This window comes from Grampus griseus, assembly GCF_964374135.1.
Source record: "Grampus griseus genome assembly, chromosome: 1".
Lineage (NCBI taxonomy): Eukaryota > Metazoa > Chordata > Mammalia > Artiodactyla > Delphinidae > Grampus > Grampus griseus.
In genome coordinates, this window is record NC_139017.1 from 87099414 (window position 1) to 87170104 (window position 70691).

The 70691-nt window shown below is 51.1% G+C and overlaps 1 protein-coding gene across 2 annotated transcripts; it reads right to left on the reverse strand.

The window, feature by feature from the left end:
- Positions 1-311: 311 nt before the first annotated feature.
- CSF1 (colony stimulating factor 1) lies at positions 312-21095 on the reverse strand. Of its 2 annotated transcripts, none has more exons than XM_082668088.1 (9): positions 20969-21095; positions 17711-17833; positions 16382-16444; positions 14649-14819; positions 10146-10293; positions 7918-8939; positions 7346-7398; positions 6951-7009; positions 312-3311 (listed from the first exon to the last, which is right to left on the reverse strand). In XM_082668088.1, the coding sequence occupies exons 1-8, from the start codon at positions 21005-21007 to the stop codon at positions 6964-6966; spliced, it is 1665 nt and encodes a 554-aa protein (XP_082524214.1). In that variant the 5' UTR covers positions 21008-21095; the 3' UTR covers positions 312-3311; positions 6951-6963. The 2 variants fall into 2 exon arrangements, with proteins under 2 accessions (XP_082524214.1, XP_082524215.1); XM_082668089.1 differs by having other exon boundaries at positions 17711-17893; positions 20969-21061.
- Between the last annotated feature and the right edge of the window lie 49596 nt (positions 21096-70691).

A 70691-nucleotide genomic window follows, 5' to 3' on the forward strand; every position in this document is an offset into this window, starting at 1 on the left:
TGATGAGAGACAGGGTGGTAGTGGGGGCTCAGGGCACAGAGAGGGGTAACTGAGATACCTGGGTACTTAGTTCCAGGCGTGTTTGCTTGGTGCCCATTCTGACCCTATAACCTTGGTCTCCTAAGTCTGGGGACACAAACTTTTGTGCAGCGCTGTCCAATATGATTTCAGAGATGATGCAAATGATCTGTTTCTGTGTTATCCAACATGGTAGCCACACGTGGCTATTGAACTTTGAAGTATGGCTAGTACTACTGAAAAATTGAATGTTTACTTTTATTCCATTTTAATTAATTTAAACCCAAATAACTTCCATATCAGACAGTGTAGCTCTACATGCTTCTCATCCAGGATCACATTTGAATTACTTGAAATGTCTTGAAAAATTTCTGATGCCTGGTGTCTAAGCCCCATGCCTGAGATTCTCATTTTGTTGATCTAGGGTGGGGCTTGGGTACCAGTATTTTTGGAAACAACCTAAGTTAGTTTCAGGTAAGCCAGGGTTGAGAACCACTGATGCAAAACTTTGTCCACCACATTCTTAGTGGTGGGGAGGCCCCTTTTTATCCCAGCCTTGCCCAGGGTGTGTGTTTGGGCTATGCTGGGCCTTCAATCACTCTGAACCTTCCCAACACCCCTCTGCCCCTGGAAGTCTGCATCCTTGGTCTCCTCTCCACTCCCAGAAGGAAGATCAGGGCTTAAGGCCACTCACAGAGCTTGCTGGCTCTCCCTCTGCCAGCCTCCCCTAGTTCCCAGAACAGAGACAGTGCTCATTCACCTCAGAGCCTGCTAGGACCCGGACAGCAGGGGTCAGTTGTCAAGGAGCCTCATCCTTACAGGCCCCTTGGGCCCTTGGACAGAGCCCAGCCAGCCATGCTGGGCTAGGCTGGGCTGGGGCAGGGGCTGGTGGGCAGGCCTGACGTTTGGCTGGTTTCTGTCCGTTTTCCTATTAAACAGATATGCAGATGAATGTGTTTGGGACAGCGATAATGCAGGAGGTTTTGGTAACAAGACTGGAAGTTGGAGAGAACCCTCCTTCCCCCCCGTACCTTGAAAAATGCTTTCTGAGCTGGGTCTCACCCAGCAGCTACTGCTCACCCCTCCGACTCCATTTTTGCCATTCACACACCAAAGGCAACTTTTCCCATGACTCACACGTGGCAGCTTGCGCACTTCTTTTATTATTAAATATATAAGCAGCTTCCTATTTTTTAAATAGATATTTAAATGACTTCATATAAAATTCACCACTTCCAAGTATAAAAACAATATCTCACAGTGCGTGAGCCAATGTTCCCTCTCGGCTTTCTCAGAGAAAAGAAGGGTTCCTGTTCAGGTAGCTGGGGAGCCGCCCAGAGGGGGCTCTGAGGCCCCTCCCACTCCTGTGTCACCAAGAGCCCACAAAGAGTTTCTGTGATGGATTGGACTTGCTTTCACGACCCTTAAAACACCATACGTTTAAGGGGTGGGGCGTGAGGGAGGAATGCTTTTTCTGTGGGGTTTTTTTCCTTCCACTTTTAAATATATATTTTTTCGTATCAAATATAGAGTCTGTGACTAGGAAAAGGGACCCAAAGGGGAAAGTTCTCCACTGCCCTTCCCTCAGCTGACAGCAAATGGGCAGGGGAGGCAGGGACCAGCGGACCCTCACTTTTAAGGGCAGGAAGGGAAGCTCCTAGGCCCCAGTCCAGTGGCCAAGTAGGGCAGGGTCTCTCAGTGGAGGGCCCAGGGCAGCAGGAGAGGAGGGACACAGTAGCACAAAGGGACCGAGGGTAATCAACAGCCCTGTCACCTGCTGCCCAACTCTCAGAGCCACAGCCATGGGCTGACCCAGGAAGCTGAGGCCCTCAGGCAGACTTGGAAGCAGATGCCTGGATTCTCCAAGTCCCTCTCCCACCCTGGCTTGCCTGGTCAGAGAGATGGTGCTAGCGAGGGGTGGGATGAGAGCTGGAGGGTGTCACTGCCTCCCGGGCTCCTACCAGGGACAACCACTCACCCCAGGTGCCAGCCAGCAGCAGCCTTGGGGTTGTGGTTGGGGCAGGGGCCTGGTACAGGGCAAGAGCACAGGCTGGGGGGTCAGGGGTGCAGACCCCTTCCCCCACCTCAGGGCCATGCCCTTAACTTCAAAGACCTATTTTCCATCAGAGCTCACCCTGCAGCCTCTCTCTGTGTTTGTCCCTGCCCTCCTTTTCTCCCTCCCACTAGTCACTTCCCTCTCGGGAATGTCAAAGTGCAAGATGCAGAAACCTGGGCGAACAACACAGCCTGAAGACCAGCTCTGGCTGGTGGCCCGGGCAGTTCTCCCACCCTAATCCACCCCAGGGATTCAGAGCCGGGTCAGCAGAAGGTCGGGGCTCAGGGGCTCCCTCAGTCGATGGGCGAGGCCAGCTCGGGCACTCAGTGCAGGAAGCTGGGGAGAGAGAGGCTGGAGGGGTGGGAGGACGGATAGGTGTTTGCTCTCGGGGATGGATGGGGCAGGCTGTTCAGCAGGCGGGTTCAGTATTCACAGTGCAATGGCTTCCTTCATGAGGAGAGCCTCTGCGCGGCCTCCTGGAGAAGCTCTGGCAGGGCTGGGGGGACGCTGGGGCCGACCGAGGCCAGAGCTTGGTCTTGCCCTTGGCATCACGAGCCAAGCCAGGCAGGTCCTGAGGGTAGGGCTGGCATCCCCTCCCCGCCTGGCCACCAGCAGAGGGCAGTTAGGCAAGTGGAGGGTGCAGACCCACTCTGGGCTGTCCGTGCAGACCAGCAGGCCCAGAAGCCTTCTCTTCCCGTCTTTTGGGCTACACACCTTTACGGGAAATCCAGTGACACTGTCCTGCCCTGCGAATCTCATGCTTCTCTCTCTGGAGACGAGTCCCTGCTTGTCGGTGTTGGGATCTTGGCACCAGGCGGGTCCTCGGGCACAAGGGCTCTTCCATTCCTCAGCGCCCACCCTGCTCTCCCATGTCCCACGGGCCTCTGGGTCCCTGGCCCAGGTGTTGGCTTGGAGGGGGATGGGAGGAGGACACAGCCCCTGAGGGGCAGAGGGTCCTCAGCCGGGCTTCCCAGCCTTCCTCAAGCGGATGGGAGCCTCCAGGGCCCCCGATAAATAGCAGCGTGGGGGGCACCTCCAGCCCTCTCTTAGTCAGTCCAGAGTCTGAGGGTCGAGGGCTGAGGGCCCCAGCCTCGCTGCTCTGGTCCAGTCTTGCTCTCCTGAGTCCAGGAGCTCTCATGGTAGGCAGGCCACATTCCCAGGAGAATGGCTGGGGAGGGGTGGTGGTGGATGTCCCCATAACGTCTCCTCGCATGGAGAGACTATCCTGCGCGCCCAGCTGTAGGGGAGAGAAAGAAAGGCTGGTCAGCCGGGTGGGAGTGAAGGGAGGGGTCGCCGAGGACATGGGTGGGCGAGGTAGAGCATTCCTGTGGGCCGTTGGTGGTGCTGCAGACAGGACTCCCCCCATCCTTTCCCTCGCCTTCCCAGCCATCCCAGACACCACAAGGGACCGGGCAGCTTTCTCTGGCAGCAGCCCAAGCCACTGGGCAGACTGGCCTCACCTCCTACCTCCTCCTGGGCAACCAGGGACCATAGGGGGAGGTAACAGGGCCTGGTAGAGGTCTCAGCAGGGCTGGGGTAGGGGGCATTGCTCAAGTGGAGGGGTCTGACGGGGACGGAAAGGGGCACTTGCATGTCCTTAGACCCCTCCTCAGGAAAGACCATCTCACTGTCCTTGGTCTAAAAAAATCAAAAGTGAATCCTGCTAACTCTAGCAAAGAAGAGGAATTGCTCATTCCCACCTCCTCACCACTTATCACAGAGGGTCATCACACATGATATTCAGGACAGCAGGGCAGAGGTATCTGAAGGGGAAGAACTGGAGGCAGTTCTGGACAAGGAAACTCCCACCCTGCCATTTGGCGTGCTAACCCCTAAGCAAGCCAGCCTCCTGCCGGATGGACCAAGGGACTTGCCTCCCTGCATCATCCGTAAGAGTCAGGGCCCTGCTCTCTCCAAGCCCTCCCCCATCCTTGTCCTCAGAACGCTTTGTTCCCAGAGCAGAAATCCCCTGGACTCCATCCAACAGTTTGACTTTGGACCCAGTGTGGAGCTTCCCTCCCGGACTGTCCATGGGCCCTACTAGCAAAACCCGTGATGGGTAAGGAGGAAGGATAGGACCACAGCTTCTGGCTCCCAGCCCATTCCCATGTTCTGGAAGGGGAAGAAGGGAGGACCATAAATTGGACATGAGCCATGCTGGGTGCAGCCAGGCCACAGGCCCTGCTGGGGCCAGGAGGGAAGGAGAACCAAATGGGCAACCTCCAGCCCATTGCCCCTATGTCTTGGCTCCTTGGAGTGGAGGGTCTGGTGTCCACGTTTCCTTTCTGAGGGTCCCTCTCTCGGACCTCTGCCTCTGTGTTTCCCCCTGTCATTTCTCTCCCTAGAGCAGCAGTAAGTCTTGAGGCCGGTCCTGAGTCTCCCTGAGGCTCCTGCCGCCTGGCCTGGAGACCACTTTAGGGCTGGATCCAAGTGGAGGTCTGGATGCGGCCCCCGCCCTGGGTTCCTCTCTAAGTGAAATTTTAAGGGGAGAAAGAGGAAAGCTTGGGAGGGCCTGAGATTAGGCAGGCAGAGGGCCAAGACCAAGGGGGGAGGCAGGGGACCAGTCAGAGGGTGGTACAGCATTGAGCTGTGAAGTCCCTAGGGACCTTGGTCCATCCTCTACTTGCCGGTCCTGACGGGATATGCGTCATTCTCGCAGCCCTGCCAGTGTCCCGTCTGACCCATCTTCGTTCACCCTACCAACAAGGTGACCCCAGGATTCCAGATGTGTTACCTCTTGCTGTTTTCTAAATAGGCTCCCCTGGTTTTCGGCATTTGGCAGATCCCCTATCTCGCTAGGAGTGGCCCAGACCTGTCACTCTACACATGAGAAGGCCCTGAAGTGCTGGCTTGCATTTGGCATGGGATGTGGCTGGAAACTTGAATGGGTTCACTCCAGCTAGTCAGCCAGCCTGCCAATGAGCAACTCAGGCAGGCCGCCAGCCAGCCAGTTAGCCAATCAGCTCACCAAGCGACTAGCCAGTTAGGCAGTTACTAGCTAGTATGTGGTCAGAGTCACCCAGCCGGCTGGTCAGCCGGTCAGAGTCAATTAGTTAGCTGGTTAACTGGTCAACCAGAAGGCTGGACAGTTAGAGACAGCCAGCCAGGGCCAATCGGCCCGTCAGCCCTGAAGCCAATCAGTCAGCATTTGCTGAGTTCTTAGCGAGGATGAAGAAGCCCTCTCTGTTTAGGACTCAGGATAGAAAAAGAAATGCAAAAAAAGTAGAAGACACAGTCCCTGCCCTCAAGGGGCTTACAGACTTCTTAGGGGTACGGAACGTACACATATGCATCAAGTAAGATTTTAAAATGTATAAAAACAAACAATATCCAAGTAAGTGCAAATCGATATAGTATTAACCAATACAAAAGAGCAGAGGAGTACGAGCTAAAAGAGAAACCAGAGGGTGATGGAGACCGTCAGGAAGGGCTGACTCCTGCAGCCTGACTGCGGTCTGAGGGGAAGGAAGGGAGGAGGGCCGTGGGCTGCCTGGAATCGGGGAGCCCAAGGTGAGGAGTGATAAGAGTCACACGTTTATCAAAAACATGGGCGAGGACAACAGAAGGCACTCATCTATGTGCAGGAGACACAACTGGGAGGGCTGTGAAGACAGAATTAGGATTTAAAACAATTTCAGTAGGCTCGGATGATAGGTCTGAGCCCACGAGGTGGTTTTAACAAGGACGAATATAAATTCCCGCACATTGGTAAAAACATTAAATTCTCCAAGTACAGGATAGATCCGGCTTGACAGAGGTTTATGGGAAATGGAACTAGGGGCTTTAATAGACCACAAGCTCAACATATGACAACAGAATGATGTGGTTGTTCAAAAAACAAACAAACACGAATGCAATCTTAATCTGTACGAATAGAAGAACACTGTCCAGATCAAGGAAGGTAACAGTCCCACTGTACTCTGAGCTGGTCAGACATCTGGAGCACTGTGTCCAGGGCTGGGCGCCACATTTTCAGAGGGACATTGACAAACGAGTGTGTCCAAAGGAGGGCGAACAGGATGGTGAGGGGTCTGAAAACCATATCATATAAGGAATGTTTGAGGGACTTGGCCACACTTAGCTTAGAGAATTCTTAAAGGGGACATGGATAACTGACTTTAAATACTGGAGGGCTCTCATGAGGGAGGATGGGGAGGGGGCAGGGAAGCCAGTTATGCCTCTAGTGAGGAAGGACTTCCCTACAGTGCTACTGGGAGAGGGCAGGGAGCTTGCCTGCGACTGAGAGTGTGTGACCAGAAGCTGGCTGACTCCCCATCTGGGATGCAGAGACACTAGGCCAAATGACCTCTGAGGGCCCTTCTAAGACTAAGCCTCTATGGCTCCTTGCATCTAAAAGCAAGGAAGTAGAAATGATCTTGGTTGGGAAGAAGGGTCAAATCAGGGCGCAGACAGAGAGGAAGCTGGCAGGAGGTGCGTGTTAGGAGCAGCTGCTGGAGGAGCTTGGGTGCCAAGCTGAGAATGTTGGGTTTGAAGTAGTTGGTGATACAGAGCTGCTGAAATTCCCCAAGAGGCTAAAGACCTTACATAAGAACAATTTGGTTGCTCTGCGATGGAAGGTGGCAGCAAAAGTAGAAGCCCAGTGCAGAAATAATAGCCCGACACAGAATTGGCAGTGCCTGGCCTCAAATGGGGTGGAGGGAATGAAGGGGCAGTGGGAGGCCTGAGGACTCAGGGAGAAGAGGGTTGGCCAGACCTGGCGATAGATGGAAAAGGGAGTAGGAGAGACAGAGAGAGAGAAGGGAGTCAAGTGTGGGTGCCTCCGGGGAGTTGGTGGTACCACAAACAAGTTAGGGTGACTGGAAAATTTGGGCGTAACTAATTTTAAGGGGTTGCGAGAGATCCAGATCAGTCTTACCTTAGAATTCCCTCTACACTGGCAGGTCCACCTGTCTGTCCTCATCCTGGGTCAGGGGGCTGCGGGCAGAGCACAGGCTGGCATAAGACTTCAGCAGAGGCCAGGGAGTGAGGGGATCCCCTAAGTTTGCCCCCCAAGCCCGCACACACGTGCTCCAGCCCTCCCAGATTTAGAAGACCCAGAAATGCCTAACCCTAAGAAGAAACTAGGAAAAGTCCCAGACAGCTAGGAAAGAAGAGACACCCTTCCTTCTCCCCACCCACCCCGGAATCCTGTTCTGAACCTCATCTCCTTAGAGCAAGTGGGAGAACGTCTCCTCCAAATCTAGATGGGAAATAAATGCCAATGCCCCCCATGCCTATCAGAGCCCCCCCCCCCAAAAAAAAACCTCTCACCTGCCCTCCGGTTGTTCCATGGGAGAATCCACTGTCTGAGGCTCTCGATGGCTCTGGGGACAGAAAAGAGCAGGCTCACCGAGGAGCTGAGGGAGCGTGGGGACGCCGTGGCCCCATCCTCAGGCAGGGCTGCTCAGGGACTCTACGACAGCGTTGCCAAGCCTCCCCACTCTGGATCAGCCAGAGGGCCAGGGGGCTTCCAGAGGCCTCTCCTATCCTCATACTCCAGCTCTGCAGAGCTGCCAGGCAATGCCCTGCCCTGACCTCACACACATCACTTTCCTCCTCCATCTCCCCTCCCATCTGGGTTCTCATCCTGCTTTAGACCAAGCACAGTGTCTCCTACTCTTCTGCCCCAGTCCCTACTGGTTCATCTTGTAAGCCTGAGCCTTCCCTGTTCTTGAAGAAACCCTTCATTTCAACCTCCCATCCCCTGTGCTCAGTCAGCCTCCTGTCTCTCAGCGCCTGAAGAACCCAGTCTGAGCCCAAGTCGTCCTCCGACCTGCTCCTCCAGCCAGGCTGTGCCCTGCCCCCACGCGGAGCCCTGCTCTCCCGCATCGGGCTCTTCTTACCCGCCGCCTCCGCCTGTAGAACAGGAGGCCACCGACAGCCAGCAGGACCAGGATGATGCTGGGCACCAGCAGGCGGAAGACAAAGCCGGGGAGCTGGGGGTCGGAGGGGTCCTTGTGTTGCCTCTCATGGCCTGCGTCAGTCAAAGGAACGGAGTTAAAACGGGCTGGGGGCTTGGCCGCCCCCTCACTTGCTTGTCCTCCTTCCAGCTCTGCGGTGCTCCTCCGGTCCCTGGTGCTCCTCTTGCCTTCCAGCTCCCCAAGGGGCAGCACGTTGCCCCAGGAATGGCTTCTGGGAAGCCTTGGCTGAGAAGAGGGGGCAGAGGGACTGCTGAGGCCGTGCAGGCGCAGTGCTGGGGTCCCGGCAGAGCCTGGCTCCTGGTGGTCTCTGGGCGAGGCAGATGAATGGTCTGCATTCTCAGGTGTGTGACTCCAGGCCTCGGTGGGTCTCACGGGGCCCACCATGGGCAGTGGTGTGCTAGTTACATCCGCAGGCTGCCAGCCCCTTCCTGACCCAGAGAGTGGTGAAGATGCTGAGAGGAGACGGCTGGTCCTGGCAGTCTCTGCCTGGACGCTGCCTCTCCACAACATGCGGGAGGCAAGCTCTGCCCCTTGGGGTATAAGACCCTCACTAGCCTCTCCGGAGGCCTCTTCCAGGTCCAAGTTAGTGCCCAGCACAGAGTCAAGAATGTCTTCCGTCCCAGTGACAGGAGCTCCGACAGAGGGCTGGGGCTGAGGTGAACCTCCAGTGGGGTGGCCCTCGAAGCCCGGGGTCTCTGGTGACTCAAAGCTCTGGCAGGTGCTCCTGGGTGGTCGCTGTTTGGCACTGCCCGGGTCCACTGTGCGAAGGGCCTGCTCTCCGGGCAAGAGGGAGCTGCCCTCTGTCCCCTCAGAGTCAGCCCAGGTCAAGCCAGCCATAGGGGCCATGGAGGGGGCGAGGGGCTGCTGAGGGGAGACAGAGGCCGGGTCACTGCTAGGGGTGGCTTTGGGGTACAGGCAGTTGCAATCAGGCTTGGTCACCACATCTGAAAGAACCACAGAGAGAGGGAGAGAGAAGGACGGGGAGGAGATAGAGTCACCAGCCTCCAGCACAGCTTTCCCAGAGGGATGGAGAGGGGTATGTGGGTCTGGGGGTCCCCTCATGCCCTAACTCAGCCCTGGGGCTGAGGAGAGGACAGGACTGGAGCCAATGCTCATGACAGAGGCCTTAGACAGGGAAGGTGCAAACTGCAGGAAGGTTCTTTGCAGGAAAGAGCAAAAAGTGGGGTTTAGACACACAGATTGGGGGTTGGGGTCAGGCAAGACCAGAGAACAGCCCTTCCTGGAGTTCTAGCTGGCCAGATGCCAAGCCAGGGGTGACAACAGCCAGCCAGGAGGTTGAGTAGTGGCCTCCAGGACTAACACAAGACACCCTCAAGCCCCAAAGACACTGTTGGTTGGAAAGCAGCAAGGTGGTTTCATGCACAGCAGGGGGCTGAACAGTCACGGCCACAGGCGGGAACAGGCTGGGGCTGGAATGTGGCCAAGGCTTGAGGCCTTGGGATTGAAGCAACGAGACTGGACTTGGCCATTGGCAGGTCGCAGGGCCTCAGCCCCTGCCTCGGGGAGCAAGGTTGAATGTAGGTGGGCACACGTGGCACAGGACGCAGAGACGAGGACAACGCAGGGTAGACATGTGTGCAGCTGGGCCAGCACTGGGAGTTTGAATGATGCTCAGACTTCAAATCCAGCCTTGTCCCTTGAGGGGACACTCAAGGCATCCTGGGGGCTTCTGGAGCCAGGGTATCCTGGTGATTCGCAGCAGGGCTCCCGGAGCAAGGGCCCTGAATCCCCGATGGAGCCTCTGCTCTCTCCACGGTACCCCCCATACGTTCAGCCAGCCTGCAGAGCCGGTGGGAAAGCCTCCATGCCTACAGGGCTCTCTGAGAGGGCCCCCTTTTCCACTCCCTGATCTCACAGCCACCAGCATGATCCTTCTTGATGCCTCAACATGCAAACATATGTAGGTGTGCATGCACACACATGTCAGGAAAGGCATGTGCCTAGGGCCACCCAGAGGTACATGAAGCCACATATGTACACAAAACAAGCACGTCTACACACACAGGAGCACGAGGAGCAATCAGGCTGCCTCCCAGGGGTCCCTCCAGCCCCATGCATCACCTCCCAATGCAGCTCTGTTCCACATGCCCTTCCCCATCCCCACACTTGCTGGCCCCTTCTGTGCTCACCTTGGCTGGAGCATTTAGCAAAGCTATTGTTGCAGTTCTTGCTGAAAATGTTCCAGTTCTTTTTAAGGAGATTCTTTGTTTCATTAAAGACATTCTTGATCTTCTCCAGCAACTGGAGAGGCGTCTCATAGAAAGTTCGGACACAGGCCTAGAAGGAGAGCAGAGACCCCCTCGATGAGGATGAGCATTGGTCCCACGTCTCTAGCTTGTTTGTCAAACTCCCTTGGCCTTTCTTTCATCTGTCTTCTTTTTCTCCTGTTTTCTCCCTCCCCTCTACCCTGGTTTGCAGGACCCCTATGTCCTGAGTTGGTGAAATTTATCATTTATTCATGGCTCCATTTAACACATATTAATGTGCCAGGCATCTGGTAACTACCCGGAAATCACGCAGTGAACAACAGGGAGGTGGTCCCTGGCCGATTTGGACATTGAGTCCAACAGGGCATCGTTATTAAACATATTGTTACAAGTGTGGTGAGTCATAAGAAGAATGATCTGGGCTTCCCTGGTGGCGCAGTGGTTGAGAGTCCGCCTGCCAATGCAGGGGATGCGGGTTCATGCCCCGGTCCAGGAGGATCCCACATGCCGCAGAGCGGCTGGGCCCGTGAGCCATGGCCACTGAGCCTGCGCGTCCGGAGCCTGTGCTCCGCAATGGGAGAGGCCACAACGGTGAGAGGCCCATGTACCGCAAAAAAAAAAAAAAAAAAAAGAAGAAGAATGATCTGAGAGTGTATAACAAGGGGAACTAAATGAGGGCCTGGGGGAGTCCCCAAGGAACTGACCAGACGATGAGCAAGACTTAACCAGGAAAGGAGGCGGGGTTGGAGAGAGCTGTCCAGGTGGTGAGAATAGACTGTGCAAAGGTCCTGACGCAGGAAAGAGCCTGAAATGTTAGAAGATGGAAAAGAAAGCTACAGTGGCTATAGCACAGCCATCTAGGAGGAAAGTGACAAGAGATGCAGCTGAGAGAGGTCAGCAAGGACCAGGTCCTGCAGGGCCTTGTAGGCCATGCCAAGAACCATTAACCTGGGCTTCCCTGGTGGCGCAGTGGTTGAGAATCCACCTGCCAGTGCAGGGGACACGGGTTCGATCCCTGGTCCGGGAAGATCCCACATGCCGCAGAGCAACTAAGCCCATGCGCCACAGCTACTGAGCCTGCGCTCTAGAGCCTGCGAGCCACAACTACTGAGCCTGCGTGCCTAGAGCCCGTGCTCCGCAAGAAGAGAAGCCACCAGAATGAGAAGCCCGCGCACCGCAATGAAGAGTAGCCCCCACTCGCCGCTACCAGAGAAAAGCCCGCGTGCAGCAACAAAGACCTGATGCAGCCAGAAACAATAAATAAATAAAATAAAATAATAAATTTATTTTTTAAAAAAAGAACCATTAACCTTATCCGCAGAGCAAAGAGAACTGAGGGGATGTTGGGGAGGTGAGTGGAGCATAAGATTCCAGTCTTTTAGAGAGATCATCCTGTGTGGTGAGGAGAATGGCCTGGAGGAGGCCATGGGGCTGTGGGTCCTTCTCTGGCACTGGTGTATCTTGGAAGGAGAGCCAAGGCTGCCCCAGCTATGCCTGTTGAGCTGCTCTTTTCTCTTCTGCTCGTGGGACCCAAGCTCCCCACACCCCCTGGAGCTCTGAGAAACTTCACACACTCCTGGTTTTCCTCTCACCCCTTGAGCTGCTCCATCTCAGTCTCCTTACCAGGCTGCCCCCCTCCACCTGACTTCCATAGGCTGGCACTCCTCAGGGCTCAGTCCTGGGCCCACCCCTACTCTCACCCCAGACACTGTGCCCAGGGCTTCATCACATCTATGGCCCACCTGCCGATGACTCCCAAGTCCTTCCTTAAACTGACCTGCCTGGGGAAGAACTACGGGCTTTACTAGGTGCTGAAGTCCTTGAAGGCATCACTGGCTGCCCAGGGACTGTGCACAGTGGGCCCTTAGTAGATGTTTACCAGATAAAGGAGAGAATGAATGCGGGAATGGGAACACCCGGACTTGACTGCATCGCTCACCAGCTCCGTAACGCTGGCCAAACGAACTTTCCAGCTTGGGCTCATCTCTTCATTTGTAAAGTCAAAACAACAATCCCTGCCTGCCTCCCGCCCAGGGCAATTGTAAGGAACAGGAAAGTGGCTTCTTCTCACCTTTCTTATAAAATCTCTGTGTCCTTCATACCTCACCTCATACTTCATAGAGAAAACAAGGCCAGAAGGTCCCGATGTCTACCTGTCTCAACAGAGTCTGTGCCTTCTTGCCTCCCGAGCTCTGAATCCCTCCCCTGCCGGCTCCTCAGGAGACCAGCTCCTCCAGCTTCACTGGCTCCCCGCTCCTGGAGTCTGGCCCCCTGCCCCCAGCATCCCATACAGTGTGCAGGGTGGGCGGCTTGCTAAAATGCAGATTCCGAGGCCCACCCACAGACCCAGTGAATCAGACTTTCTAGGGGTGCATACTGGGAATCTGCATTAAAAAATTTTTTTATTAAAAAATGTTTTTTGAGTTTTTATTTAAAAGGAAGGTGTTTTCTTTGGAACCTGCATTTTGTTAAATGAAGACTTCCTTTTTATTTATTTTTATTTTTTGGCCACGCAGCATGCGGGATCTTAGTTCCCCAACCAGGGATCAAACCCGTACCCCCTGACGTGGAAGCGTGGAGTCTTAACCACTGGACCACCAGGGAAGTTCTGGGAATCTGCATTTTAAACAAGCTCCCAGGTGATTCTTACGAACCTCAACATTGGAAAACCACAGATCTAATACCTCTCTTATTTAAAAGTCTTCCCTCCCTCCATCCCACACTCACTCCAGCTACCTCTCTTTTTCTGCCGTTCTTTGGAGCCAGGTTCTTCCACAGTGTTGCCTCTACGTCCTCACTTTCTGTTCACTGATCGGGCACCTGCCTCCAACAGCGACCTCCACGTTGCCAAATCCATTGGACACTTTTCAGCCCTTCTCTTGCTTGGCTTCTCAAACCCCGTGTGATAAAGTTGACTACTCTTCCCATCTGGAAATGCTCTTTTTCACGTGCTCAGGGATCCCACACTCTCCTGGGTTCCCTCCCACCCCTTAGACCGCTCCTCAGCCTCCTTGCCAGGCCCCCTCTGGTGCCTGAGTTCTAAATAAATGCTGGGTTTCCTGAGCCTGTTTCTCTTCTCACAGTGGGCAGTGTCATACAGTCCCCTGGCTTCACTGATGACCTACAGACCAACACCACTTACGTCTGTCTATCACCAGCCAAACTCAAGACCCATACGTCCAGCGGCCTGCTCGACATCTCCACTCGGCCATTTCACGAACATCTCAAGTGTAATGTACCCCAACCTGAACTCCTGCCCTTCCCCCAAACCTGCTCTGCCCCATTTCAGCATCACGGGAACTCCACGTGCTGGAGACAAAACCATCATGACCCTTCCCTTCCCTCGACAACTCACGGCCGCTGCATTACCAAGTGCTCGGGTTCTTTCTCTAAACTCAGGAATGCGTCCCCTTGTGTCACCTTCACTGCACAACCCTAGTCCGAGCCGCCTGGACTTGCACCTCCTGCTGGCCGCCCAGCCTCCATCCCTGCTCCCTACATACCATGGCCCGCACAGCAGCCAGAATGGTCTCCCAGCGCAAGTTAGACTGGATCCCTCGCTCTTCAGACAAAATCCCCCATCTTTAAGACCCCAGGTGATCTGGCTCCCACCTCCCTGGCTCTCTCCCCTTCACTCCCCTGCCTTGGCCGTGCTGACCACACCTGGGGGCCGAACGTGCACTTTCCTGCTCACCTAGGGCTTTGTGCCCAGCGTTCTCTGTTCTGGAATGCTCTGACCAGCCTTATTTCTTCCTGTTACTCATCTTTGGACCTCAAGTGAATATTTTCTTACTCAGAAGCCTTCCCTCTCTCTCCTTTCCCACTGCCTTTTAAATCCAAGTCCTGTTTCTCTCTCCCGCAGCCCCACGTACTTCTCCTTCCTGGCTCACTCCCTCACCTGCCTGCTTCAGGTCTTCCCTCTCTGGTTTTCTTTCTGCAATGCAGTTATTGACACTTTACTTACGTATTTCGTTAACTGTCTCACCACCCCTACATGTAACCTCCATGAATGTGGGGAATTTTGTTTGATCACAGCTGTATCCCAGAGTCTAGAACAATACCTGGTATGCAATAAGCACTCATTAACTATTTGTTGAATGAATGAATAGTCCTCACGGGCTAAAATTCTATTTACTTGTGTCATTGTTTGTTTAATGGCTGCCAACCTCACTTAACTATAAGCTCTAAGAGGGTGGGAACCATGTAGTTCTTGCTCTTGAGACATCGTCAAGGCTTAGCACTGTGCCTCCTGCACGGTGAGTCCTCGGCAAAGGTTTATGGGATGAATACGTGAGTGAGAGAGCAAGTGAGCAATGACATGGGTGAGGCCAGCGAGTGCCTCTGTGCCTACGGGTAGGGATGGTACCACCGCAGCTGCCCTCTGCCCTCCCCGACTCAGTGCTCCTGGCTCCAGGGCCCTCCTACCTTGTCCTGCCCTTCATAGTCCCTGGTGAAGCAGCTCCTCAGCCGCAGAGAGAGTTCCTGGAGCTGGACAATGACAGCGGCATTGGGGGTGTTGTCTCTGAAGCGCATGGTGTCCTCCATTATGTCTTGCACCAGGAGAAAGGCCTTCTTAAGGTAGCACACGGGGTCGTTCTGAAAAGTAGAACCTGGAGTTGACGACCCGGCTGATGCCACTTGGGAGCCCAAGCTCCGTGCTGGATGCCCTCATCCCAGGCAGATGGAGGGCTGCAGCCTGCCCTACCCTTACTCCTGAGGAGAGGGGCCACCCACTCCAGTAAGAAGGAGAACGCTGCCCTCAGCTGGCTTTCATTCTCCCTTGTTGCGATCTGGTGCTGCTGGGGATCGTGGTAGAGGGAAGGAAATGTGGATTCTGACCAGAGAGATCCTCAGATTTCTGAAAGATGAGGCTTTAGTCAGGATGAAGGTGTACAGGTAGGGTGGGTTCTGGGGAACTTCTGTTTCTCTGTCTCTGAGCCTCTTTTGGCCTGCTTTCACACAAAGCCCTTTACCATACGGCTCCTTCTAATCCTCCAGGCCACGGGGATACTGGAGACTACCTCGGGGTCCAAAGAATGACCTCAGTGTTTTGTCTCCCTAAAGAGATGGTGGGTGCCTCAATGAAGACTCGGCTTTTAGCTCTGTATTCCTAGCACCCGGTGCAGTAGGTTCCTAGTAGTAAATGCTTGGTAAGGTGTGAGTGAGTGAGTGGAACACCGAGGTTACTCCTTGGACCATGAGGTGGTCTCCAGTTCTAACAGAAATGTGTATGGGTCAGGTGTGCAGAAGCTCGGCGATGGGAGCAAATTCTGGGCACGATGGTGATTTTCTAGGAGGCACAAAGAAGAACAGACGTGGAATAAAGGCTGGGGTGGGAGCAGCTGGAAAGGCATTACGGGCATCAGAAAGAGCTTGTGCAAAGGCTTGGAGGCAGGAAGAAACAGGGAATGGGAGTAGTGGGTTGGGCCGTGTGATAGAGACTGGAGCTTGTGAACCCCAGGCTAAACAACCTAGGCTTTCTCCTGGAGTGAGGGGTCTCCAGGTTTGGGGGAGGTGGTGAAGATAACAGGCTGTGGTTCAGAGAGCTCGCCCACTAGTGGTGGGGTGAGGGGTGCACTGGATGCAGGAAGGCCATTTAGGAGGCTTTTGAAATCGTCCAAGCAACTGATGGGGTGAGGGCCCAGAAGCCGGAGATGCTGGGAGGTAGAACCAGCAGCACACAGTTGGGTGTGGGATAGGAGGAATAGGGAAAGGGCTGGACTGATTCCCTCGTTGCTGGTCTGTCTGCTGGATGGAGGTGACATCCTTAAACAAAACATTTGACCCAGAAGAAGTACTGGTTTTCCTTAGGCCTTAGAGCCAGCCTGCCCGCGTTCAAGTCACTTACTACCTATGTTCTCTCCCTTAACCTCTCATGAACAAGAAGAGTGAACCACATAGTCAGGATCAAAAGTGCCTGGCGCATAGTAAGACCTTGACATGTGCCAGGCCAGCAGAAGGGAGCAGCAGGGGACTCGAGGCCTGGGCCCTGCCCAGCTCAGCCCTGGACCCTGGCACCCCAGACCTGAGTACCAAGGATCCTTACACCATACCCTGCCCAGCTCTAGGACTTCTCCTGCCTTCATGCTCCCACATACACCCACCCTGGGAAGTTCATGCATGCTGGCACATGGGCCCTGTAAACAGCCATGACTCACCAACTGCTCCTGGTCTACAAACTCGAAGGCAATTTGGCACGAGGTCTCCATCTGACTGTCAATCTGTAAGAGAGAGCAGGCCAGTGGTGGCAGGGTGTCTGCACTCGACTGAGCTTGCCTAAGGACGGGGACTCGAGTTTCCGGATGGATCAGGGTTTGATCCTCATCCGTCTCCCCCCAGCCACACCTGGAAAGACAGAGCCAAGGCTAGGGGAAGACCTGTGCCCTCCACGTGCCCAGGGGAGGTCTATAGAAGAACAAGAAGTCTCTGTCTTGTACCTCCCACTCTGACATCTCACAGATGCCAGCTTGTTATAAGGAAGAACTATCTAATGTAGGACATAATCTCCCGTGGGAGGTAGTGAGCTCCCTGTCCTGGAAGGAATTCAAGCAGAGGCTAGACAAGCTCTGGGGATTCAGGATCTGTAGGGACTGAGGCTAGATGCCCTTAAAGCCCTTACTGGCCCTCAGAGCAGTGGTTCTGTGATTCTAAGCCTCAGAGAATGTGGTGGCTCTTGGTCTACCTTGGATTGCTGCAGCAGCTACATACAGGAGGAAGAGTGTAGGGGGTAATAGAGGCAGGAGGCCCGGCATATGGGCTCCAAGCTCAGGGCCCTGGAGCTGGCCTTAGCCTGTGGTGCTCCCCACTGCCTGGCTGGCTAGAGGGATGGTAAATTCTCTTCGGAGCAGGACAGCAGCCATGACAGCAACCTGATTCTGCCGGGCTGAACCACGTTTGAAATTGTTGACGACTCTGCTGGCACGATTAGAGTGAGGCACGGGCTCCTTCATGGCCTGGGTGACCAGGCCATCCCAGCCCCAGGGCTCAGGCAAGAGCCAGGGAAGTGAGGGGGGAGGGCTGGGAGTTAGGCGGGAGCCTCCCTTCCAAATCTGGCTGAGGCCCTGGTGCCAGGCTGGCGGCACATCTGGGAGTCCAGGAGCTAGAGGCAACATCTGGACACAGCAGGCAGACTGGGCTGGCTCCTCAGAGGAAGCATCCCACCGAGGGAGAGCTGGCTTTACAAACTTTTGCAGAGTCCACGTTTGACATTCCAGGCAATCGTTAACCTAGGCAACCAGCTAGAAGTCCACCCTGTCCACCGCCTGCAGGGGAGTGGGAGAGGGCTTCAGGATTGAGGGGGGGCTCAGAGGCATTGACCTGTAGAAGGTCAGTGAGAAGAACATCCGTGGAGCTAGTGGGAGCCACGAGCCACATCCTGCATGGCCATATTTCTCTGCCTACAACCACTCTCTTTGGCCCTGCTCCCTGACTCCTGCCTCCGTTAGCCCAGTGGGGAGAAGGTAAGGTAGGCAGGACCACACACTCACCAGCTTCTGCAGGACCTGCAGGTGTCCGTTCCCAATCATGTGGCTACAGTTCTCCGACACCTCCTCGGTAGTACTCCTGTTCACGAGGAGACAGGCCAGCAGCAGCAGGCGGCCCAGCCATGTCTGTGACAGAGAGGGCATAATTTCTCCCCAGCTCTCACACTCCCCAGGAACCCTCACGCCCTGTTGAGGGTGGAAAAGCAAGGACCTCAGACCCACAATGCTACAGACCTGCCCCTCATTCCAGAACGCAGCATTCCCCAAACCCACCTTACTCAGGATTTCCTAGCAGCCACGCACAACCTTGCTCTCCCTCGCTAACAATCCAAATGTCGTCTCCTCCAAGAAGCCTTCCCAGATTAACCCAGGCCAAGCCTTACTACACACTGAACTTCTAATGAGGACATGGGAGGTATGCCTACCAGTCTAAATGTCAATTACACAGGAAACTCCTTGAATGCAGGACTTGCATCTACCCATTATTCTGTCTCTGCAATATCACACACTGAGCCAGGCATCTTGTGAGCTGCCCACTCCTCTCAAGTTCATGTTCTTGCACTGGCTGGCTTCCAGACTTGGAGCCAGAGGTATTTGCCTGGGCCCAGCCCTTCCTCCTACCTGATTCCACACAGGTCTGGCTCTGCTACTGGAAAAACCAGGGGCCCCAATTCAGTTTCACTGGGAACCTATCCCGCACCACAGACCTTTGGAGCCTGGGTATGTGTGTCAAAAAGAGCCCAACCGATTAATCAGAGGCAGCAGTGCCAGCTCTAGACCATCCCTGGCTGGCACCTGCCTATCGGAGCCCCATCAGGCTCTGCATCCAGCCAGTCAGCTCTTAGCATTGCAAGAATGTTTTCTGAGATCTCTCCCCTCTTTCAGCACCCACCTGGCCCGGTAGCTGCTTACCCCCAGAGTGATGGGACAGGCTCCTGACACCCTGTTGTTCCCCTTCCCTCCTTCTTGCCAAGGTCCCCTTAGCCCTCTCCCTGGCTCTAGGTCTCCCCTTCTCCAGCCAGAGGCAGAGAAAGACCCTTGGGTTTTCTTTCCGAAGCTGGATATTGCCTCCTGGCAGATTCAAGGAAATGCTGTCAGGATGGGGTGCGGGCTGGCACCTTCCTGGGTTCTGGGCTCTGGGCTCTGCCTCAGTAATTCAGATGACGAGACAAATACTGCAAACAAGTAGCACATTGGAGGCTATGAAACAGTCCACAACAACATGCTGATTTACATATAACTAAAAGCCCAAACGTTTGTCAGCTCTTACTAGGGAGGAGAGGCCCTGGCTGGGCTCCAGGGAGGTTGCAGGGAGGAGGGGCCACAGTGAGGCCTTGAAAGATGGGGAGAAGTTGATGGCAGAGAGAGGGAAGGAGAGGCCTGGAGGAAAGAGGCACAAGATGGCCCAGTGCCATTCAGCACAGGGATCTGGTGAGGGTCCTGGTCTGACCTGGGGGAGGGAGACTGTGGAGGAGGGAGAGCAGTCATGGAGGAAACACTGGGCTCTTTTGCATGGTTGAGGAGGTAGCTCTGGGTGGGAATAGATGCCCAGGCCCTCAGGAACCTGCAGTTCAGGACCCATGGGAGGAAACTGGGCCGTGCAGAAGGTATGTCTCTGCCCCAGGCTGGCTGCCCCTGAGGCTCTGAGCCCCAGCTGTCAGTGGCATGGAGGAAAGGGCCTATGGGGGAGGGGATGCTCGGGAAGACAGCCTTGCCACACGCATTTCAAGATATTGATGTTTGAGGACAGCAAGGAGAGAGCAATGCTTAACCCCAAGGGCTGCCTGGCTTTTGGCGTTATTTCAGGCACCATGTGGGAGGCTGACTTCGAAGGTAGCCAAAGGGGCCACCCTGCACCTGGGGCCCTGATTTGGCCTCAGAGGAGGATCTGGACAGGCACCAAAGGGTTAACACTCTAGCTTGCATCCGGCTGGGCCGGCTCTTCTCCCCGCTTCTTTCTTCCTCCCACCCACCAGCCTTGGCCTCTGGGGTAACCACAGGAATCTCTTCAGTCTCAGAGAGATGCTGGGACATCTCAGCCCAGCTATCCAACCTCACCTGCCTCCTATCTTGTTCTATCTTCCCCATCAACAAGGTCCCTGGAGAGATCTTAGCATGAGTGGACCCTTGGGCTGCCCCTGTCTAAAACCAGCCTCTTTCTTTCCACCTTTCCTTTCCTCCTCTTTCCTCGTGGTCTCACTTCCAGCCCCTGTTTGTCTTGTTGCCTATCACCTCACCCTTCCTGATTTCCCCTCCTAACCCCAACTCTTCTCTCTCAGTTGGGCTCCTCCTCCCCCGTGGAAGGGCTCTTCCCTCTTACCCTACCTGCAACCCCCTCCCTTATCCTCCAAATATTTTTCTGCTTCTCTCCCCCCTGGGTTTCTCCTCTAGGATTCCTCAGAAGCAAACCCATTGGAAGACCACTTACTGTCCATTAACGGTGCCACCCTGTGCCATCTAGGAGCTGCCCCACGGTTGGGGCAGGACAGTCCCCATGCAGTCCTGAGCAGCCCGCTGTCCCTGTCCACAGTTCTGCAACCCCAAACCTTCCTTCCACCTCCTCTACCACCACTAAGCCCAGGATCTCCCCAACGGACTGAACCAGGTTTGGCAGGAAGATTCAGAGCTGGCCCCATGCAACTCTGGGACGCCGCCTCCCACAAAACATACTTGATCCAGCCACCCAAGTGCCCAACAGCTTCTCTCTGTGAACCGGAACAAGTAGTGGCTTGCCCTGCACCTTCCTTTTGCCTTGGCATTCTATAAGCTGGATGGCCCCTGAACTTTCCCCATCCAGAAGCGCCCACTCCCCAGCAGGACCTAGAAGCATGTGTTTGGCCCATGAGGAATGCCCGCTGGGAAGGCACCACCCTCAGCGCACAGCCACTCCGCCTGTCCCTTGGCGGTGGCTGATCAGAAGGGAGAGAGTCAGGGACGCAGCCTCTGCTCCGTGGCTGCGAGCCCCTTTCTCTTGCCAGCGGGTGGCTCAGTGTGCCTCTCCATGCAATGGGGGTGAGCAGCCTTCCCTTTCCCGAGGGAGTGCCGCAGCCCCACGAGTAGCTGCAGGGCCGTCTCGGGTCCCAGCCAGAGCGCGAGGGGCCTCGCGCAGTCCGTGCGCAAAGATGGGATGGAAACCGGAGCCCGCTGCCGGGGCGGAAGAGCCTCGGCAGTCGGCGCGCCCGGGCAGCGGGCTCCCAGGGGCCGCGCCGCCGAGCTCCCACCCCAGCCCGGCCAGGGCCCCGCGCCACGGCCGTCGCTTACCGTGGGAGGGCAGCGCCCGGCGGCGCCCCGCGCGGTCATACGGGCAGCTGGGTCCCGGCCGGGCGCGTCGGCCGCCCTCGCTCTCTCGTTCGCTCGCTCGCTGGCCGCTGCAGAGTCCACGCCCCAGCCGAGGGCCGCGCTGCTGTCCCAGGAGTGAGGAGGGACTCGCGGCGGCGCAGAGAGCCCCCTGGAAAACTTTCACTTTCCCCGAGCCGGGCTCCACTGGCCAGCTCCTCGGCACAGCCTTTTAAGCGGACTTGTGAGGCATGTGGTTTATGGGAAATCACCTTGGACAGGCGCCAGATGCACACACACGCACGCACACACACACACACACACACACACACACACACACACACATATACACACACGCGCGCGCGCGCGCACTGACAGACACACAAACTCCAGAGGCCCACTGAACCGCCTCCCCGCCCCCACCCCGAGGGCTGGTCTTCTCCGCTCGTCTTCCAGTCGCCTTGTTTGCTGTGCTCAACGCCAAAGCCTTCGAGAAAGTAACGCGGGCTTCACCGCTTCCCTCCCTCCAGCGCGCCGGCTTTGGACAGAGCCTCGCCTTTCCTTCCGCGCTCTCCAGGCGGATCCGGTGTTCTCTCTCTCTTTCTAATATTCCTTTCAAGGGACTTTCCCTCTAGGCCTGAAAATTCCCAAATCCGAGCAGGAAATGGCCTGAGAGCAGGGGCAAACACTGGAGACTGGGGCCTCCCCCGCTGCGCTTCCTGCAGCACCTTGTGGAACCCGAGTCAGCAGGTTTGTAGGCAGCCCTCTCCTTCTTATGCAGCCCCCAAGCCGCCCGCCCAGCCTCTGTCTCCTGTTCTGGTGTCAGGGTAGAGGCAGGGAGGCTAACTACCTGGCCAGAAGGGGATGAGTTGTGTCCTGTGACAGGGAGCTGGGAGGCTCTGCTGTGTGCTAGGAGATGCTCCCAGCAGCTGACCTGCAGGTGATGGAAATGCTGGCTGGTACCCATGCTCCCCTCTGAGCCTCCAGACCTGAGGAGATTGGCACCTGGGCCCTAGATTTCCCTTGATGCTTTTGGAAATGCATTTACTGAGATGATTAATCACATTTCGTCTCTACATGAGAATGAATCTCAATGAGGCCTAATAGGAGGAGCCTGTTAATCATAAAGCCAAATTCAGGAGCTTTCTCTTTCTTCAATTCACTACGGTTCAATGTTTCAATCTCTCTGTGACTCCACCCAACCCCAGCCCCTGGGAAATACATGATATGCAGCCGGGTCTGGAAGGGGCATCTCTTGTCACTTGCTCCAGCCCCAAGAAGTAATTTTACACCTGCATGCTCTTGTTCATACTGGTTCCTCTGCTTAGAATTATCCTTTCCCCACTTGTCCTTAAGGCAAACATCTCACCCTTCAAGGCTGAAATCACACCACATCCTTCACCAGCAAAGCCTTCTTTGACTCCTCAGGCAGATCAATGGGTCCTTTTCCTGCGGTCTCACTGAATTTGGCTCCTTTCTCTGTGGTCTCCCTAAGTTGTTTGCCTTTCATTCATTCATTCTCCACATTATTCTAAAAAGTATTTCAGGTGGCGCCGATAGTTATATTCTGAATCATCAGACTGAAACTTCACCCCCACCCTGGATTGAGAGTTCCTCCAAGGTGGTCCCATGTTTACCTCCAAATCAAAAGTGCCCAGCACATAATAGGTACCCGGTTGATAGTGATCAAATGAGGCCATTAGGGAATAATTCATTCGTTTAACAAAGGTGCACCATGTGGCTACTGTGTGCCAGGCACTGAGCTAGGCCTGGGAATGTGATGATGGACGTGTCGGCATATCCCTGCTTTCATGGGTTTGGGCGTAGTCAGAGCTTAAAGGGTGTGGGGCAGGCCTGGATGTTCAGAAACTTGAGGAAGGAAGGCCAGAGACAGAGTCCAGCCAGAGGAAGGAGTCTGAGGGCTTACTTCCCCTGGGCATTGTCAAGTGGTTCCAGTACAAAATGATTTAAGATAACATGTTGACACCACTTGTTCTGAGGACTGATATGAGGTTAGAGGAAGTGATGTGAGGAGATAAACCTCTTGACTTGTTGAACTGGGAGTAAAATTTTACCTGTTCCCTCCTTCACCTGACCCGACGCTGTGGGCTCACTGAAGCCAGTGTTAGGACATAGCTCTGCCTCTGGAAGTCAGCCTTCCTCTGTCAGCACGAGCCTTGGCTTCTTGTTTCCCCTAACGGAAATTCTTTACACCCCCAGATTTGAACCCTGATTCCACTACTTACAAGCTATCTGACCTTGCAACTCTGCCCAGTCATTTGTTGTATGACTTGGGACAAACCTCTCTTAGCCTCAGTGTCTTCATCTATAAAATGGAGACGTTTATATTTCTCACCAAAGTGTTGAGGATTTCGTAGGGTGATGCCTGTGAGGTGTTTAGCCCAGGACCTGAAGGTAGTAAGTGCTATTGGTATTAGCGTTAGCATTAGTATTAGTATTATCTGTCCACTCACATGCGTCTTAAGCAATGACACCACAGTAGTGCAGTAAACTTGCAAGTCCCAACGCCAGACTTTAGCCCCAGCTCTGCCATTCATTTTCTGTGTGACTTTAGACAAAGCCTTTATTCCTTCTGAGCCCCTCTTTCTTCATTTGACAATGGCGACGATAAGCCCTTTCCCCAAGGAGTGGATGAGAGGTCAAATGGGTGGCAAATGGGAGTCTCTAGGGCAATGAACAGCACAGAATAAGTGCCTGGTTATGAAAGAACACTTTGGAATTGTAGGCTATGGGATGCTGGGAGGCTCTGCCTGTGTGGAGCTGCAGAGGGATGAGCAAGGTCCTGGGTAACTGTGACTCCACAGTGGGACTTGCAGCTGTCTCGTCTCTGTTACCTTAAAAGGAGAGGTTGTGAACCTGCTTGACCTCAGGCAAGCTTTACCACCAGACATGGAGAAATTGAGGCTGGAAGAACTTATGGTGTGCCTGGTAGGGCTCCCCTGGACAGCATCTCCTGGGCTCTCTCCTGCACTGGGTGGATACTCCAGCCCCTGCCTGTCTGGCTGGGAGACCTTGGGCAGGCAGGTTCTGGCTGCATCTCAGGGCCAAGCCAGCAGGATGGTTTCCATCTGCACGTGGCTCCTTAGCTGTTTACACCCGTGCAAGCCTGTATGTGCCCATTGGTGGTCACAGACCTGACCTAGAAGCCGTTCCACCCATATTGCCTCAAATGAGCAAACAGAGTCTCAGACAGGCGAAGCCACCTCCTCCAAAGTCACACATGATTGGTGCAGTGTGGGGTGGGGGCCTCAGGGCCGAGGCCGGGACTGACCCAACTCTGGGTCCCCTGTGTTCTCCCTGGTCAGAGTAGCTGCTGTTCTCCCTGCTGACTACTGGTGGAGTCATGTCTGGAGCAGGGTCCTGGGGGAGGCATAGAGGAATTTGGAACCATCCAAGATTTGGGGTTTCAATGATTTCCTAACGTAGCACCGTCAAGGAGGCAGTGCTCAGCTGACCCTGGAGGAGGGCAGAAGGGAGCACCAGAGGGACCCTGCTTGTCAGGGGAATGAAGCAAGGGTGGGAGGAGAGAGACAGAAAAGAGAGAAATGGAGACGGATGGCAGGAAGTGGGAGGAAAGCTTCATTTGCCAGTTGTCAAAATGTCATTTCTTTGAAATTATTTGATAGGCAATTTCCCCTTGAGATCTTTTCTAGGGAGTTGACTTCTATCACAAAGGACTCCTTTCTTTCTCTTTCATTTTCTTCCTTCCTTCCTTCCTTCCTTTCTTCCTTCCTTCCTTTCTTTCTTTCTTTCTTTCTTTCTTTCTTTCTTTCTTTCTTTCTTTCTTTTTCTTTCTCTTTCCTTCTCTGCCCCACTCTCTTTCTCTCTTTTTTCCTCCCCCTCTTTATTTCTTTCTTTCCCCCTTTATTTCATTCCCCTTTCATTCCTTTCATTTTCCTTCCCTCCTCTCTCCCGCCTCCTCTTCCTCTTCCTCCTTCGTTTTCTTCTCTCTCTCTTTCTTCTTTCCACTAAAGTGGCCCAGGGCTCTTTAAGAAGTGGACTGGGGCTGGATAGCGTAGCCTTGGAAGCTTGGGGCTGCAGAGGAAATGCCGCTTTCCTGTCCCTGTGCTCCTGGCAAGGTGCTGCAGAGATGGCCAGAGTGTGCTGAGACGCCCCAACTAACCCATCTCCTGTGCTGCCCCACCCAGGTCTATTACTCTGTGGGCTGCCCTTCTAGTCATGCCTTCTCCCTTTTTATAGGGCAGTGGTGGGCGGGGTGGGGGGGCAGCAATGGCCATAACGGAGGGACCCTTGGACTGGGTTTCTCATCAATTAAATGGGAATGGTTGGGACTTCCCTGGTGGCTCACCGGTTAAGAATCCGCCTCCCAATGCAGGGGAAAAAGAGATCGATCCCTGGTCCAGGAAGATCCCACGTGCCGCGGAGCAACTAAGCCCGTGCACCACAACTACTGAGCCTGCGCTCTAGAGCCCGTGAGCCACAACAAGAGAAGCTGCCACGATGAGTAGCCCATGCATTGCAATGAAGAGTAGCCCCTGCTCACCGCAACTAGAGAAAGCCCGCACCCAGCAATGAAGACCCTCACGCAGCCAAAAATAAATTTAAATAAATAATAAATGGGAATGATAGCTCCCAGCCAGTTGGCTTCCCAGGGCTGCTGTGAAGACCTTGTATTTGGTAAACTACCAAGAACCAATATTTGATACTTTGGAAAATGACTGATAGAATTGTTGAGACCAGATCTTCCCCTTGGAGGACAGCCAGCTATACCCCTTGTCCCTGCAGGTACAAAAACACTTGTGCTGGCTTCAGCGCCATGCCACCAGGAGTCTTGCCTCTGAAGGGCAGGCATTCTGGGAGGCTGTCTGTATCAGGGCCCCAGCTCTTTCTTCTGCCTGAGCTTCCTGCCAACACCAGGAGGCTGGGCACCATCTTCTAGACCTGGACAGGCTCTCTCAGGTGCTCATGAAGTCCTCAGTCTAACCTAGAAGTGAAGAAAAAATTTATTTGCATGAAATTTGGCTTCCCGAGTACCCTCCCTACCTGCTAGAGTTATAACTCCTTAGCTGAGGACCCTTCTAGAATGAAAGTTTGTCCTAACCGTCATTGGAAAAAGAAGAATCATGAAGAGGATCATGTGTCTGCTGGTTTCCAAGCAACAGACAAGCGTACTTCCTATCTTTGGCCCTGCGTGACTTCAGAGCAAATAAGGCAGAGAATTACCTGGAAACAGGAAGTGAAAATCTATGCCATCTGTAATCATGTGTTAATGCAATAGGCATTTTTGAATGTCTGCTGTGTGCTGGGCCCTGCGTTCATCCTCATCAGTTGCATTACATGCCCTCCCTGCTCTCAGCCTGCCAGGGAGACAGATGCCTCAGGGACAATCCAACTTGAGGCAGTGAGTGTGATGATGGGGAAATGTATGAAGTGTGCCAGGAGCCACTTGGCTTCTGGAAGTCACTGAAGGGAGCCAGAAACCTGGAGCAGAGAAGAGCCTGAGGGTTGCAAGGGTTCTAGCCCCAGATACGGCTGGGGGACAGACCCCTTTCTCCCACCTCTTGTGATTTAAGGCTATTCCTTGCCTTTGTTCTTTATGTTGGTTTGCCCAATGCCAACGGGGAAGTCCAAAAGGAAGCTTCCTCACGAGAGTGCCCAGCTAGTTGGGATGGGGAGGCCCAGAGCACGGACATGAGTCAGGAGGTAAGACTTTCCAGAGTTGCCCTATGTGAGGGGAGGAGAGGCAAGAGTGTCGCCCACTCCAGTCTGCAGCACTCATCTCTGTGGCTGCCCTAAGCCCCGGGCCAGGGTCCTAGCCCAGCCCCAGGCCCTTCAGCCAGATGGCAAATCTCCTTTCCACTGGCTGGTGCTGTGCACTTTTCCCCAAGGAGTAGGAAGAGTCCGAGCAGCCCTCATGGGTGGAGCAGTGAAGTGTGGTAAGAGCATCAGCTCTGCAGCCATAATGCTTGGGTTGAAATCCCAGCTCTGCCTCTTGCTAGCTCTGTGTTCCTGGGTAGGTTACTTAACCTTTCTGTGCCTCAGCTTCCTCATCCGTAAAATGGGGATAATAACGGCATCTTCCTCATAGGGCTTCTGTAAAGTTGAGTTATTATGTATAAAATGCTTAGGACATTGGTTGGAATATAGTGAGTGCCATATAAGGGGGAGAGCTATCATTATTAAGGAATAGTGAGACCGAGAGGGCACTGCGCCTGTTGTCTAGTCGGTGTTACTCGAGACTCCATTAAAAGAGGACTCCAGAGTGGCTGTGCTATTGCCTCCTCAGCAGTGCCCTAGCCAGGCAACAATGGGGGCAGGGTCGAGGCGGCACATGGCCAAGGCTGCTTGCACGCCAGAAAAGCCCCTCTCCTACTGTGAACATTCCTCTGGATCCTGCTGTGGAGAGAGCCCTGCTCTGGGGGCCAGGAGGGTGCGGGGTTGTTGAGGGGCAGGCTTCATCCTGGAGCCAAGTGGGTGGACAGGGTCTGTGCTCCCAGCTCCCACTTGGAGTTGCTGTCAGAAACAGGAATGCAGTGTTCCTTGGGAGCCTCTTTCCTTCCCCTAACCACAATTGGCCCACAGAACCACAACTACCAATCGGTCCATTCATTAGAAAGCCTCCTGAATGTCCAGCCGGTACAGCTCCCGCCCTCTCCCTCACATTCCATCTCCCAGGCGTGGGGCTGCTAGCCCCCAGAGCAGCCTGGTCATCAGGCCTGGAGCGCCCTTCCCTTCTCTCCTCCCAGGAACAGGAGTCTGGGACAGAATCCAGGCAGTCCTACGACGATACCTGGGGGCTCTTTGGGGCTGTTAGGTTAGAATTCTGTTCCTGGGAATTCCCTGGTAGTCCAGTGGTTAGGACTCCACGCTTCCATTGCAGGGGGCCTGGGTTCGATCCCTGGATGGGGAACTAAGATCCCACAAGCCACACGGTGCGGCCAAAAGAAAAGAAAAGAAAAGAATTCCGTTCCCGGAATGAATTCCTTCTAAGAGACTACATTGCCCAGCTCTGTGCTAGAAGGCAGCAGGGGCCAAAACTAGATGCTCCAGTCCTCAGTGTGGTGTTGCAGGATTTGGCTTCACCTCAGACAGGGACTTTGGAAACTTGCTGGAACCCTCTGCACCTCAGTTTCTTCATCTGTAAAATGAGGATTATAACAATTGTGAACTCCCGTGAGTAGTGTTAGTATCAAATTAGACATTTCCTAGAAAATACTCTGTCCTCTTGGAAGACTCCTGCAGATGTTGGCCATCACTAGTAAAGGACTTTGGGTTTGAAATTGGGTTTCAGATCCAGATCTGCTTTCCAGCTGCAAAACCTGGAGCAACGTAGGAACCTCTTTTGAGCCCCAGATTCCTCATCTGTTAAGTGGAAATGATACTACCTGCCTTAGAGAGTTTATAAAAAGTCAGTACCAGAGATAACCAGACCCTTGTTGCAGAGAAGATGTTCAATGAATGTTAATTACAATCATTCATAGAAGTAGTAGCGATGATATGGCCGGAGGGAACTGGCCATGCAAAGTAAACCAGGTTCACACACATTTTCCCTTCTACTCAGCTGCAGCTCCCCATGCTGTAATCACTCAATAAATATTTGCTGATTGATTGAGGACAATTGACTCCAGACTCTGGTGCCAATATCCCGGCATCAGGCCCAGGGCCTTCTTCAGGGGACATGGAACAGTCTTGCCTGGAGCCCCTCTCCCCTCCCTTTGTCCCTGCCTTATGTCAGATATTTGCTTCCCTTAAAGCTATTTCATAAATAATAAATAAATAGGTCATAAAACACTATTTCACTTATACAAGAAGACTGTCATGCCAAAGCTATTTTATTATGAAGAAAGCAGAAAACCATAGAAAAAATATTTTTAGAACACAGCAGTAGAACTCATGTTCTGGTTCTTCCTTGAATTTGAAAAATAAGGTCATGGACTATATGCCTAATTTTTAAGCCAACTTCAAATAGGGGTCTTTCTAGAGCTGAGTTTTGGGGGGTCCTAAACTGTGGACTTATGCCATCTTAGACACTCTGGGCCCCAAGGGAGTTTCACCCCTTCTTGCAGGTGGGAGCCAGGACTCAAGAGGAAAATTAGACATGTACCTCTGAAAATACTAGCACTTCTTCAGACATTAATTAACTTGTTCACTTAATGAACATTGAGCACCTACCAATTGCCCGGCCCCAGTCACTAGGGCTAAAATCATTGAAGAAGACCCATCCCTGCCCTCAAGGAGCTCTCGGGCTTGTGAACACACTGCTCCCACACAGAGCAGCAGTGCTGGATGGCATTTGAAGCAGGTGAGTGGGTGGCGAGTCAGGAGGGCTTCTAGGAGGAGGAGACCTTGGAGCTGCATTGAGAGCAATAGTACACCAGGTACAGAAATGGGGAAGGGAATTCCAGGGAGAGGGAACAGCATGCACAGAGGCCAGGAGAGGTAAGTGACAGTGTAGTGGGCTCTGGGCAGTATATTCTGGAATGATTGGAGCTGAGGAGGAAGTATAGAAGCGGGAGAGAGGCCTGGAGGTCATACACACAACATTTGACTTTACCACGAGGAGTTGCTGAGGAAGCTGGAAGGTGACAGGATCAGATCTATCCATTCAGTGCATGTTTTTTGAGCTTAGGGCCCCTTCCTTAGGTTCTGAGGGGCACGTGAAGAGATGCATATGGTACTGAATGGACTCTTGTCCTCGGGAAATACAGCATCTAATCAGGAAGTGAGGGGGTTTGGGTGTGCCAGAGACTTAACTACATTTATCAGCTAAAGGGACGTTGCCCAGAGAGAAAGAGGCTAAACCGATGGAGAGACAGAGGTCACTGAAGGAGCGGGATCCTGGGGGTGGGCGGGGGTACCATCAAGGATGCAAGGAAAGATTTGTGGGGTCAGGAGAAGAGGTGTTTTGCCTTTGAGGTCAATGGTGTGGGTTTCAGAAGAAAAGGGGTTCGGGAGACTAAGTGCTGTTGAGAGTTCAGGTGATGGGTGGTGGGTCCTGGTGGGGAGGGAAGGAGGAGGGGCCGGGGGAAGTTTGCTGCCTCAATCAGCAAACAAGACACATGATTATTGAGCACAGCTGAGGACCAGGGACAGAACCAAACCGCATGGTTCCCTCCCCCAGGAGCTCACGGCCTTCTTCTGCCTGGCCTGCTGTCCCTTCCTACCGTTCTCAAGTCCTCCTGTGGAAATCATATCTTTTAAGGCCCTCCTGAAATGGCCCTGCTCAGGAAGCCTTCCCATTGCTCTCAGCAGGAATGCTTTTTCCCTCCTCCGGATTCCATGGTGCTTTGGTCTCTGCCTCTCTTTTGTTTGTGTCTTCCTTTGCATGTATATTTCTTACCTTTCTGCCAACTAAACCATGAGCTTCTAGAGATAGCTTTTGGTCTCCCACAGGACTCAAATATACTAGGTGCTCAATAAAAGTTTGTTGAATGAATGAGTGAATGAATGGACTTCGAGAACTCAAGTCATTCCCCCTGCTGGAAACGACCTCTCCTCCCCTGTTCCTAAGCTGAGCTCCTCACTTCCATCCCACGGTGGCCTATCCCAGGGCCGGCTGCTGGGTCACATGCTTGTCACAGGTCCTCTGCACTTGGTTGGGGTCATGGGCTCTGACAGGATGCCAGAGCTGCAGGGTTTGAACTCAGTCTGTCCGTGAGTCAAGGTGTGAGCAGAACCTTGGGGGCCTGTGCAGGCTCACTGAAGTCTCCGGGGACCTGTGTGCTTACCAGGATGCTGGAGCAAGCCTTCCTCCCTCGTGGCCTCTCATTTCTTTGCTCTAGCCCTCGTGTCCCTGCAGGGCAGTCCTGTCAGTGGCCACCGCCAGCCACCATGGCTCACTGAGTGCTCCAAGGGCTCTATGCACCCCCGCTTGTTTGATAGCTTTCTGCTTCAGACTCATCTTCTATTAACCACCCGTAGGCCCCCCAAAATTGGATACACCTCCATTCAATAAATCTATATTGAATGTCTCCTGTGGCCCAGCTCAAGGTTAGTTGCTGGAATTTCCAAAATATATAAAAGACAGTCTGCACTCAAGGAGCTCACAGTCCAGCAGGGCTAGAGGTGGTTGGACAAGTAAGTAGCCTCCTATAGCGTCCCAGCCCACAGTTAGTGCCACGGGCAGGAAGCCCAGGTTGGGACATCTAGGAGAGGGTCGGGGAGTCGGGGGAGTGGCGAGCCAAGGGAAGAAGAGAAGGGAGAGGAGGGGCATTCTGCATAGGGGAGCAGCAAAAGCAGGCAGAGACGAGTGTGGTTTGGGGTGTCTGGGTGTGGGCGACACAGGGTTTGATGGGGAGAGGACTGGTGAGGCCAGAGACCTGTCATTAGAACCCCATCCCCAGCCGAGGAGGTAAACCTCTCCTTAAAGCCCTCTCAGCTGTCCCCTTCTCTAAGAATTCCTATTTCCCCAACCCGTGTGGTTTCATCGAAGCCTATGGCATTTTGTCTTCCTCTGGGGGCCCCTTTCCATGTTCCAGTTTATTTTAGGCATATGTGTGTACCTGCTCTGTCACCTCCACTGGACTGGGAGCTCTTCCAGAGCAGGGACATGTCATTTCAATACTCTCCACAAATATTGAGAGACGACGTACTGTGGGCCAGGTTTTGGGTACTGGGAATGCAGCCAAGACTTAGATGGACACATTGAATTAAAACACCAAAGTGTCCACCCATATCCCCTCTGTCCTTTTATCAGGCTCTCCAGTGAGTCATCGGGAGGTTACTTAATAAGCAAGGAATTCATCCAAATGGAGGGGAGCTGTCTGGTGCCACTTGCTGTGTGACATTTCACAAATCTTGTAGTATCTCTGACAGGGATGAAATAAACTCCTGTCTCGGGACATTGTCATGAGAAAATGCAGTAACAACTGTGGAGGGGCTGGGCTAAGTTTGCAGCAGCCTCCAGAGGCCAGAAGTTTGAGGGTGGTGTGCTCTTCCACTGCTCCCGCCAGAGTACACCTTCCAAGAGATACTCCCTCTGCATCTGGACTCCCTGCCTGGACAAGGTCCACAGGCTCAGCTCGGCTCAGCTCAGGGCTCCTCTCCAGTTTGCCCAGAGTCTTTTTTTTTTTCTTTAATCAGTAAGGAAAAGCTTCTCGTACTACTAGGAGATCTCATGCATGGGGGTGTGATTTCCAAGACTGCAGTTCATTCTCTGATTCTAGAGGATCTGCTTCTTGGTTCCTTTAACCTCTGGGTTGAGTTGCATCCAAATTTCAATAGCAGGGGAATGGGAGGTTCTCAAACATGTTCACATGGTGGAGCCTCTGGAAGCCAGCACTTTTGTGGAACTCACACACACACAAAAGTAGTATGTGCAACCTCCAATCACCCTTACTTGTGCTAAATCAGAGACCCCTGGATCCTTGATTCTTATGGAGATAAACAGTAGCAGGGGCCAAGGTTTAAGGTTTAAGAAGAATGTTAGGATCTCCTGTCCGAAGTGGAGAATATTTCACACTCGGTCTTCAGATTGAAGGAAGGGGATCTTTATTTATGTTTAGGGGTGGGACTCTTACTCCAGGGAACAGAATTTGAGAGCTCTGGGTCTCAAAATTGAGCCAAACCTCAAAAGCCATGGCCCAGGGTCCTAAGGGCTCCACTGACCTCCTGGCTGCCCTAGCTTTCTCTATTTTCCATTTTCCTTTCCTTTTTTTTTTTTTTTTTTTTTGGTACGCGGGCCTCTCACTGTTGTGGCCTCTCCCGTTGCGGAGCACAGGCTCCGGACGCGCAGGCTCAGCGGCCATGGCTCACGGGCCTAGCCGCTCCGCAGCATGTGGGATCTTCCCGGACCGGGACACGAACCCGTGTCCCCTGCATCGGCAGGCGGACTCCCAACCACTGCACCACCAGGGAAGCCCCCTTTCCTTTTTGATAGGCTACACCCAAATGCCTCTGACCTCCTGACTTTCCCTCTCTCTTCCTCTCCCTTCCTAGAAAGGTCATGGAATGTGGCTGCTACTAAATAGGAACGTGGGCCTTGGAGCAAGACTGCCTGGGTTCAGTATTTACCGTGTGACCTGGGACAAGCCTTCTGTGCCCCAGGTGCCTTATTTGTAAAATGGTGGGGATAATAATAAACTGGCCTCACTGTCATTGGTGAGGAGTAAGTGAGTTAACACAGGGCTCGGCGGACCTGTTCTGTAAAGGGCCAGATGGTAAGTATTTTTGGTTTACTGTCCATCCTGTCTCTGTCGTCACTATTCAGCTCTGCGGTCGTATCTCGGAGGCAGCCATAGACAGTACGTACATCAATGGGCATGGGGACCAGCAAAATTTTGTTTATAAAAATAGGCAGGGAGCTGGATTTGCCCTGAGGCTCACAGTTTGCTCTACCAAGTTCATATGCGAAGAAAGTGCTGGCTTGTCGTAAGCACTCAATAAATGTTAGCAATTATTATTCATTTATGAATAAACTAAATATTTGAGCACCCTTTCTGTGCCGGGCACTGTCCTCACAGCCAAGAGCAACATAGACAAGGTCCCTGAGCTGGTGGAGCTTACGTTATGGATGGGGGACAGGAGTAAATGAGGAAACAAATGACAGAAAATCGCAGATGGTGGCAAGAGATGCTGTGAGAATGATCTAGGGGCTGGGATACTGATTTCAGGGCGGCCTCCATTAGAGGTGCGGTCAAGGAAACCTCTTAGAGGCTGTCATGTTTCAGCCAAGACCGTGACAAGGACCCAGCTCTGTGGCAACGCTGAGAAGAGAATTCCAGGCAGAGGGACAGACTAGCTCTGGCTCCCACTTACGAACCAGCTGCAGGGTCTGCAGTGCTGGGAAGACTGGGAGATGGGAAGTGAGAAGGAGGAAGGATAGGACAGAAAGGAAAACTGGGGTCCCTTCTGATCTGCAACTCAGGGTGCTGCAATGGCTGTGGGAGAGCCCCTCTTGCCCCGCAACCCCTCTCCCGGGATATGTTCCTTTCCCCGAGGCCCCACCCCTCAGCCCAGCTCCGCTCTCACCTTCTCTCCTGCTGCTGCCTGCCTCAAAGCCCTCAGCTCAGGCCTGACACCCACATCTGCTCTTCACATCTGTCTCTGGGGCCCAGGCTTGCTGAAGCCAGCTACTCACCACTGCAGCCAGACACGCCCCCTTCCCACCATCCAGCAGGTGAGCAGCAGGGTCTGGATTCTGCCTCCTTCTGTGCAGGGGAGAGTGGAACTCCAGACACAGGAGGTGGAGTGGGTTTCACTGGAGCCGCTCCCAGACACAGAGCCTGGAAGAGAACTGGAGGAGAACTTAGAAGTCCTGCCCTCTGGCTCATGGTTCCCACAATCTTTGGTGTGCGTATGGGTTCCAGACCCTGCTCCAAGTTTCCTCTCTTCCGTACTTCCACACGCAAACTTGCAACTTGCTGTCTCTCTTTTTTTTTTAACGTTTTTATCTGAGTATAATTGCTTTACAATGGTGTGTTAGTTTCTGCTTTATAACAAAGTGAATCAGCTATACATATACATATATCCCCATATCTCTTCCCTCTCCCTCCCTCCCACCCTCCCTATCCCACCCATCTAGGTGGTCACAAAGCACCAAGCTGGTCTCCCTGTGCTATGCGGCTGCTTCCCACTAGCTATTTTACATTCGGTAGTGTATATATGTCCATGCCGCTCTCTCACTTTGTCCCAGCTTACCCTTCCCCCTCCCCATGTCCTCAAGTCCATTCTCTAATAGGTCTGCATCTTTATTCCCGTCTTGCCCCTAGGTTCTTCATGACTTTTTTTTTTTTTTTTTAAGATTCCATATATACGTGTTAGCATACGGTATTTGTTTTTCTCTTTCTGACTTACTTCACTCTCTATGACAGACTCTAGGTCCATCTCTACAAATAACTCAATTTCATTTCTTTTTATGGCTGAGTAATATTCCATTGTATATATGTGCCACATCTTCTTTATCCATTCATCTGTTGATGGACGCTTAAGTTGCTTCCATGTCCTGGCTATTGTAAATAGTGTTGCAATGAACATTGTGGTACATGACTCTTTTTGAATTATGGTTTTCTCAGGGTAATTGCACAGTAGTGAGATTTCTGGGTCATATGGTAGTTCTAATTTTAGTTTTCTAAGGAACCTCCACCCTGTTCTCCATAGTGGCTGTATCAATTTACATTCCCAACTTGCTCTCTCTTTCTCTCTCTCTCTCAACATCTGTATTGAGGTGTAAATGATATACAAACAACTGTACAAATTTAATGTACACAATTTGCTGAGTTTGGACAGACACATATACCCATGAAACCATCACCACAAGCGAGGTAGTGGACATATCCATCACCTCCAAAAGTCTCCTTGTGTCCCTTTGTGTTTTGTTTTGCTTTGCTTTGTTTTTGTGGTAAGAACACTTACCAGGAGACCTACCCTCTTAACCAAATTGTAAGTGCATGATACTGCATCATTAACTATAGGCACTTTAGTTTTCTCTTACTAAACATTCTGGCTCCCATAGAATTCTGTGGGATGGTCTAGCCAAGGAACTAGGCCACCACATGTGGCGTCCCTCTTCTATAGAGAACAAATTCTAAACTCCAACAGTTTGGGGGTTGGAGCCAGCCTGCCTTGGTAACTGCCACAGTGAGTTAATTCTTGTCAGCTTCTATGTCAGAGGGACCAGGTCTAGTTGACCTGGTCCCAGTCCCAGGATACGCACTTCTGGGAGCCTGCAGCCCTCTGCCCCCTCCTTCAGTTCTCACTTCCTTAAGAAGCCTTGCCGGATTTTGTCCCCATTCTGATGCCCTCACTGGCTCCAGTGTCCGCCTGAGAGCCAGAGCTGGCTGGTGTGACCCCTTCGCCCCGACCAGCCTGCAAGGACTGGAATGGCGCTGTGGACCTCACACCTCCCCAGCTGGCAGTGAGAGGGTTTCCAGGGCTGCCTGACTCACCAACAACTGGTGCTGTCAGCCTGGCTGTCATGTGGCACCGTGGGTCCTGGGTGGGTGGGCGGGTAACGTGGGTTGGGTGGGTCTTTGCCCAGCTCATTCAGGGGTTCCCTCCCCACTCTTTGCTGTCCTGTGTTGTTGTCTTGGTGTCCAGGAAGCCTCCGGGGAAGGGAAAGTCTGACCTCTCTTCCTGTCAACAATGACTTTCTGCTCAGAGCTGACCCTCCGGGGTGAGTCACCAGGGAGGGCAATCAGGTCCTGTGGTGGAGAAAGAAAGCCGGGGGTAGGAGGTTTCCTTCCACGGCCCAAGGCTGCTAGAGGTCTGAGGCTAGATTGGGGTGTTCCAGCTGAAAGAGGGGCTTGGCGCAGGCCCCCTGGGGCCCTCCAAGTGGGAGTGTTCTCCAAACTCCTCCTCTATCCCCATGCAGGCCACGCCAGAGTGATGTTCTTTTCTCTTTTTTTTAATATCTTTATTGGAGTATAATTGCTTTACAATGGTGTGTTAGTTTCTGCTTTATAACAAAGTGAATCAGTTATACATATACATATGTTCCCATATCTCCTCCCTCTTGCGTCTCCCTCCCTCTCACCCTCCCGATCCCACCCCTCTAGGTGGTCACAAAGCACCGAGCTGAGAGTGATGTTCTTAAACATGGCTTTGGCTACTAGCTCTGGGGTAAAGTTTGAATGCCTAGCTCTGGGATAAAGAGCTAGCTCTGGGATAAAGTTTGAATGCCTTAGCTTAGCCCAACCTCCCTCTTAACCTCATCACCCTTCACCCCACTCCTGCCCTCCACTCCCATCAGGTGGCCTCCTCTGCCCCTGAACGTGACATACCCATGGCCATCCCCCCACCTTTGCCTTTGCCATGCCCCTTCTCCATCACTCTCTGTGATGCCTTTTCCTTCCTAGATGCACCCATACTCTAAACCACATTTCCATCCTCACATCATCCATCCACTCAAAAAATATTTGTTTGAGCACCTTCTACTAGAATGCCAAGCCCTGTGCCAAGAGCTGAGGTTTTGACCACCAACGAGCTAGACGAGGTAAGCACTAACAGACCTGCCAGGCTTGTGGATGAGACAGACATAAACAGGCACTTGCAATGGAGCAAAGTGAGCTCAGGGTGCTAGGGTGACACCTGGCAGGTGCACCTCACCCAGCCTTGAGAAGATCATAGAGGACTTCCTGAAGGAGGTGATGCTGCTGATTTCTTGAGGCGTGAGTAGGAGTTAGGTAGGCAAGGGAATCAGGGAGGGAAGGGGGCAGCAAGGATGCTGGGACCAGAGGAAGCAGAAAGTAGGAGAGCCTAAGGCAAGAGACAGTCATTCTAGGAACTGAAAGTTGATCATAAAGTTTGGAGTAGAGGGTGTGAGAGGGAGTCACAAGAGGAGAGGCAGAGAGTTACCCAGGGGCCCCGCAGAGTTTAAACTTTATCCTAAGCGCCATGAGAAGCCAATGAGAAGTTTATAACGGAGGCTTACAATGAGCAGATTTGCACCTTAGCTGGTCCAGAGTGACCAGAGTGTAGCCCATGGATGGGAGGAGGGCAAGCGACAGGTTCAGAGACCTATTAGGAGGTGATTTACATGGTCTGGGCAGGAGGCAGTGGTGGCTTGAACCGAGTGATGGCTGGGGAGCTGAGGCCAAGAGGAAGGGGTCCAAAGTTCTTAACAGCTAACAGGACTTGGTGATTGCCTAGGCGTAGGGGTGGAGGGGAGAGGGGTCAAGCGTGGCTCCCAGGTTTCTGATTAAGCAGATGGGCAATGAGGCTATTTTACTGAGGGGATCAGGTCTGCGGGCAGGGGATGATGAGTGCCAACTTGGACGTGCTCAGTTTGAGCTCCTGGAGGGGCTGCTCAGGGCAGGCAAGTGCCAGAGAGGGTGGGAGAGGCTAGATTTCTGGAGAGAGTTCTGTGTTGGAGGGACAGACTTGGGGGCCCAGGTGTACGTGGTCATTGAGCCGGGAGAGGACGAGCTTTCCTCTTCCATGAAGCCTGCCCTGCTTCCTCCAGTTGACTGCACCCAGCCCTAGCTCCCTCTCTACATAGTACATGCTGCTTTGTGGTATTGAGCTTTTCCCCAGGTAGGGACCATCTTTCTGTTCAGAGAATTATCAGAGGTCAGCTTTTACAATATCCTCATCACAGGGGTGGGAGCCTGATCCAGAAAAAGAGGAAACAGATCCAAGAAATATTTTAAAATGGGGTTTAATGGACATGTGATTGGCTGGGTGTGTGGGGTAAGGGGCCAGGAGCCATCACAGCTACTCCCAGCTTACCAACATGGGGGATGGTTTAGACCAGAGGACGAGAAGAGGAATAGGTTTCTGGAGGAAGAACACGAGTTAAGTTTTGGATCCACTGAATTTGTGGTGACGCCTGTAGAAGCTCTAGCTGGGAAAGTCCAGAAAGACAGAGGAATTGGAGTCTGACGTGGAGTCAGGAGTTATATGTGAGGCTGCCTCAGCCACCACCCCTCCCCCTGCTCCAGCCACAGTAGCCTTCTTTACAAGCTCATTTCTCACCTCAGGGCCTTTGCACTTGCTCCTTCCTCTGCCTGAAACACTCTCTTCTCAGACATCCACACGGTTTGTGCACTTAATTAATTCAGGTTGCTATCTGGAGTAGCCCTTTACCCCATCGCTCTCTACCTGCTTACCCTGCTCTAATTTTCATCATAGCATTAATCACTCCACAACATTCCATTGTAAAATTGTTTACATGTTCTTCTGTCTCCACCACTGGAATGTGACTTCCCTCAGGGCAGGGGTTCAGTCTGTCTGGTTCACCTTCACCTGGAAGGCACCTGAGGAGATCCCAGAGCGGGCAGCTGGTGAACACTGGTGATGGAATGACTCACCAGGGAGTGTGACAGCTATGCCAGCAGCAGGGGCAGGAGAGGGTCACAGCCGGATGCAGGCAGAGTGGAAGGAGAAGGGGCTGGGGCAGAACCCGGGAGGGACCTCAGGGCAACACTGAAGCCTAGGGCCAGGGAGAGGGGCCCCCAGAGGAGGGATGAAGGATGTCGAGAGTGGACCTTGTATAGGCATTTGTATTTTACACCTCAGACGGGGGCCCCAGGTAGTACATGCAGGGCCAAGATGCCCCGGCTGTGGAGAGTCCCAGCAGGAGGAGAGGCTAAGATCACGGAATGCCTCAGAGAGGTCTCCTCTGAGAAAGACCCTTGGAGTGGGCCACTGGTGGCAGCTTCTGTAGCATGTGGGGACAGACTCCAGATATAGTAAAGAGTAAACAAGGAGAGTAGCAGAGGAGAGGAGCTAGGCACAGTGTGCCAGGGTCTGGAATGCTAACTGGGGAGGGGGATGGAGATAGGGGAGGGGGGATCAGTTGTGAAGAATGATGATCACAGCCTCCTAACTGCTATCCTGGTCCCACTTCGGCAGTGAACTCCCCAAACAGAGTAATCTTAAAAGCATACATCAGATCAGTTCACTCCCCTGCTCAAAACCATTACTTAGAATAAAACCAAACTCCTCAACATGATAAACAAGGCCCTCCAGTCCTGCCCTGCCTTCTCCTCTGACCTCATCCCCCGCCACAGCCCCTGTTTGCTCCACTCTAGCCACGCAGGCTCCAGGCTGGTCCTTGAGCCAAGCATCTCCCTGCCTCAGAGCGTTGGCACTGCTGTTCCCTCTGCTTAGAACGCTCTCCCCCAGAGTGTGGCCTGGCCCTCTCCCTTACCATACTCAGGTCTCTGTCCAAAAGTCACTTCCTCCGAGAAACTTTTCCTGAGCATCCTGAGGTGGTACTATCCCACCTTATGTCACCTTGTCCTTACAGAGAAGAAAATTATATTTATTGTATATTAAATGTTTACTCATTTGCTGTTTAGTTTCTTGTTCGTCTTCCTCACTAAAGTGTAAGCTCCAGGAGGACAGGGGGTTTTGTCTGTTTTGCTCATTGCTACATCCTTAGCAATGCAAGGTTGCCTGACACGTAGTCAGTATTGATAAGTACCGCGTGGAATGGATGCGTGAATCAATGAATAGCTGTGTGTCTAAAGCAAATCTGCAAACAGCCCTTATACACAATGGCTCTTCAAGCAGCTTTGCAAAGAGACATCCTCATTTTACAGGAGAACAAGCTTAGGCTTGGAGCAGCTGAGTGACTTGCCCAGACAGAGCCCGAGCCCGTGGCTGCTGCAGGCAGGGGAGCACAGACCAGACCCCAAGTTATTCTCACCATGCCCTGCAGACCCTCTACAAGGATGCAAACCTAGGCCCTCTCTTGGCTTTCTCCTGGTCCAGCGGGAAAATGAGAGGAAGACTGAGGGGAATAAAGAAATGCCAGGAGGAGCATTGGGAGGGGTGGGGAGGGAGGGGAAAGGCTTGGGGTGGGGCAGCCCGCCTCCTATGGGAACTGAACACCTTGCATCCCAGCCTTGAAGGGGCACCTCTGATCCCAACAGCCCACTTTTACCTCCAGGGGATAAGCAGGGACTTCCCTCAGGAGGGGTTGCCCTTGCTAATGAAGCCCTGACCTGATTTGGCGGCCCTCCAGCCCTCCCCACAAGCTGCTGGGAATCTCCCACTTCCTGGTAGGAACTGTGGAGTCCTGGGGGGATTTTCCTCAGCCCAGGAATTCAGGACATTGTCCAACTTTTCTCATAACTTCTTCACCCTCTGCATACCACCCCACACTCACCAACGCAGAAATTGGAGGAGGGTTAGAGAGGGGGAGGGCACAGTCTCCTGGAAACCTCTGCACATGATCCCAGGGCAGACACTTCCTCCCCACAACTCCCCAAGCCCTTTGTCGGGTCATTTTGAAGCCACCCTTAGGGAACGGGCCCCCCTGTCCTCTTCATAAGTTGGGTGACCCGATGGCTGACACCACAACTGCTGAACACACAGCCCCTCAAACCAAGATGGGGCCCAATCCACAGTGATAGGGGGAAGGGCAGGGGGGAGGTTCTGGGGGTGCCTCTCAGGCCGCTTCTCTGCTGTTCCTCTGAATCACTCCAGCCTGGTCCCCGTAGCTCCTGACGCCGCCGTGATGGCTAGAAGGGCCCTTCCCTGCATCTGGCCACGTGCAGGAGAGAGTGGCTACAGGGTGGGCAGGTGCTGGGAGGTCTTGGTCAGTCAGCCAGCCTCGGGGAGCCCCACCAGGATGAGTAGTGATCCACTGGTGCCTGGGTCGAGACAGCAGTCCCGTGAACCATGAGCGCTTGTCTGGTCTGAGACACTTCCCAGGCCAACTGTTTACTCACAGGTCTCCAGAACACCTGCTACTTCCCAGCAACTCTTTCTCTTAATTCATTTCAGCAAACACTGACTCTCCCAGGACTAGAACAAGGCACTGGAAGGGGGAAGAATAAAAGAATGAGGGAGACACAGCTCCTGTCCTCTGGGAGCCTGAGCTTCATCCTAAACTTTCACGACCACATGGTGCTTTCACGACCTGACAGGGTCTGCGGCAGGGGTGTGGGGACTTTTAGAGATAAGCATAGCATCTTTCTGAACTCAAGGAACTTCTGTTCTAGCTGGGGAGACGGATACAAACCTGTAATTCCACTCCCTGGTGGAATTATCGGTCCTCCGCCTTTCTCAGAATGCACCACGAGCCTTTGCCGTCACCCATCAGCTCGCCAAGCACCCCAGCGCTCCCACTAGAATATGAGCACCTCCGAGTTAGGACCTCTTCTCTCTTTGTATCCTCAGTGGCTCATACAGCTAAGCATATTTGCAGTGTAAGTGTTACGTGAATGACTTCTAAACCGCTTACAAAACTAAAAATACATGCTGAATAGAGACGCCGGCACAGCCTTCTGGCTTTGTTGTAGAGGAAGGGCTGATTAGTTCTGAACGGTGAGGATCAGATAAGGCACCAGGAAGAAGGTGTGATTGTAGCTAAGCCCTACAGGATGCAGGTGGAGAACGGAAAGAGGGACATCTCAGGCTGAGGGGACAGCAGATGCAAATCCCCAGGGTCAGGAAAGAATATCGCTTATTTCAGCTAATGTAAAGCAACCCAGAGGGGCTGGCACCCAGTACGTGGAGGAAGGAATAGGAGATCTGGGTGACAAGGAACATGGGGCCAGGTCAAGAGGAGTCTTGAATACTATGCTGAGAAGTTTGGTCTTTGTTCTGTGGACACAGAGATCCCCTGAGAATTTCTGAGGATGGGAATCATGTAACCTGAGCAGCATTTTAGGAAGATTATATAATGGCTGAGTAAAGGGTCTATTTGGAGAAAGCATTGCTAGGAGTGTCCTCTCTCTGGCCTTGGCCTCTTGGGAAGAGGGAGAAGCCAGGGAAAACTGTGGGCAGGGTGTGGTAGGAGGGAAGCAGAGAAATCATTTAGGAAGCAACTGTAATGTGAGGAGACATGACAATGATATGAATAAGAGCAGGGGCAGTGGGAATAGAAAGAGGCAAAGTTAGTGCCAATTGGATATGGAAGTGAGACTGAACTTTCTAGCCAGAGTAGCTGAAAGAAGACAAGAGACGGGGCAGGCTCTGGGAGTTGGGGTTAAAAAGGTGAGGCATACCACCATGTGTTATTACCAGTGAGGCATAACACCATGTGTTATTACCAGCCCAGTTCCTTGGGCTTCCAGAGTAACATTGAGAAGAGAAAGAATCTTAGATTTTCTCAGTCTTGATGAATGTTGATGACAGACTGTGGGTAGACTGTAGGAAGACTCAGTGGAATCCACTTTGTTCCAAGGTTACACAGAATCTCTTTCTACTATTGAAACATTTCCCAGTCCCCTCCCAGTGTGAGCCACTACCAGCTCTCCTCTTCCCGCCCACCACCATAGCGAGCCCTGTGGCCTGACAGACAGGTAAGTGTTACCAGGAGAGGTAAGACATGTGGAGGACACAGGGAGGCCCTGCCACCACCATGGGTGACTTCAGCGTCCATGAGAGTGACCCAGCCTCTGGGTTGCTTGATTTCTCCATCTCTGATGACCTCTGTCCCACTGTCTTGGCCATCCACTCCCATCACCACTCCCCAGACTGAGTCACTACCAGCACTCTCCCATCTATGAAGTCACTAATTCTGACATCCTTCTAGCCTCTCAGCTTATTCACTCCATCAGTCGGCCTACACCTGTCCTCTGAACCCCTCAGGAGCATCTGTCTCCGACCCTTCCCCCCTCTCCCTATCCCACAGCCCTCTTTTTTCTTCACCCCCCATCACACCTTAGCTTGCAGAGCTCAGAATTTTATTCACTCTTGCCTTTAACACAAACTGCCCCTTATCACACCACCCAGCAAAACCCCAGCTGTGGAAGGACTAGCTCTCCTTTCCCTCTGAACTGAACCTGTGTGGCGGGTGATGTCTGCTGGAGAAGAATCACCACACCAGCAAGCTGACTGCGGCCACTATCACTGGTGCTCACCAAGCACCAGTCAAATCAGGCAAGCAAGGTGGTCCTCAGCACCGCCCACGATGCTTTCCCTAGCCTACATCTATTCAACTCCTTGTACAACCACTTTTTTTCTTTTGCGGTACGTGGGCCTCTCACTGTTGTGGCCTCTCCTGTTGCGGAGCACAGGCTCCAGACGCGCAGGCTCAGCGGCCATGGCTCACGGGCCTAGTCGCTCCGCGGCATGTGGGATCTTCCCGGACCGGGGAACGAACCCGTGTCCCCTGCATCGGCAGGCGGACTCTCAACCACTGCGCCACCAGGGAAGCCCCACTTTTTAAAACTTATACCCTGTTCTCAAAACTTCAACTTATTTCACTTGCATTTTAATTCTCGGCAGATGATATCACCACCCCCTTCAAAGATAAAATAGGAACCTGGAGGCCGGAAATCATTCACCATACTGCCATCCTCCCACCAATCTGCCTGGATCCTTCCTTTCCACTTTGCCTCCTGGCTTGATGGAAGATGTATATCCTTCTATCTAATCTTGCCACTTATGTTCTGGATCCCAGCCCTAGCGCCATCTCAGGGACCTTGCATGTTTCCTCTTCCTTCATCTTCAACTTCTCTCTCTCTGTTCATGGCTTCCCATCAACATGTAAACAAGTTCAAGTCTCTAATACTAAATCAAGCCCGCCTCTGAGCCCACCTCTTCTTCCAGCTCCTACCTTCTCCTTCGTGGGAAAACATCTCAAGCTCTCCCGTTTAGTCCTCAACTCACCGTGATGTATTTTCCCCCATCACAAAACATAAATAAACTGCTATCACCAAGACCGCTAATGACTCCTCCATCCTTCCCGTGAATGCTTTTAGCCCTTGTGTGTTTCATTTTTCTGCTGAGGGTCATTTCTTCTTTCTACTACTGTCAGCTTCTGTGGTGCTCCCCTGTTTTTCCTCCTCCTTTCTCCACTCCCCGAGCCCTAAACTTTGGAGTTAATCAGACCCTGTTCTAGGCTTTGTCTCCTCCTTAGGTTGACCCTAAGCCACCCCTACATGGCGGATGCTGCACGTGCTGCTCTATGCTGACACGGTCTAGACCTCTGTCTTGTGTTTCAGATCCAGGTACACAATTGCCCGTTGGTCAGATTTAGCAAATAGAAATACACGATGCCCAGTCCACTTTGAATTTCAGATAAACAATGAAAAAAAATTTAATATGACCATGGCCCACGTAATGTTTAGGACAGATTTATACTACGAAATTATTTTTTGTTTATCTGAAATTCAAATTGAACTGGGCACCCTTATTGCATCTGGCAAAGCCTGCATGACTTGACCTCTTTCTTCAAGGCCCCAGAGGCATCTCCACTTCATGGATCCACGACCAAACTTCCCATGGAATGAACTTGACCACGCAGGGGGTTATACAAGTGAAAAAAGCAAAGTTGTCCTGGACTCCTCTGCTCTTCTTTAGCTCCTGAATCCTCCAAAATATCCTTAAAATCTGACTGCTCGGCTCCAGCAAAAGCCATCTCCCTAATCCAGGCTGCCACCGTCTTATACCCGCTGCAGTGTCCTCTGTGGGCCTTGGGATGTGATTGCTACACGGCAGTCCCGAATATCTTATTTAAATGCACATTTTCTCATGGCTTTCACTGATTTAAATTCCAGAGTCTGAAATCCTGACCATGGCCCCCCACGTCATGTGTGACATGGCCCATGCCCACCTCTCCCTCCTCTTTAAGGGTCACTTTCTCAGCATTCCACAGCCACTCTGAGCTTTTCTCAGGTCCTCCAAAGTGTTGAGCCCACCTTGCCCTGGGCCCTCCCACGGGCTCTGCCCTCTGCCTGGAACAATCTTGTCTCTCGCTTCTCCTCTTAGCTCTTAATAATTCTTTGGGTCTCAGCCCCTGTCCTTCACTCCCCCTCCATCCCATGCTTCTCTTTCGGGGCACTCATCAATTTCTAATCACCTGCTCGGCGCCCAGTCCTCTGGTAGACTTTGAGCTCCCCGAGAGCAGGACCTTGTCTGTCTTTTCCATCGTATCCTGAGGCCCTAACACAGTCCCTAGCCCAGCGGAGAAACCCAATTAATATTTCAGGGATGAATGAGAGAGTAACGTTCTTCGCCATTCAGCCTGGGAGGTCTCCTCTTATCTTCTCGTGAGCTCTCAGCACAGAGCACTCCCCAGAACTGGAATGGTTTCCAGATGGATTTAGAATTTACCCACCACTCTGTTCCCCAGTGGGGTATCTCAGTCTTCCAGGTCCAACATCAGTGACTCAGACCCTGTCACTGTCTGAGTCAGGAGACAGAGTGACCAGAGACTAGAGGGGGGGCAGGCAGCCTCCTGCAGGATGATGGCGGGCCTGGTGCTGGTGACCTGAGGCAAAGGCCCGGCCACCAGGGCAGCCTGTCTCTAGGCTTGGCTCCCCCCAAGTCTCATGGAAGCTCTCCAACAATGGATGTGTTGTACCTGGGGATTGTGGAGGGCTTCCAACCACACCTGTCCAGCAGACTCTTGCAAATGAGGGCCTAGAATTGAAGGAGTGATCAGGGCTATAGAGTCACCAACAAGCAAGTTGCCCATCAAAGCGGAGACTAGTGGAGAGGGTCCCCAGGGAGACCATGGAGATGTCCAGGAGAAGAGGCCAGTGGCAGAATTTTGGGGACACCTGGCTTAAGGGATTCAGAAAGAAGAGTAAACTACACAGAAGTAGAGAAAGAAGAACTAGAGCTGTAGAGGGAGAACCATGAAGGTGCAAAGGCTGGAAGCCCAGGCAATAAGGTTTAAAGAAGCAAAGATTGAACAACAGCTGCCCCAAGAGGGTGAGCGCTAAGTGGAAGCTGGGGTTGGAAAATGGGACAACAGTGGTGACCTTTGAAGAGAAAAATTAGCTTATGTCTCTGGTACCAGACCCTTCTACCTTCACTCGGATGGCCCCTCCATGGGCAGGGAGAATGCTGTCCCCTCCCTGCCCCTTTCTATAAGTGGGAGAGCTGTTTATGATTTGGGAAATGGTTGGGAAAAAGGAGAAAGTTAATCCTAGTTCAGCAAGGTCATGGCTAGGAGTCCAGTCTCCAGAGCCTGGGACTATGGGCTGAGGAAGTTGGGGGTGTGGTCCCCACCCTCTAGCGGCTGGTGGTCTAATGGTGGTGTCCAGGCGCTGCTGCTCAGCTCTGCCCCTTCTCAGGCTGGGGGGCTTCCTGGCTGACCCCTTTTGTCTCTGTACCCCTCCTTGCCACCATGCCCTCTTTTGCTTGGAGTTTGCCTCCTACATTCCCCTTCTCAGACCCCCAGAAGCTGCTTGCACAAAGGGCCACAGTCTCCCCACCTCATTCTACCCCCCAAACAAGCCTCAACATACTTCTTTACTTACATCCACTTCAAGGAAACAAACAGCAAAACAACTACCAGTCTAGCCCGGCTTGGGTGTTATGGGGTCTGACAGCTCTCCAAAGCCCTTCCAGCTCTGCGTGATTCCTAGTCTCCTCTCCTTATCCCTCCCAGGAGCCTCCATGGGCCTTGACCTCAGGAATTTGATCCTGAGAGTAAAACATCTTTCTCCTTTCCACCCCAGATATGCAGGACCCCCCTCCTAGTGCCCCCATCTTCAGTGGGTCCTCTGTCCTGTGGAGCCATTGGAGCCGTTTCGCAGAGCTTCCGACCCATTCAGGAATACCCAATGGGAGGCGTTCTCTCCCAGAAGACACAGGACAGATTAATTTTTCATAATAATATTTTATAAATAACATTTTCATCATAACACTCCCATGCTCTAAAACCTTCAGTGGCTCCCTGTGGCCTGGGAGCTAGTGGGAAACCTTTCGCTGGTGCCCAGTGAGCCCGGGAGGGCGCCAGGGGGAGGAGTGCCTTCCTTTGAGGGGAGAGGGGTGAGAGGAAGTCCACCTTGGAGGTCCCGCCGAACCAGGGCATGCCCTTTCCCCAGCACTGCCCCACTGTGGGCTTCCTGAGGAACAGGAGTTTGGAAAAGGAGGAGAGAAGGTGGGCTGGGGTAGAGAGTGAGCTCAGAAGACCTTTGCCTTGGGCTCCTACGCGGCCGGCTCCAGATCGTACAGGATTAGGTACAAGCTCAGCAGCTGGGCAGCCAAAGCCCTTCTGAACAGCTGGCCCTAGCATATGACCCGGCAGTCAGGAGGCCTGAGCACCAACACCTTTGCCAGGTACTCCCACAGACCTCGGACAAGTACTAGTAGCCTCGGACTCTGTAAGTGAAAATGTGGGAATTGGTTCCTCCGGTCCATTCAGCTCTGCCATCCTGCAACTCCACGACTCTGCCTTTCCTCCCCACTCCTCCACACACAGCGTCCTGCTCCAGCCTCATCCATTTTCTCAGGTCTCAGAGGCCCCTTTCTCTAAGCCAGAAAGGGCCACTACACTCATTCCCACATTAACCAGTTGGTGATGGCAGCATTGAGAAGGAGTCTTCACTCAGAGCTGGTGGGAAGCAGCATAACAATCAGTCAACAATGTCATCCACCGACAAGCGATAGCAGAGCGGTGTCATGTGTGCCGTCTATTTGCCAAGTTTGATCTACCCTCTTCCGCCCTTTTTTTTTCAATTGTTTTTTTTTTTTTTTTTGACTACGTTGGGTCTTTGTTGCTGTGCACGGGCTTTCTCTAGTCGCGGTGAACAGGGGCTACTCTTCTTTGTGGTGCGCGCGCTTCTCATTGCGGTGGCTTCTCTTGTTGCGGAGCATGGGCTCTAGGTGTGTGGCCTTCAGTAGTTGTGGCACGTGGGCTCAGTAGTTGTGGCACAAGGGCTCTAGAGCGCAGGGTCAATAGTTGTGGTGCACAGGCGTAGTTGCTCTGCGGCATGTGGGATCTTCCCGGACAAGGGATCAAACCCTTTTTCCCCTGCATTGGAAGGTGGATTCTTAACCAGTGAGCCACGAGGGAAGCCCTTCTTCCACCCTTTGACTCAAGCAATTCCGCCTTCCTGAATTCCCTCCCTTCCTTGCTACCTGTCCAGTTCTTTCAAGACCCAGCTTCTTCAAGAAGCTGGGGGCAGTTTTCCAGCCCTCAGAAAACTCTTCCTCCTCTGAGCCTTTTAAAGTGATTTGGGGGGGACATTTGGTTTGTTTCTAGAGCTGCTATAAACAAAAATAAACAAATAAGGGCTTCCCTGGTGGCGCAGTGGTTGAGAGTCCGCCTGCCGATGCAGGGGACGCGGGTTTGTGCCCCGGTGCGGGAGGATCCCGTGTGCCGCGGAGCGGCTGGGCCCGTGAGCCATGGCCGCTGAGCCTGTGCGTCCGGAGCCTGTGCTCCACAACGGGAGAGGCCACAGCGGTGAGAGGCCCGCATACCGCAAAAAAATAAATAAAAAAACAAAACAAAAAAGGTGATGACTCTTCCGCTCATTTGACATTGAATCCAGGCTGCCTCGCAAGGTTAAGTTCACGCTGGTGGGTTTATGTGTTCTCACCCTAAGGAGATGGTGAGCTTCTGTGCGGCAAGGCCTAGCTTGTCCCACTTTGCCTGCAGCTGACATAGCCCAGAGCCCGGCCTCGAATTGATGCTCCGGAGAGTTTAATGAATGGAAAAACTGCTTATCCGTAAGACAGACCAGGCAGTCAGATCCTGGCCCCTCTGGACTGACAGTCGGGTGCTTGACTTGAATACAGAGAGGGGGCAGAAGCGATGGCCTGAGTCAGATGTGGGACCTGGGGACTGTTTCCCTGGAAGTCACTTTCAAAATAGGGGAGGGACATGTTGGGTGCGAGGAGGTGGGGAAGTTCCAGCTGTGGGGAAAGAGTGAAGGTTCAAAAGTGGGAACCAAAGAATCCGCTCTGGGAAGTCTCACTGAAGAACGATTCTAATCCTTTCCCTTCCTTGTACATGAGGCTGCTTGCACTTTGCCAAGTTGCTCTGTTTCTTCCTGCCTGTGTGCTCTCTTTCCCCTAGCCATGTGTACTGGCTGCTCGCACGTTGATGAGCAGTCCATCAGTCAATAAATTTAAGATGTTGGTGGTGTCCTGGGGTGGGTGGTCAGCAGTGTGAGTACTCTGAGAGCTGTAAATTCAGGACTGGAGCTGGGGTGTCGCCAAGGCCTCATAGAGTTATGATTTATGGGAAGTTATTCTCTAGCCTTCACTGCTGGCCCTGTTATGTAGAGACGCTGCATGTGTGTGTGTGTGTGTGTGTGTGTGTGTGTGTGTGTGTGTGTGTGTGTGTGTGTTTGTGGGCGTGGGGGGATGGTAGAAGGAAAGAAAGGAAATAAAAGAGCAGATGCCTGACGTTTACCCGCAGTGGAGAGCACCCTGCCCCCAGTCTCCTATTGTATTTGGTCGCCCATGGTTAGCTATTTAACCATTCTAACCATGATCCGATTTGTATGTGCTTGTTTGCTCTCCCCGACTATCTCACGGGCCCCCCGAAGGCAGACACTGGCTTCTCTTTCTGGTGCCTGCCTCCCCACCCCTCCCAGGCTCCCAGCACCACACTGGGCTCATGGGAAAGCTGGATACACACCAGTTCCTGGGCCGATTGGCTGGCTGAGTGGCGAGTAGCAGGGCTTAATTAATCCTGGTAGGAAGACCTCCCAGAAAAGTCCCACTGCCTGTTCCCTGAGGGCCGACGAACCTCTCCCTGGCACCCTCTGCCAGCTTGATGTCTTCTGTGTGATCCTGCCACTGCCGGCTCCGCCTGGCCTGTCCCCTTTGGCCTCTCTGGGGAGACGTCGCTGGCTTTCAGTTCGGAGCATTTCAGCTGGTTCTGTGAGCAGAGCCTGCTCCGAGGCCAATCTGAATGAATTTGGCCACCTCCCTGTTTTACAAGTCCCTGTTCCTACAAATATTTCCTCCTCCTTCCTGCACAATTCGTTGCTCTGTTCCCTCTGAGGGGAAAAAGCCTGACGTTCTGAGCCTGGTTCTTCTCCAGGCCTGCACACATCCCCTCTCTCATTGAGCAGGGATTTGCTGGGCCCTGGTGCTGGGCCTGGGTGGGGCAGTGACCTGGGCAGCGGTCAGGAAAGCACGGAAGGCCCCTGCCCTCCTACAGCTCCAAGTCCAATGGGGTAAGCAGACCGCAAGGCTCATTGCGAAACCCTGAGAGGCAACGCTTGCTTGATAATCACCACATGTGTGCAGAAGACTGCTCATCCCAGCCAAGCCTGGGCTCTCTTGGGTGGGTTGGGGTCTGGGAAGGACCAAGATGAAAAAGTGCAGAGAGGAGTCTTCCAAGAGTGTGGAACGTCAACCAGTTCAGTGACTCACCAGCTGTGTGACTTTGGGCAAGTCACTTAACCTCTCAGGATTTGGGTTCTTTCTCCATACACCAAGGCTCCCTGATCCTCCAAGATTCAGACTGTGCATAGCACAGAGCTGCAGCCCAGTTGCTAGACAAAGAGAAGGGCCTTGAGAACTCGCTGAGGTGGAGGTGGAGGCCCAGGACAATAAGGATGGGTGTGGGGCCCACCCATGACCACTAGGTAAGAGGGGTCACACCTCAGAGGCCATAGGGTCCAGAACCACAACCTCTTCTGGGAACCAGGTGCCTCGGTCCTGGGCCTCACCTCTCCCCTGCCCCTCCCCACCCAGCCCCAGTTCCAAGGCTGCAGTGGGCAAGAAAAGGAGAGCTGGGGGGCTAGGGGCTGCAGGATCTATATCAGCACCAACCAGGACAAAGATGAGCTGTTCCCCCTCAGCCTGAGGTTGTTTATTTGAAAGCAACGGGGTTTGCACTGGTCACTGTTCCCAGCCTCCCGGGCCAACAGAGGCTGTCTGTGTGCCTGCCCCACCCCTTCCCGGGCTCTGTCTCTGTCCTCCACCAGGGCCCGCTGCACGTGCAAATCCCCCGGCTCTTCACGGCAGCTCCCCACAGATGGAATCTGAGCAGACTCTGCTCCAGACCGATGGAGTTGTCAGGGGCAGTTTAGGAAGAAATGTAGAAGTGGGGACACCCAGCTTTGGGGAGAGCCAGCCACATGTTAAGCAGGGAAGGTGTTTGTCTTGCCACATCCCAGAGGCCTGATCTGACCACGCTTAGTATCTCCACCCCCATACCAAATCTCAGGGTGTCTACGGCCATACCACCCTGAACGCACCCGATCTCGTCCAAATCTCAGCACCAAGGCTTAGAGATGGCCCTGGTCATCATCCACCAGTGCTGGGAATTTAGGGATCCGAGCACCTCTGAACTGGCCTTCCGAGGTCCTGAAACCATGAGTCGAGGAGATCAGATCTGCCTGAACTTTTGGCAAAGTGAAGGGGCAGGCTCTGTACAGAGTGTCCCTGCATGAGATCAGACAGCACCGTTCTAGCAATTCCATCCTTTGGGATAAGCACCTTCTATACAGGGCCTCATCAAGCAGGCAACTACCTTTGGGATGTGTGGCACATCAACCCAACAACGAAACAAAATGTGTTTCTTCTCTGATGGGAGAAACTGACCTAAGATGCTGGGTAGGGTCCAGGGGCCTGGCCAGAGGGGAGACACTCAGGGCAAGTGGGAAAAGAGTCTCAGCAGTGGGGCCGGAAAACACAACCAGTGTCCCCCTTGCTGAAAGAGAGCCCTGGGAGACAAATGCCTCGCTTGGGCGCAGAGGCTTGGGGGTGAGACGGGGAGAGAATAGGTCTCAGGATATCGGAGGGAATAAAGGTCACTGCACTGAGCCCCAGGACCACCTTCTAAGGAGAGAGATGCCCCTTCCTTGCCCACATGCCCAATCCTTATCTGCTCTCTGCCCCAAAGGACAGGGAAGTCAGAAAAATTCCAAAGATGTGTCAGCACAACCCCCTCCCTTCCCATTCCCAAGGCTTAGGCCATCCCTGCAGGCTTACCCCCATCCCTGGACTGGCGGGGAGGCTCCAGAGAGGGTAAGGCCTCTGGTGAGAAAGCCAGATTGACCCAGAACTGCTCCTCAGCAGACTTGTGGGCCCAGAAAGGAAGGGGATTTGAGGAGGGCTGAGGTATGGGTGCTGGAGATGTCAAATACCTTGGGCCTCAGGAGCTTTGAAGTCAGGCATCTGAGGGTACAATCAGGAACTCCAGCTGTGTGACCTCTGAACCTCTCTTGACCTCTCTGAGCTTCGGTTTTGTCCAAGTGGGGATGATCCCTACTCCATAGTCAGGAGAATGTGTGTGTGTGTGTGTGTGTGTGTGTGAAAGCGCCTGGCATAAAGTGCTTTTACATGTTTAAGGCCTCCTTTGTGACTCGGGCAGGTGGCAGGGTTTTATATCCAACTTCTTAGCACAACTTTAGCAAGGAACCCAGAATCCATCCAGGAACCCCTAGTCTGGGCTCCTTGCAAAACTGGCTCTTAGCAGCCTCTTGCTGAAACTTTTGCACAGGGCCTGGTCCTGGATGGGCAGAGCTCTGCTCTGATATGTAGGAGAAGCCCCTCTGTGTCCTTCTTGAAGTCACCCTTGAAAGGAGGTCCAGGATGTGCCTGGGCTAGGATAGTGGTGTTCAGACTCCTGAAATCATGCTGTGCTGGTAGATTTCCACTCTTCCAATCCCCCCTCCCTAGACACACATGCACAAGCACACACGCACGCATGCATGCACGCACTGCCCCCATATCTGAGCGCAATCAGGGTCAACCCTCTGAGTCCACGTGTCTTGCCTGTAAACTGTGAATCTGGTGATCTAGAAGGGCAGAGAAACCCTGAGGGTGAGAAAGCAGCCCTTCCAGTGTAGGCGCTGTGATGGTGAGGAAGGGTGTTTCAGAGATGACTGTGTTTACAAGAATCCCACATTTTTGTTGAGACAGCTGCTGAGTCCCCTTGCGCTCTCTCCCACCTGTCACCTCCCTGACTCATGGACCACCTGTCAGCCCAAGGCCTCTGAGGAAGTTCCCAAACATCCTAGTTTTGGCCACCCCCCGACTTAATTTCAGATATCCAAGTAAGGAGTTTTAAAGTGTGTCCAGGAGAAGTCCCCAGCAGACATAAAACATCAGGGCTTGGGAGCTCTGTCACTCTGAGACAGCTTGATGTAGGGGAAAGAGGGAGTCAAGTACAAGGCCAGCCAAGGTCATGCGAGGCAAGGGAACTGGTATTCTGGGAACGGGATGTGCACATCCACCCCGTGAGGTCAGACCAGCCTGGGGCATCCAGGATCTGCCTCTTACTTACTGAGTGACGTGGTCAGTGAGGTACCTTCTCTGGGCTGAAGGGACTAATTCCTACCTCATGGGGTTGTAAGTATTGAATTGGATCAGAGAGCAAAGTAGATGACCCGGGACCTGGCCTAGAGTAGGTGGTCAGTAGCTATACTAACAGGCATGATCTCAGTTGATGGCAACTCCATCCTCCCAGGAGTCATCTCCTGGAAGAGAAACTGTGGAGTCATCCTTGACTTCTCTTTCTCTCACATCCCCCACCAAAACTATTAGCAAATCCTGTCGTTTCTCCCTTTATCTAGTGCCTCACTTCTCATCACCTCCTATCACTGCACCCAGGTCCAAGCTGCCATGACCCCTCCCTTGGCATATTCCATTGGCTTCCCATCATGTCTCTCATTAGACCCTTCACTCTTTTCTCAACACAGTAGCTAGAGGGATCAAGCCATCCATAGCTCACTATTTCACTCACCCAAGTCTGTGCGATGGCCAGCAAGCAGCTCATGATCTGCCCACTCCCTCACCCCTCTGACCTCTGCTCCCACCACTCTCCCCCTCACTCTCCCAGCCCCAGCCTCACTGAACAACCCCTGTTCCTCAGCACTCAGAGCCTGGTCTCCCCCTGCCTGGGGTACACATTCCCTGACACCCCTGCAACTCAATCTCCCCTTCCCTATGAGGCCTGCCTTGACCACTGCAGTTGGCATTGCTACTCCAACAATCCCAGTACGCCCTCACCCTTTACCCTGCTCCCACAGTATTTAACACCTTCTAGCATACCATGTAATTCACTGATTTCTTGTTTAATGTCGGTATTCCATCTCCTCTCATTAGAATATAAACTGCACAAGGGTGAAGATGTTTGTCGTGTTCCCTGATGCAACCCAGGCACCTAGACCTCAATGAATACTTGTCATGTGAATGATGGAATCTCACAACAACCTTATGAGGTGGTTAAGGAAACCAACTTCATCTAATGACAAGAAAAACCCAGGTTTTCTATAGTTAAGTTGTGATCTTCTGCGGGTGCCTGGGGTCAGGGTAGGGATGACAGTGAAAAACATGGCTCCCCTGTGCCCTCAACCCTCTCCCTTTTATGATTCTCTTGCCCTGGGTTGCTGTCCCTTTCAACATTCTGGCACAAGCACAGATACGAACCCATTCCTTTGGCTTCCCTCTGCACAGCTGAGGTCACCTGGAACTTTCTTGAGGTTTTACTATTTCCTACTATGTGAGAAAATTAACATAGAAAACATACGAATTATAAAAATGGTCTGGTTTATGAAGTGCAGGATTCTGATTAGAGGGTGTAGGCGCTGTCTTGTTTCCAGTTCCTTCTGAGATGCCTGGCCTAGGTTCCCTCCTTCCTGGGTCCTAACCTCCCACGCTCTACCTGACTCCCTCCTTCTGCCCCTGGAGCTAGAAACGTGACCCGCTATTTCCCAGCCATGACCTTGAGAAGGTCACTTCTCAGGGACAGTCTCCTCTTCCGTAAAATGGGAAGGCTTATGCTTTGGCCCTCAAGTCCTATTGGGAGGCACAGATGAAATAACGGCGTGATGGGCTCGGAGAACTTTTGAACCTGACACAAACCTAAGGTAGATGGGAGGTGTGCATATAGAGCCAGGATGACAAAGGAACCTGAAATAGGGGGCAGTGGGGCTGTTGAAACAGCTGGTGTCTGCAAAAGTCACCCTCACCAGGTCAGGTCACCCTTGCCAGGAGACCTGCAGTCTGATCACAGACAGAGGAGCTTTAATTACAAGCAAGGACCCTTTGGTCTCCTGACTCTCTGGTTGTAGATGAGGCTGACAGTGGGAGAGCCGGAACCCAGGGAAACTGAGGCTCTAAGTGGGGCTGGGCTGAGGTCTCATCAAATCTGAAGGGGATCCCAGGGGAGCTCATGTCCTGGGAGGAGCACCTTTGGGGGCAGTATCCTTGTACCCCCTTGGGAAATTTTGCTTGGCATAATGAAGTCCATAAAGTACCTACTACATATCAAATACCGTGCTTAGTATTGGGGATACAACAGTGAACACGACAGACAGGGCTCTTGCCCTCAAGGGACATGGTGTCTATCAATGAGACAGATGTGAAGCAAATACTCGAATAATTATTATTAACCGCAGAGGCCAGAGCTCAGAAGGAGAGGCACAGGGTGCCATGAAAGTGTATAACAGGGAAACGTCATTTCGTGCATGTGATGGTGGTGGGGCAATGCGGGGGGAGCGGGGGGGGGGCGGGCAGGAAGGCTTCCCTGAAGGTTCTGTTTGCTCTAAGAACTAGTTGCAAGACATCAGTGGATTATCTCAACCAAGCCAAAACTGGGCTCTCCACGTGTCCCTGCAGGCCCCAGGAAGCTGGACAGAGTGCAGCCCTGAGGCCCTTGACGGAGGTCGGGTGCCAGGGTAGGGGATAGGACCTGGCAGTGAAGGGGTAGGGCGGTCCTGAGGGGTGCAGCCTGGGCTCTGCTCCTCAGTCTTTCCAGACCCCACCCAGCCCCTGGCACATCCAGCCAGCACCGACTGCAAGATCCCGGCTGCTCGGCCACTGACGGATGGACGCAGCGGGGCAGGGCTCCATGACCTCACTGTAATGGTGTCCTTACAGCCCCGCCAGCAGGAGGAGAAAACAAACACTGAAAAGTCCCCCAGTGCTCCCAGATGCCTGCTCAGGAAGACTCAGGGCTCCAGGCTGTGGGCAGCGTGCCCAGCTCAGGAGGCCAGAATGGAATTCGAAAGTGCTTGTTTCTCTCTGAAAAATTCCAAAGATTGCTCAACATTCCTTTGACCCCAGGAGCTGGCGTTTTGCAGGAGGTGCTGAGAGCTGAGGATCCGGAGCCTTGTGCGCCTGCCCTGTGGCTCAGGACTGTCAGGGAATAGCCCCTCTGTCCTGCTCCCCGGGGGGCAGAGGGAGGGAGGCAGTGGAGGGCTCTGGAGACATCTCCCCTTGTCTGGACACAGGGGCGCTGATGGTGGAGTGGACTTTATAGGTCTGGAAGGAGGATGGGGAAACTAGCAGGCTTCAGTAGAGGGGAGAGGACACTCCTGTCCCTTGATGAGAGCTGCCATGTTCCCAAGAGGCCCTGACACCGGGGGCCCAGATTCTCAGGCTCTGGTGCAAAGGCCGCTGGAGTAGCTCACTGAGATCAACTCTCTGTGACCACTGGGAAGATCAGCTCTCTTGCCAGCTCTGTGTCTAAGGACGTTGGCTCAAATGCCTCCTCCTCCAGGCAGCCTGCTCCCTGCCTGGATTTGAATCTTCTCCTCTGATAAGGCACTAACCACACTGTGTCTCACATTGCAGTTGTTTCTCTAAGTGTCTGCTCTCCTCTACAAAGGAGGAAATGTCCTGGAAGACAGGAGCTGTTTTGCCTCAGGCCTGTATAATTCTGCAGGACCCAGCTGGCGTAGAGATGTAGATACCAAGATGTTCACCGCAGCATTGTTTACGATAGTGGGAAATGGGAAGTCCTCTAAGTGTTCAAGAATGGGGTTTGATTAAATAAGTTGGAGTGTATCCATATGGTAGAATGCTAAGCAGCTATTGACAGTTACATTTTAAAAAAATATTTAAAGATACAGGAGTACGTTAAAATCAACAAACTTCATCCTGCAGGGTTAGCCACTATTAACATTTTGGTGTGTTTACCTATTTTTTCCCTATTAGATATACAAATGCATTAAAATCCCACCAAAATGGGATTACGTGTGGGGATAAAAGTTAAATTGTGTTAAGTGTGGGGTTGCATTCCTGTGAAAGTAACGGAAGACAGCAACTGGAGGGGAGTCTATATTGTCACAGAATGTACAGTATGAAGATGTTGAAAATTATACTGCACTCAGCATTCTGTACACTGAACTAGAAAAGCCTCAAATGACTTTGAGGCTGTCACTTCCTAACCACACCCACCTCATTCTCAGAAGGGACCCGTGGTGGGCCGTGGTTTGAGAATGAGGGTGGAAGGAATGAAAGCCTATAGATCATATCAAATTTTGCATAATCACTGAATCTGACATATATTTTAATGACATTAGAATCATACTGTGTACAAATATGTTTCATATCATTTCTTATTTAACATCATATCTTAAGCAACACTTCATCTTATTAAATATTATTTTAAAACATGTCGTTGTACATGTTCTTGCTTTCTAAAAATGTCTTTGTTCTTATCTTTTACCACCACCCCCTTATTCATAGGGTGCAACTGCTGAGTCAAAAGTATCAATAGAACTATTTTAAAGATTATTGAAATACATTCCCAAATTCCCCTCCAGAAAATTACACTGAGCAGCAAATGAGAGAGTTGCCTGGAGCCCTGTCATTGGGTGGGTTAATCGTTGTTAGAGTGAATAGATGGATCTGAGAGGTACTTCCACAGGCGGAATTGACGGGATTTCATGGCTGCGCGGTGCTGGGGGCATGAAATCAAAAGCAGAAGGAGTTGACGATACTGAAGTCCTTGGCTTGGGTGTGCATAAAGATGAGGAAGCCTTCGGTGGAGGAAGGGAGAAAAGAAAGAGGATTGGGGTCGGGAGAATAGAAATTTGGTTTGGGAATACTGCATATTTAAAAGAAACAAACAAAAAAATATATAAGACCCAGAAGAAAAATAAACAAAGACGTTTCCCCCAAAGAGAACATGCAAATACTTCAAGAATAATACAGTGTCAATCTTACCATTCCATTAACTAAGACTCATTTGGCTGAAAATAGTAGAAATTTAAGTTTTATAAGTTTAGTTAAAGTGGAGAATTTAGGGAAGATTCATAAAAGATCGGACGAGCAGAGATACAACTAGGACCCGGTCATTCTTACACATTGACAGGATTCTCGCTCTCTCTCTCTTTCATCTTTGTTTTTCTCTACAGAACAACCTTATTCTCTCTCAGACTGGCATTGTCCACGTGGCAGGAAGCATGGCTTTTGAGAGCACCTGTGGCTCACCTCTCACAGCTTTGCTTCTAGGACCTGCTCTCTCTGGTCTCAAGGTCAAAACTCTCAAGGAAAGGCTCTTATTCACCCAACATGGTGCCTCAGCTGAGGCCTAGAGTGAGCTGTTGTGATCGGTCACCTTAGCTCAAGGACCCTTCCCTGGGCTAATAAACAGTGTTTGGGAGCAGGCTTTAGAAGAGAATGGAGCGCGCATGTGAACCAAAGGGTTAGAAAGGACAGACTGTTGCTCAGAAGAGGTGTGCAAAATAATTGATAGTCTTCCCCGCATACCCACATAATTTTCTTTCCATACACAAAATACCCCCAAGTGTCCTCTCTTATTGTAATACAGCCATCCTCTTTTATCAGTGGGATGTAACTCAAAGTCATCCAGCTACTGTTTCTCTCTCCAAGTCCAGAATCCACTAGATGGACGATCTCTCTTTCCTCTCGTAGTTTTCAAGATTTTCTTGTTTCACTCTTGACATTCTACAGCTGTAGACCAGCATGTATAAGTGTGGATTTATTATTTATTCTACTCAACGTTCAGTGGGCACTTTCTGTCTGAAGATTCTGGAGAATTTTTCACCATTATCTCTTCAGTCTTCTCTACCATTTGCTCTATTCCTTTCTTTTGAATCTTCTCTTGGATGGAGCTTCTCAAACTCTTTTCCCTGTCTCATAATTACCCTTTCCTCATTTTCGATTTTTAAAAAATCCTCTGCGCTGAGTTCTGGGTGAATTCCTCAGCTCCATCTTCCAAAGCTCTAATTATTTATTCAACTATATTTGGTCCAGACCTTCCCCCATCTGTTCAGTTTTTATTTCAAGTACTAGATTTTTCCATTTCCAGGATTTCTAGTTGTTCCTCTTCCATATCCACTTATTCTTGTTCATTTTTTCCCTCATCTTTTGAGAATTCTCAACTTGCTTGTTTTACAATCGTTTTCATCTGGTTCTACTATTTTCTTTTCCTCTGAAAGGAGTTTATCTCCTGCTGATTGCTTTTGTTGGCAGCCTTTCTTCACATTAGTCTTCTTATTTCCTTTCCGTTTCCTATCCATGGACATGTTTATCTTCTTTTGAAATGTGACTGTGTCCTTTTATTTTCCTCTCTCTCACATGTTTTTCTTTCACTGGAGAGGCAGTGTAGAGTAATATTAAGAGCTCAGGATCTGGAGACTGCCTGTGTTCAGATCTTGGCCCCATGACTTAAGAGCTGTACGATTTGGGGCAGGTTTCTTGATCCTCATCTGTAAATTGAGGGATAATAAGAATAACACCTACCTAATAGGGTTTGGGGGAGGCTTTAGTGAGCTGATGCACACAAGGCACTTCCACAGTGCCTAGAACACAGTGAGTGTTTAGTACATGTCAGATATTTTCCCACATATTTAGAGAAAATTAGTGCATCCAGGTGTGGATAGGAACGGTGCTCAGAGGACGAACTTAGAGGGTCACTTGACAGCAAGTTCAAGTCCAGGATTCCTGAGTGTGTCTATTCCTCTTGGTCAAGCCTTCTCATCGCTCCCCGTGATCTTGCCCACACTGGCTTTGTGATTACTACCAACCACCTCCCACACTCCTCATGTACAATGCTGGTGGGAAACAGGGCAACTGTTATAAATGCTACTGTTGAAAATGGGTGAAAAGGAGGCAACACACAGTGGTCGCATTTGAACCACATCCAGCTGGACAGGGATGGTGAGGTCAGGGCTGTGGCTGGTGAATATCACTGCATCTTGGCAAAGACTGAGTTCTCTGGTCACCAGTCTGACTCTCCAGGTTTTGCCTGTTGGGAGCATTGCCCTTGCCCACATCCACAAAACCTTTCACGAGCAGGGTGGTGGAGAGGTTTCCTCCACTCAGGGCTGTACTGCCTTACGAAACACTTCCTATTGGTCTAGCTACCTAGGAATTACCTCATGATAGATATTCCCAAATCTTTTGGATGATAGAAATCTCCCGGGGAATTTGATGAAAATTCTCAATCACACCCCAGATCCACTGAGTCTCCAGGGGGAGCATCTTGGGAATCTGCATTTTTTAACAATCATCTCAGGTGATTCTTATCATCAGGAAAGTTCGAAAAAGTAATACTACCTCAGTGGTTGAGAAATCACACACCTCAGTTTGGCAGATGTGGGCTATTTTAGCATTTCAACGTTGAAAACGATGATCATCGGACTGTGACTTTCATTTTGGGGGTCTCTGTTGGCCAATTTCCAACTCCAGAAAGTTGTAAGGCATGAGAGGTGTATTGGACTCTGCTCACATGACTCCAGCCTCTTACTACAGATCTGGAGGCTCTGCTCTTCTCCTGGGGCTCAGCGGGAAATGTGGAGAGGGAAGCCACGGCTGGCCTGCCCTCAATATTGTCCCTGTTCTGTGACTTTCACATCACACTGGGGTGGGGTGGGAAGAGGATGCAATTCCTCATGAGGCAGGGAGTGCACAACATGGGGCGCTGGGCTGGTTGTGGTCCTTTCCAGGTATCACCATTCCAACTCCCAGGATCCCGTGGCTTCTTAATCAGTGCAGAAACTTTGGTGTGGGGCAAAGCATTCAACTTTTGCAGTTGAGCAAATGGTATAACTCTGTGACCTCAGCCATTTGGGACTGCTGGCTACCAACAGAAAGACCTCTCTTAAAGCTGCTATCTCTCTGTCCAGCAGCTCCCTGAATGTTTGCTGCTTCCAGGTCTTCTCTTCCTCTCACGGCACCCTACCTAAGGCTGCGAGAAATTACTGCCACATTCTATCATCCTGATATTTCATACCGTGTCTGCCAAGTATAAGTCTGAATGGCACATGGTCTGAGTCCCAAGAGCCACTGGAAAATAGTCTAACCAACTGCCTTGATAACGTAAAAATAGGGAAGGCAATTTTCCCAGCCTAGGATCTGTGGACGCTCACGGCATGCCAACCAACCTTGATTCAGTCATCTGGGGGTTCCTCGATTTCCACACCCCAGTTCATGTTCCAGTTTCTGTATTAAGATTCTTTTAGTGGTAAGGGACAGAAACACAACTCAAACTAATTTCTGCAAAAGAGACATCTATTGGAAGGGTCACACATTGGAAGAGAGCAGGGCTGTAACTGACTTCAGCAACCCAAACCACTGAGACTTTCTCCCTGCCCCTCTTTCTTGCTTTCCTCTGCATGTCAGTGTTGTTCACTCTGACAGGCTTTGTGTGGATGGCAGAGACATGCCCTTGGCAGCGGCTGTGACTCACCTCTCCTCTGCACCAGCGCAGAAGGATGGGGCTTGTTTTCTCTAATCATAATTTTTTTTTTTTTTTTTTGCGGTACGTGGACCTCTCACTGTTGTGGCCTCTCCCGCTGCGGAGCACAGGCTCCGGACGCGCAGGCTCAGCGGCCGTGGCTCATGGGCCCAGCCGCTCTGCGGCATGTGGGATCTTCCCGGACCGGGGCACGAACCCGCGTCCTCTGCATCGGCAGGCAGACCCTCAACCACTGCGCCACCAGGGAAGCCCCCATAAATTTTTTAATTACAAAGAAAGGCTCTGAATGGCTTAGCTTGGCTCAGGTACCAGCTTGATCTTGGACCACATGTTTAGAAGGAAGACTAGGAGCACTTCCCAGAAGAGTCTTTTCTGGGTGGACAGAATGAAAGCTGTGCTCTACCCCAAATAGCAAAGAAATACAAATTAAAACAGCCATTAGGGCTTCCCTGGTGGCGCAGTGGTTGAGAGCCCGTCTGCCGATGCAGGGGACACGGGTTCGTGCCCCGGTCCGGGAAGGTCCCACGTGCCACGGAGCGGTTGGGCCCGTGAGCCATGGCCGCTGAGCCTGCGTGTCCGGAGCCTGTGCTCTGCAATGGGAGAGGCCACAACAGTGAGAGGCCCAACAAACAAACAAACAAACAGCCATTAAATGCCATTGGAATGAAACAAAATGAAGATACCCAATACAGTTTTCTATTGCTGCAGCAACAAATGACCTCAAATTTAGTGGCCTAAAACAGCCCAAACATAGTCTCTTACAGCTCTGTAGTCAGAAGTCCCGCACAGTCTCGCTGGCCTAAGGTCACGGTGTCCGCAGGGCTGTGTTGCTTCTGGAGGCTCTGGGGGAGAATCCATTTCCTTGCCTTTTCCAGCTTCTAGACATCCCCTACATTCCCTGGCTCATGGCCCCTTCCTCCTTTTTCAAAACCAGCAACATGGGCCTGGGTGATTCTCACACAGCTACCTTTCTGGTTCTCTTCTGTCTTCCTCTTAAGGACCCTTGTGATTACATTTGGGCCCATCTAGATAATCCAGGATAATCTCCCCAACTCAAGATCAGCTGATTAGCAACCTTAATACCCCTTTGCCATGTAAGGTCACCTCTACATAGGTTCCAGGGATTAGGACCTATTAGGGGGTGGAGGCTCTTAGTATGTCCACCACAGCTGGTAAGAAGGCAGTGAGTAGATCATCTCAAATTCTTCTGGTCAAGGTGTAAATTTGCATAAAATTTCTGGAAAATAAGTTGGTAGTTTGGCAAATCAGCCTTTAAATGTTCATATTTGTTCATTCAATAACTCTAAGAATCTGTCCTTAAAAATAATGCTAAGGCGGCTTCCCTGGTGGCGCAGTGGTTGAGAATCTGCCTGCTAATGCAGGGGACACGGGTTCAAGCCCTGGTCTGGGAGGATCCCACATGCCGCGGAGTGACTAGGCCCGTCAGCCACAACTACTGAGCCTGCGCGTCTGGAGCCTGTGCTCCGCAGCGGGAGAGGCCGCGATAGTGAGAGGCCCGCGCACCGCGATGATGAGTGGCCCCCGCTTGCCACAACTAGAGAAAGCCCTCACACAGAAATGAAGACCCAACACAGCAAAAATAAATTAATTAATTAATGTCAAAAAAGATAATAATGGCTTTCAAAGAAAGAAAAAAGATCATGCACATGGCTATTGAGGTAAAGGGAAAAATAATCAGACTTCTGGGTACAGTTTTAAAAAAATAAAAATTAATAATGCTAAGTATGTATGTGTGGCGGGGTGGAATTTATGCACTAAAATGTTCATCACTACTTTATTTATACCACCAAAAAATGGGAAACAACCCTAGGGACCAGTGGTGGTAGGCTAAGTAAACCACATTATATCCGTTTAAGGAAACATTATGTTGACAGTAAAAACTTTTGTTCCTGAGAAACTTAATGAAATGAAAACATGTATATCCCCTAATGTTAAGTAAAAAGAGAAGGATATCTGTACATTCTGCTCAATTTTGCTGTGCACCTAAAACTGCTCTAAAAACAGTTAATTGTCTATTAATTTTTTAAAAAGAGGAGGATACAAAAAATTACGGTTACAATATAATGTAAAAAAAAAAAAGATGTAAGAAAACGCCTGGGAAGGGAAATGTTAACAGTGGTTGCCCTATGGGTGGTGGGATCATTTGCAGGTGATTTTTTTCCCCTCTAAATATACATTTAAATTTATTTTTAAATTGGCCCTCAGGTGCACAGAATTGGGTTAACCGTAATCCCTATTTCATAACACACTCTTATCATTATTCCAGGCATGGCCACTTCTGTTTGTTTAGTTGGTTGTTTTGTCAGTCATTTTGATAATGGATTAAGTACCCAGAAACATAACACTCAAAACAAAAGCCTCCCTAACCATTCCTCCCACACTCACCCTCCCTGTGACCCTCCCTGCTCAAAATAACCTTGAGCCCCAATCTCATGTTTATCTTTTCATTGCTTTCCTTTTTATGTAGTTCTATTGTATCTATTGTGGGATTGCCTCTCCCTTGCAATGTCTTCCGCTCATTTTTTCCTGAGTCTCTTGCAAAGGGGGGAGATGTGTGTTTATTTCTAGACAAAAGAAATTCTTCTTCACTCAAGCAGGGAGTGTTGATATAATGGTAACTGACGAAATGCCATTTTAACTGTTTTTCATTCAAACCCTCTATGGTCATTCCAGTAATAGCCACGCTCAGCTCAGAAGCTGTGATTCGACACCTGAACGTATGGTGGTCAAATCCCGCACTCCCAGTGAAGGGAGGTGTTAAGGCGCCCTTGAGCTTCATTGGGACCCAGGCCTACTTCGGAGGAAGACCCACTTTCCTTGGTCTCACCCTCTGGTTTGTCTCAAGATGTTTCTGGGCCATTTCTGCCTCATGGGACACAGTTGACCCACGCGGAGTCCAGCTGAATAAATTGAAGGCCTCTGGGCCAAGCTTCCTCAAGGTCCTACTAATCCCAGGGTCCCCAGGCTGACTTCTGAATTCAGGGATTTCATTTTTATCTCTCAAGCTCCTGGTAAATATCTCACCAAGAGACCTCTTATGAGCATCAGTTGTCTGTCTTCAGACCAGTAGGTCTTAACCAAGGACCCTTATCAGAATCACCTGAGAAGCTTTTAAAAACTACGGATGCCTAGAATCAACACCATCCCAAGAGATTCTGTAAGTCTGCTATCAGGAATTTTAAAGCATTCCCCCAAAGACTAGATATACACTTTTGGTTAAGAACCATATCATCAGACAATGCCTGGCCAAGGCCCATGCCTGCTTTTGGTCTTCAGCAAATTCTTCAAGGTAATGACAGCTCCCCAGTTACCTGGCTTTTAGCCCCAGGTTTCAGGAGATGTTCATCTTTTGTTTTCCTCATGCCTCCTAGCAAATTGACATCCACTTTCTGACTATCAGGAAAAGGGCCAACTGTGTCTGAGAGACATTTTGGCTACTGTGGTTCCCTGCAGACCTTTTAGATCTCTTTCACTCCCTGGTTTTTCTCTGCCTATCTCTCTGTCTCGTTTTATCTTTCTCTCTCGTTTTATCTCTCTCTCTCTGTCCCTCCCCCGTCTCTCATCTCAGTTTACCCTGCAGCTTTGTTCTTTTCTCCATGAAATAGGCACCTGCAGACTTCCATCCTCCACTTCTGACCCAAGAGGCAAAAGGATTTCTCTCTCGAGGACTAGTTTGAAATATCCTGCAGAAAGACCACATTTGAGAAGCAATTCCAGTAATGGCTAAGAGCATGGACTCCAGAGCCAGAGCTCAAATCCTAGCTGTGTGAACGGAGACAAATTAGTCAACCTCTATGTGACTCAGTTTCCCCATCTGTAAAATGAAGATGATAACTGCACCTACTTGGGTTGTTGAGAGGATTTAATGGGCTAAAATGCTCTCAGAGCAGCGCCTGGTACGTGGTGAGTGCTATCTAAGTAGGGTGACCACGTGTCCTGCAGACAACCCAAGAATGTTTAATTTGCTTCAACTCTCTAAAAGCAGGAGAAAGAAGGTGAGCTCTTTTGTTGGACGTAATTCTAAAACATGTGTCAATATTGGTATATATGTCCATGCCACTCTCTCACTTTGTCCCAGCTTACCCTTCCCCCTCCCCGTGACGGACTGTCCATTTTACATCCTCGATTCATCTTGCCTTTCTTCCCATTCCCACATCACCCACTCTTGTCAGGCTGCCTTTATGTTTCAACGGTGCTAGAGCGTCCACTTCCCAGCTGGCTTCCTCACATCAGCTCTGGCCCCTTCCAGAATTCCAATGCATTTTCCACGCTCCGCATTGTAGCCAGAGTGATTGCTTTGACATACAAATCTGACTGTATTCCTGCTGTCCCTATCCCACCTCCACATCCCTAAAACCACTCAATGGTTTCCTGGTGCTTTCAGAATTAAGAAAAACTGCTTTAACAACCTGCCAGCCCCTGTAGAGCCTGGCCCTCATCTGTCTCTCCAGTTCCATCAGTTCCACCTAGTTTGCTCTACCCACAGCGGCCTTCCTTCAGTGCTCGTAATCGCCAAGCTTCCCTGTGCCACCAGGCCTTTGTACATGCTAGTTTCTTCCTGGAAGTCTCCTTCTCCCCCCACCCCCCTTTAAAGAAATACTCATAGACTTTATTTTTTACAGCGCTTTTAGGTTCACAGCAAAATTGAGCAGAAAGTATAAAGAGTTCCCATATACCCTGTTTCCCACCCTCCCCACACCCCAACACACACACACACACACACACACACACACACACACACACACGGCCTCCCCTACCATGAATATCCCACACCAGTGTGTGCATTTGTTATAATCCATGAACCAGCATCGACACATCATTATCAACCAGTCCATAGTTTACATTACGGGTCACTCTTTGTGGTGTACATTCTATGGGTGTGGATAAATGTACAAGACAGATATCTTACAGTATCATACGGAGTATTTTCGCTGCCCTTAAAATCCCTTGTGCTCCACCTATTCATCCCTCCTTCCTCCCAAACCCCTGGCAAACACTGATTTTTTTTTGTATTGCCTGCATAGTTTTGCTTTTTTCAGAATGTCATAGTTGGAATTATACAGTATGTAACCTTTTCATATTGGCTTCTCTCACTTAGCAATATGCTTTTGTAAGGTCTCTCTGTGTCTTTTCATGGCTTGATAGTTCATTTCTTTTTAGTGCTAAATAATATTCCATTGTTTGGATGTACCACAGTTTATGTATCCACACACCTACTGAAGGACATCTTGGTTGCTTCCAAGTTTTAGCAATTATGAATAAAGCTGCTATAAACATTTTTTGTGTGGACATAGTTTTCAACTCATTTGAGTAAGTACCAAGGAGTACGATTTTTGGGTCCTATGGTAAGAGTACGTGTAGTTTTGTAAGAAATCACCGAACTGTCTTCTAAAGTGGCTGCTCCATTTTGCGTTCCCACCAGCAACGTGGGAGAGCTCCTGCTGTTCCAGGTCCTTCCCAGAATCTGGCATTGCCTGTACTTTGGATTTTGGCCATTCACGTATACATATATATTAGTGTATAGCGGTATTTCATTGTTGTTTTAATTTGCAATTTCCTAATGACTGTGATGTTCAGCATCTTTTCAGATGCTATTTACCATCTGTATATTATCTTTGATGAGATGTCTGTTCAGATCTTTTGCCCATTTTTAAAATTAGATTGTTTCCTTCTCCCTTTTTGACCTCAGTAAATCCTTCCTTCTCATCTTTTAGATCTTAACCCAGTAATCTCTTCTTTGCATCTTTATCTAGATTAAAAAAAAAACAAAACTCATACATTCCTAGAGCACTGTGTACCTCTTCTTCACAGTTATCAGAGTTGTAATTTAGTATTTATTTGTCTAGTTATTGGAATGATGTCTGTAAGAGCAGACACCACATCTAGTTTCATTCCCTGGTGTGTTGGTGTGCCCAGCGCTGTGCTTAACACATGGTGGGCGCCACACAAATATCTGTGGAGTGAGGAATAAACTAATAACCTCAGTGAGAAAGAAGGCGGAGCAGGAAGGAGGGGTCATGTAAAGAAACCATTGCAAACACAGAGTGAGTCCAGAATTTCAAAGAGCGAGTGTAACAGTGGGAGGGCCAAAAACAAAAACCAAAAAGCACAAACCTGTAAGACTGGTGTCAGGAATCCTAACGTGTAAAATGAGCTGAGGCTTAAACAAATGACTGAGACCACAGAAAGACTGTTCTAGAAATTTATTTGGAGCAGGAAAAATAACAAGGAAGAGCCAGACCCCACATTTAGTGTGGCAGAATGGGGCATAACTTTTAATGCATAATGTTTCTCTCCCTCAAGAGTAATTCTCAAGCCAGAAAGTGTAAAAGGCAAACTGCAGAAGAAGGATGTCAAGCTCAAGATCAGTGAAGAGAAAAAAAAAAAAAAAGATCAGTGAAGAGTTTTGGGAGTAATTAGCCACCACTGTGTGAGCTCTGGTTTTGGATGAATCTCGTCAGAACTTGGAAATATGATTGCAGAGTCACTGTCCGTGATTTCTGAGAAATTTGGGAAAGGAGCCAATAGCCAGGGAGATGTGAAATGTTTCTCAGTCTTCAATCAGGGAAAGAATGTGCATTCGGGTGAATTTATTGACTTCTGACTTACAAACTTGACATTGATTCATGGCACAAGTATGTACTAGATTTGTAATTGGATGCCTAGAAAGTAAAATTTTCTGTCTTTCTACCTCAGTAAGCCACCATTTCAAAGTCACCAGGCAGCAAGGTGGAGGCAGTGAATCATCTCGGAGGAAGTCTTTGTTCCTAGAAAAATTTCACGATTGATACCTTCTGTTGTGTAAATGTAGGCAGCTAGGCATCCATTATCCTCAGAATAGAATATAACTGGACATTTCCCCTAATGTAGAGCTTGATAAAGGCTGTTCTCCATATTTCTTGGTATGAATAGCTGGGTTGCTAGAAGGAATTGGGCAAATTTATGCAGGTGCAAGGAGCCTTCAGGAAGAAAAAGAATCAGGATAATTCCCTTCTCATTTGAGGCTAAATACTATCAATATTAGATCCTCTCTGATGGGTTGAAATGGTCACACCTGAAAAGATGACCAAGCACCTCCCCCACAAGGGGGACACTAACCATGGGGGAGGGGAATTGTGCAATGGTGACAAGATCTTCCTCCAGCACCGTGTGTGGCTGAGGTCAAAGCACTCACCCAGCCCAGCTGCCCCAGCAGAGAGAGTTTGGAGTAGTGAAAAAGAAGGTAAGGGGGCAGGGCACAACTTTTAAAAGAATGGCAATTTTAGGACATGACAAAAACTGGTTAGAACCAACCAGGTCCAAGATGGCAGAAGATTACACTTCCAGTGGACCTTGAGCCTCATTAAACACTCCTCATAACGCATTAGCATGCTAAATGACAAACTCACCAGTGCCATGACAGTTCTGAGGTCAATCATAAAAGGTCAAAAATTGGGTGGTGGCCCAATTCCTGGAAATTTCCACCCCATCCCCGAAATAGTTGGAATAATCCTCCCATTCATTAGCCTGTGACATTACCCAGCCCATAAAAACTAACCACCCCATATTTCAGGGCCTGTCGCCTTCTGAGATGGCCACGCTCTGTCTGTGGAGTATGTTTCTCTCTAAATAAATCCACTTCTTACCTATCACTGAATTCTGTGATGAGACATCAAGAACCTGAGCTTCATTAAGTCCTGAGATCAGGTGTGTGATTTCAGTTAAAAGACAGTGGGTTCCACTCTCACCACTATCATTCAACATAGTTTTGGAAGTTTTAGCCACAGCAATCATAGAAGAAAAAGAAATAAAAGGAATACAAATCAGAAATGAAGAAGTAAAGCTGTCACTCTTTGCAGATGACATGATACTATAGACAGAGAATCGCAAAGATGCTACCAGAAAACTACTAGAGCTAATCAATGAATTTGGTAAAGTAGCAGGATACAAAATTAATACACAGATATCTCTTGCATTCCTATACACTAATGATGAAAAATCTGAAAAAGAAATTAAGGAAACACTCCCATTTACCATTACAAAAAAAGAATAAAATACCTAGGAATAAACCTACCTAAGGAGACAAAAGACCTGTATGCAGAAAACTATAAGACATGGATGAAAGAAATTAAAGATGATACAAACAGATGGAGAGATATACCATGTTCTTGGACTGGAAGAATCAACATTGTGAAAATGACTCTACTATCCAATGCAATCTACAGATTCAATGCAATCCCTATCAAACTACCAATGGCATTTTTCACAGAATTAGAACAAAAAATTGCACAATTTGTATGGAAACACAAAAGACCCCGAATAGCCAAAGCAATCTTGAGAAAGAAAAACGGAGCTGGAGGAATCAGGCTCCTGGACTTCAGACTATACTGCAAAGCTACAGTAATCAAGACAGTATGGTACTGGCACAAAAACAGAAATATAGATCAATGGAACAGGATAGAAAGCCCAGAGAAAAACCCACACACATATGGTCCCCTTATTTTTGATAAAGGAGGCAAGAATATACAATGGAGAAAAGACAGCCTCTTCAATAAGGGGCGTTGGGAAAACTGGACAGCTACATGTAAAAGAATGAAATTAGAATACTCCCTAACACCATACACAAAAATAAACTCAAACTGGATTAAAGACCTAAATGTAAGGCCAGACACTATAAAACTCTTAGAGGAAAACATAGGCAGAACACTCTATGATATAAATCACAGCAAGATCCTTTTTGACCTACATCCTAGAGAACTGGAAATAAAAACAAAAATAAACAAATGGGACCTAATGAAACTTCAAATTTTTCGCACAGCAAAGGAAACCATAAACAAGACAAAAAGACAATATTTGCAAATGAAGCAACTGACGAAGGATTAATCTCCAAAATTTACAAGCAGCTCATGCAGCTCAATATGAAAAAAACACACAACCCAATCCAAAAATGGGCAGAAGACCTAAATAAACATTTCTCCAAAGAAGATATACAGATTGCCAGCAAACATGAAAGGATGCTCAACATCACTAATCATTAGAGAAATGTAAATCAAAACTACAATGAAGGGGCTTCCCTGGTGGCGCAGTGGTTGAGAGTCCGCCTGCCGATGCAGGGGACATGGGTTCGTGCCCCGGTCCGGGAAGATCCCACATGCCGCGGAGCAGCTGGGCCCGTGAGCCATGGCCGCTGAGCCTGCGCGTCCGGAGCCTGTGCTCCGCAACGGGAGAAGC

Excerpts from the sequence above, each read along its gene's own strand:
- CSF1 (XM_082668089.1), bottom strand. The coding sequence starts at position 21,007 with ATGACCGCGCGGGGCGCCGCCGGGCGCTGCCCTCCCACG. Across the intron at positions 17,894-20,968 it reads CCGGGCGCTGCCCTCCCACG|GGCGTGAGGGTTCCTGGGGA; the intron begins GTAAGCGACGGC and ends CACCCTCAACAG. Across the intron at positions 14,820-16,381 it reads TTGTAGACCAGGAGCAGTTG|AACGACCCCGTGTGCTACCT; the intron begins GTGAGTCATGGC and ends TCTACTTTTCAG.